Raw genomic sequence first — 69,229 nt, 5'->3', positions numbered from 1 at the left:
ACTCCCGAGACCGAAATAGGGCTTGAAGAATGGCTGGATTGAGGTTTGTTGATGTGGGTTTGGTGCTGTGCTCTATGGGAGTACAAATTAGAAGAGACTTAACTTATCACAGTTCACATGAAAAACCCACAAATAAATAATTGCTACGAAGAGTAATCTTAGGCTTAAAATGAGTCCAGTGCCCAGACGAGGGAATGAATTGTTCTCTTCTTATTCTGAGCTACCTGAACTTATTGACATCTGTTTTTATACTAACCTTTTCTATTTGGAAAGTGTCGAGTGATAGAGAAGAAAGGAAGATTGAAAGACAATTAAAAATCAAGAGTGTCTGGCTTTGAAAAGAGAGAATGCTTCTGACGGACGCATCTGCTCTGTCCTGTCCTCTGAGGGAAATGCCCCTTCTTTGCCACAGACCAGTTTCCACCACCCAGGCTCATCTTGGCATTATTGTCTCCTCGTCAAGGACTTCATCTCAGAGAATCTTTTCTGACAGTTTCAGTCACTTTTTTGGATCAATCTCTAGATCCAAACATGACCTACAATGTCCCACCTTAAAACAACAAAATCTGGGGAGAGAAGGCAGCTGCTGGGAGGCTGACTACATGTGCATACTTGACCTCCTGCCCTTGACTCCTACAAATGAGAGGAAAGACACACGCACACAAATAAGTCCAAAAACACTGGAAGACAAGATGGGATCAATTGATAGGTCTACAATTTAAGGAATCACTTGAAAGATATAAAATTGCAAATGAGATGTAATTGACAGGGTAAACCACAGCCCAGAATGTATGCCCTTCTAAATGACTCTTAGGTTAAAGAGTAAATCACAAGACAAATTTTAGTCTATTTAGAAGTTGACAATGTGAGAACATTCCCATATCAAAATCCATGGGATGTAGCCAACAAATTCACAGAGGCGATTTTATAGCTGCAAGTACATATATTAGGGAAAAAGAAATTGATTAAAGGTAAATGAACTAAGCATTCTATTTAGATGCTTCAAATCATACATATACACACATCAATAAATTTCAACTGTTAGCAAAACCCAGTAGTACTTATGGGTAAGGTTTGTTATTAAAAATAAAAATAAAATAGTCAAACCTTTAACATCGGTAAAAAAAAAAAAAAGAAGGCAAATACTGTTAGAAATGAAACAGTAACATTGCAAATAAGATTTTAAAAATTAGACAAAACTTGACATGTAATTTATGAGTAAGATTTTAAATATAATTGAAATGAATATTTTTCAGAATAATACAAATGACTGAAATCAGTTCAAGTAGTGTAAAAGTTAAACAACTAAATAACAGTGAGGGGAATAAAAAGTAAAAGCCTACCCTTAAGAAAGAATAACCTCATCTGGAATGAGTGTACTCTTACTAAACCTTTAATATATAAACTTTACCAAAGCAAAGTTAGAAGACTTCTCAATTCACTTTACAAGACTAATATAACCCTGATATCAAGACAACTAAGAATAAGAAAACAAAAAACCCTAGCCAATCTTACCAAACACAGATTGACTTTCATAAAGGATATATAAGCAGATGATTGCAGCAATGTATTAAATATCAAGATGAAGTAGGACTTCTAGAGATGGAAGATTGATTGAATATTAGCAAAAGCCACTAATTTTGTTCTCTGCAGTAAGAGAGTAAAGGAAAAATATTTCTCAGCAGATAAACCCCAAAACAACATGTAATGAAACTTTGCATCTACTTCTGCTAATAGAAACAAAGCATTAGAAGCAAACAAGGAATAGAAAGAAACTTCTTTAACTAAATCAGTGGTGACTCTTGTGCTTAATGAAGAAACATTAGAAGCAATCCATTCAAGAGTGAGGAAAAAAGAAGAGATATTCATCTTCCCCACAAATACTGACTATTCTGTGAGAGATGATGCAATAAAGGCTGGTAAAGGAAATAAATTAAAAATATTGGGGAAAATTTGGTTAGGTTAATTATTTGCAAATTTACCTAGAAAATTCAAACCAATCAATGGATAGACTAATTGAAATCTATTAAGAGGTGAACAAGATTATTGGATTCAAGATGACATATAGGAATCAATAAATTTTCTATGTATTATTAATTCCAATTCTATATTTAGTAAGTGAAAATATCCCATACATAATAACAACCACTAAAAACCAGGAATAAACCAAATTATATGTACAGGATCTAAATTAAGAAAACTCTAAAATTTCACATAATATTAGGATAAAGCAGACAATGTAGCTTGTCCCTAGGTAGGAAGATTCAGAATTGTAAAGATGTTATTGCTAAGATTAACCAATAAATTCAATATTGTACCAACAAAAAATCTTAATAGAATGTTTTATGGCAATTTCAAGCTGATTAAAAATTCATCTTTAAGAGAAAGTGAAGGGTCAAAGGGATTTTCATCAAAACACAATATTAAAATATAGAAATTTCAAGAGTATGTTATTGAATCTGGATAATATAGTCATATGCATAAATCAACAGATAAAACATCAGAAACAAATCCCTAATCACATGGAACTTTTTGATAGATATTTTCAAAGTAGTGAGGAATGGATGCTTAATAATGTGTCTTAATATATTTGAAAATATGAACTTAGATCCATACTCGGTAACATTGTATCAGTTAGGCTGAAGGGCTAACTATAATAATTTGAGAAAGCTACTTTAAAATAATGGAAGTAATAAAGAAACTCTGATAGCCAGACACAAAAAGCATAAAGGAAATAATTGAGACTTACAAATATAAAAAAATGAGTATCAAACATTTAAAGACAAATCAATACTAATACTTCACAAACTATTCTCAAAAAATAGAAGAACAGAGAACACTCCCCAGCTCTTTATATGAGGCTAAAACCAAACACAGATATTACAAGGGTAAAGAAAAAACACTGCAGATCAATATCTCTTGTGAGATAACAAAGATGCTAAATAAAATACTAGCAAACCAAATCCAGTAACATAGAAGATGAATTTTATACCATAACCAAAGGCAATTTATCCTAGAAACGTAAGGTTAATTTTTTTTAAATATTTATTTATTTATTCATACAGAGCTGGGGTACAGGCCAGAGATGCTGGAGGGTGAGAGGATTCACCAGGGACAGAGTGGGGAGCAGAACAGGCAGATCGACGAACTACACTGCTGAGGGAGCAGCGGGCAGGTCAGGAGAGGTCTGCCGCGCCATGTGGTCACCTCCGGGGCAGGCGGGGATCGAACTCATGCGGAAGTGGCTTAAGCTTCTTAGTGCAGTGCTTTAACCCGCTGCGCCACAAGGGAGGGCCCGTAAGGTTAATTTTTAACATCTGAAGATTAATCAGTCCAACACCTCTACATGATAAAAACACTCAAGAAACTAGTAAGAGAAGGCAAATCCCTTGATCCCTGCAGCTAATATCACTCTTAACAGTAAAAGAGTGAATACCCGCCCCAAGATAAGGAATATGAATTTCTATACTTTCCAAAATCTAAGCACTATAGTAGAAATTCTAGCCTAAGAAATGAGAAAGTGAAGTAAAAGCCATCCAGACTGAAAAGGAAGAAGCAAAACTATATCTATTTGTTGCTCTCATAAGCTTGTATGTGGAAAATCCTAAAGATCCATCCACTAAAATACTGTTAGAATTAATAAATAAATATGTCCAGTAGTATTGTAGAATACAAAATCAATATACAAAATCAAGTGTATTTCTGTGAATTTTCATGGAAGGCAGAAGGACTCTGTCCTACTCCCCAGAACCTGTGAATATGTCACCTCATCTGGTAAAGGGACTTTGTAGATAATCTTGTGACCTTGAGATGAAGAATGTCCTGGATCATCCAGGTGAAGCCAGTGTGACAAAGGGAAGAAGGGTAAAAAGCAGAGTTATATGTGATGAGGGAAGCAGAGCGCCTAATGACTCAAACTGGCTTTGAAAACAGAGGAAGGGATCGTGCGCCACAGAATACTGGCAACTTCTAGAAGCTGGAAAAAGCAAAGAAGGAGCTTGCAGAAAGAACACAGCCCTGCTTATAAATGACAGAGCTTTGATTTTCAAAACTAAGATAATAGGCTTGTGGTATTTTGAGTTACTGAGTTCATTGTATGCTACTGTGACAGTAATAGAAAGCTAATCAAATTGTAGGAAATTTAAGAAAATAAGTCAGTTTACAACATCAAGCAATATAAAATTTAGGCATAAATCTAATGAAATATGTACAATACTTTGAAAACTATAAACATTTTTGAATGACATCAAAGAAGAGCTAAAAAATGGAAAGATATTCCATATTCATGGGTCAAAATATCAAATTTGTTAAAATGACAATCCTAAACTTGATCTACAGATTCAGTGCAATCCCCTTCAAAACTGCTGGCTGCTTTACAGAAGCTGACAAGGTGATTCTTGAATGGGAATACAGAAAAGTTGAAATAATCTTGAGAACAACAAAGTTGACAATGGCACAGAACAGACACATACTTGGAATAATGTTGCGAGTTCAGAAATAAGCATTCACACTTAAGGTGAATTAACTTGCCCAGGCCATTCAATGGAGAGAGAATATTATCTTCAATAATTGATCCTGGGACAACTGGTATCTGCATGTGAAAGAATCAGGCTGTACCCTTTCCTCATACCATCTACAAAAATTCATCCCAAAAGTCTCAAAGACCTAAATAGAAGAGCTAAAACATAAAATAGAAGAAAACAAGTCTATTTTCATGCCCTTTGGTTAAGCAATGGTTTCTGAAATGGTACTAAAACGGGCATATCTATACAGACAGAAAATAGACGTGTAGTTACCAGACTGGGGAGGATGGGGGGCTAGGGTGACAGGAAGAGAGCTGCCAGTGGGTGTAGAGCTGTATTTGGGGGGCAAGGACTGATGAAAATATTCTAAAATTGATTGTAATAATGGCCACACAGCTCCACATATGCTAAAACCATCAAATTATACACTCCTAACCCCATGGTATGTAAATTGTAATTCAATAAATCTGTCACTTTAAACATCCCAAGAATGCACGTGCATCCGTTTTATATTGTTTTTAGTATACGTACACACATACACATACTAACGAGCAGCATGTAATATTGGTATATTTAAGGTGTTTGCATAGATCACATCATATTCTTTGACATCTTTTTCTTTACTCAATTTTCTTTCATATTAGTCCATTAGTAAACTCTCGCATGATTGTGTAATTAAAAGCTTTGCTTATCCAATCCTAAAAAGCCTTCCCTTCATCTGACTGTCTGTCTATCTATGTATCTATCTATCTACGTTGCCAGCTGTCCCATTTTACTTTTTTTTTTTTTAAAGATTTATTTATTCATGAGTAACTGGGGTACAGGCCAGAGATGCGGAGGGTGAGAGGATTCACCAGGGACAGAGTGGGGAGCAGAACAGGCAGATCTACGAAGTACACTGCTGAGGGGAGCAGCGGGCGGGCCAGGAGAGGTCTGCCACGCCATGTGGTCTCCTCCGGGGCAGGCGGGCATCGAACTCATGCGGAAGTGGCTTTCTCAGTGCTGTGCTTTAACCCGCTGCGCCACCAGGGAGGGCCCCATTTTACTTTTTTACCTTCAGTCAAACTTCTCAAAAGTTTCTACTTCCTTATCTCCTCTTAATTCAACTCACAGCATTGAAACTCTAGGCACACTACCACAAATAATGTATTTCAACTTAAAATGCTCATTTAAAACAATTTCCCAACATCTTTAAACGGGCCTGTCTTATGGTTGATGACATCTAATCATTCTAAATGTTAGCATTTTTTCTCAGTGGCACATAAAATAATGGTGATTCTGATAATAGATGGCATTTTATGAAACATGGTACAGTGGACAGGTTTGTCATTTCACCCGATCTTTTAGCTACACCGGTCTCGATTGACCTCAATCTTCTTGAATTTTCTTCTTCTGACTTCCATAAATACCCTTTTCCCCAAGTTTCCCTCCCACTCTGTGCACACTTCTGAATGTCCTTTGTTGGATCAAATGATGTGCACTCAAGTCTCTTCCAGCGATCACTGCTCTCTGCAGGCTGCCCTGTGATTACCCAGCCCCATGGTGACAGCTGACAGATAATTGCAGCTCATGCCCAAACCACCACTCAGCACTCTACTCAGATCTGCAAAGTTCACGTGCCTTGTGTGCATGTTTAAAATGAAGCTCCTGCTTCTGCTAAACCTCAACCTATTTCACAAGCCAGAAACCTGGTCATTAGTTTCTTTACTCCTGCTTTTTTCCTCATCACTAAATTTTGTCTATAATCTGCAGAATGCATCTCAAATATGCCCACTTTCTGCCATCCCCACCCCAAATCACTGCCACATCTAGATTACACAATAGATAGCCTTCTGCTCTTCTTTCAGTACAACTTACAGTGGCAGGGAACTCGTAAAATACACCGGACCATTTATTCTCCTGCTTAGAAGCCTCAGGAACTGTACTGTTGTAAACTAAAGGCCTTGCTCTATCTCTGTGAGACTGTGACATCTTAAATATATACTTTGGTCTTTGTTCCTGGCTCCTGGCCAGAACTCCTAAAACCCTTGTAATTTCTGCAATGCAAAGAGCACAGGAGGGCCTTTTGTGATCTATTTGGGTCACTACTAGCTGAAACAGCTCAGCACTATAAGTACAAGGAGTATCTTTTGTTAGTTAGAACAAGCCCCTTTCAAACACTGCAGTTAAAGAGGTGAATTTTGGAAAGTCCTGAAAGATAGGGCGGGGCACCAGGAGAAACAAACCAAGAGACACAAGGCTGGGGGGATTTCAGTCCTACCCCCTGAACTCTGGGGAGGAGAGACCAAAGGTGAGTCAATCGCTAATGAACGACTTGATTATGGTTGTACAATGATGCTGCCATAAAACCCTGAGGAGTTCAGAGAGCTTCTAGTTAGAGAACAGGCAGACGCCCTTCTCCACAGGCCAGCAGCTCCCATGCTGGGGACCCTGGGCTGCACTGCTTCATCTAGCTGTCCCTCTGTATCCTTCCATATGACTGCCATAGTAAGTCAGGAATAGTGTAGCATGTTGCCCTGGATTCTGAGGCAGTGGCAATTTTCTTGATTTATAGCCAAGGTGCAAAGACCCACTACTTGTGACTAGGGCTTTAAGTGGGGGACAGACTTGTGGGGCTGAGCTCTTAACATGTGGGGTCTGTGCTAACTCCAGGCAGTGTCAGAGCTGAGGTAAGTGACACCCAGGCTGTGACTGTAGAGAACTAGAGGTCTGGTGTGCCAAGTCCTCAAGGCTGGCATCGAGGTGTTGGCTGTATTAGTCTTCCAGCCTGCTCCCTGTAAGTCTGCCTTCCACCTGCCTCTGCCCTCAGTCCTTGAACAGGTTCTCTGCTTTGCCCACTGTCTTCGCAGCTGGTTCCTTAACACTCTTTGTAAAGAGCTCACTTCTACAAGATCCCTCATTAAGGCCACTCCCAACTCAGCTGCATAAAATGTGACTGTCCTAGCTCTTTGCCTAGGCTGGTATCTGATTTCCTCTTTCTCCCACAGGAGATGATATCTGAATTTTCTATCAGGACCTACATAAGGATTTGTGGTAGAAAGCCAGGAGAATCAGAATTACTGCTTTCAATCATCTGCAGAGCTTTCACATGAAAAAAAAAAAGTCATCAGAAGCTCCAGAAGGAAACCTTGCACAAGAGAAGATGCAGTAAGACATTTCTATTGGACCTCAGGTAAAAATCACTAAGAATTACAGGTGTCCATCCACCCTCAGGCAGTTGATCAGGTGGAGGCCAGCTGCACTCAAGAGCATCTACAGTTGCTTGGCTTTCTCTACTTCCGACCAAAGCAGCTCTTCTACCCTGATCCACTTCCTGCAGAAAGCTAAAGGTGGAAGAGGGAGCAACCTTCAGGGAAGCCCTGGAGAGCTTGTGTTACATTAAGACAGCACTGAGACCAACAAACATCAATATTTAGATTTTATTCAATTTTATTAAAAATTAAAACCACAAAAACAAAACCTAAATGTACACACAAGAGAACAGGGAAACAGTCAGGTAGAAGACACAGGGTGATGGTGAGGGGTTGCTGCTGGCCCAGGACCGTCCTTGCTACTGGGTCAACCCTCCCCATCTGCATCCCTGCAGGTGGAAGGAAGCCAGCCAGGCCTGCTACTCCCGAGAATGGGGGCTGGTGCTCACTTCTGCCCACAGAAGCCCAATGAAACCTCAGGACAGAGCTCAGAAACCCTTGAAGCTGCTCTTTGGCAAAAGTGGCAGAAGCAACCAGGACTGGAACTCACACCAAGAGGCAACAGTTCTCATAACACCCTGAATCCACTCAGCTCCCAACAGGCTGCAGACTCCTGAACACAAGCGACTCCATCCAAGGCACTGGGCGGAGACAAACTCCTGTGGGCAGGTGGTGGGCTGCTGAGTGGCTCTAAAAAATGCTTGTGAAGTATGTCTGTCCACCTATGCTGGCAGGAAGCAGAAGAGGATACCATCTTTTCTTTTTTTCTTTTTCATTAAAGAAATAAATACCTTCATTCTCAGTCCAAGCCCAAGCCCAAGAAGTGTGGGGCAACAGGCCCCACCACACCCAGGCACTGGGGGTCCAGTCTCCTGTCTGAGCAAAGGGAGAACTGCCCTGGTCCCCCCCAGAAGCAGAGCAGCTGTGGGTGCTCAGAACTGCTGCAGGATCATTTTCCGCTTCAGGTCGTGGCTGAACTTGTTCATCCTGAAGAGCTCGCTGTCGTAAAAAGCGGAGAGGTTGTGGATGTTGATCTGACGAGCCTGAAAGGTCAGGTAAGCCATGAGTCGGGTTCTGGTGCGAGTCTAAAGTGTGTCCGTCAGACAGGACAGGCTGTCTTTGCAGGATGGGGCAGGAGCCACAGCCTGAATCAGGGTCTGGGTCTGGACTCAGAGCTTGAAATCTTAGCTCCACCAGTTCCTGTCACCTGTGAACTTGGCCAAGCTACCTGAGGGGTGCCAGCAACAGAGCACCTCTTTTTGGCTGCTGTCAAGATTATAAGAGCACAGAAAGGTGTTCAGCACATAACAATAAATGGCTGTCACTCCAGCCCTCCCAATTAATGACAGAGAAAGGACTTTTCCGCCCAAAGGTGAGTGGCGGAGCCCCAAGTAGCAAGCCCCATTCTCCCTTCCAAGCCCCTACCTTGTCCACCAAGTCCTTCTCGGGCACTTCAATTGTGTCCTGCTGGGCCCCAAAGCGGTTCCGTTGATATGTCACCTGCTCTGCCACTAGCTGCTTCAGTATGAAGAGCAATAGCTCGTTGTTATCACGCCGGAAGGAAAGGTAGCGGGCGAAGGTCTGCAGGGCAGAAAAACCAGTCAACCAACGTGGCTCCCGGGCAGGACCCTGAAAGCGACTACAGTGGCCAGAGCAGCCAGCTCAGGGACATGCTGCAGCCCGGGGAGAGCGCAACACCGGGGCCGTGGGCTGCCCACTGTGGGGCGGCCTCGGACCGCTGCCGCGCTCAGCCCCACCCACCTTCCGCATGCTGCGCATGACGCTGAACTTCTGCGTGTCGATGAAGCTCTCCAGCATCACCCGGATGGCCATGTTGACGTCATCCTCGATCACGTAGTCCCGCAGGTGGATGCGCGCGTGGGCCTCTGCCATGCGGATCATGGACTCGATGTGCCGCACGGTGATGGGGATGCTGCCTGTGGCCTGGGAGGCAGACAGCGTCAGATCTGGCCAGAGGGGCCAGAGGGGCAGGGAGACGGGGAAGTGGCCCCGCCGGCGGCCTGGACACTCGTCCAACAGCCCTGCAGGGGAAGCGCGTCCCCGAGCTGCCGGCAAGCGCACACTCAGGCTCCTGCTGGATGCCTATGGTGCCCTGGAGGCCGCTGCTCTGGCTGCCTGCCCCTCAGGGGTGCCCCCACCCCGGAGTCCACGAGCTCGCAGCAGCTGTATCGTCACTGTCCTGTACCAGCCCTGCAGGCTCCAGTGTGTGTGAAAATAAAGCTGCCGTTGGCTTCTATGAAAAGACTTGATCAAAAAGAGATAAAAGTATCTGTCTAGATTAGCAGTGGGCAAACAGGACAATCTCTAAGAATTCTGTGTCCAGCTGTTTGCAGCTGCCTTTAAATTCTCAGGCCTTTATAAAAGAACCAAAGCCCAAACCAGTGCAGACACATGCTCTCTGGGTGACATTTAGGTAAAGTCAACCTGGAATTGAATCGGTCAGTGGCCAGTCATCAGACGCAAGCCCTGCCAGAGCGCCAAGAGCCCACACGTGTAAGTGGCGTGGGATCTTCCTCTGTGTCTGGGAGCTTCCCTGTCTGCGCCTGACCCTCACCAGGGACTCTTTCCTCAGGTCGCTATACATCTTGGCCACTTTGTCCTGGTCCATCTGGTTGAGCTTCGGGCGGACCTTCTCCTTGGCGTAGATGATGTACTTCTTCAGGACCTCCTGCGGCAGGGGCTCCACGCCGTACGTGTTGGGCATGGCTGGCAACGGGGCATCATCAGGGCCCAGGCCCTCCTCCCTGTTGCTGGGGTGGTGTCTGACATGGCTGCCGACCACAAAACGGGCCAGCATCTCATCCTAGGACAGGCGGGAGAGAACAGGTCACAGGGTGAGTCTTGTGACCTGGCTTGAAGTCAGTGCCAGCAGTTATGTGCTGAGGAGAGTGTCCTCGCGGCCACAGGAACCCTGCAGCTCTACATGCTGGCACCCCCGGTGCCAGCACACACAGCTGAGCCCTGGGAAGAGCACATCTCCTAGTGAGGGGAGAGGAGACACTTTTTAAAATTAACTACAAAAAATTACAGGTGCTATAAAGAGAAAATAGGCCAACCAGCTCCAGGCCCTGGAGACTCCCCAGCCAAGGTGCCAGAGCGCCTCCACAAACCAACAGTCCAGAAGAGCCTTCCAGGACGAGAAAGGGCGATGTGGAAGGGTGGGGGAGATGGGCACAGAACCCATCCCGAGAGCGGCTGCCCTGGGAAGGTGGTGGCGTTTGTGCCAGGGCAGCTGCAAGCAAGTTTTAAGGAGGGGCACGATATGATAAATGATGGGCTGGCTTCCACCACAGGACAGAGTGGGCAGGAGGGGAGGCCAGGAGACCCGTCAGTGACAGCAGCACTGCAGGTCAGAACAGGAGGGGCTGAGACTCAGGCTGCAGCAGGGGAGCAGCGGGAGGTGAACCCAGACGACAGGCCAGGACTTGGGGATGCATGTTATGCTGGGCGAGGGGCCGGCAAAGGAAGAGAAATGCGGGTCGAGTCTGGTCACTGCCGTACTCCTGCCAGTGCTGGGTGCATGCTGGCCAAGGCTTTTCCCGACCCCAGGCATGTGGCTGTACCTGGACGGGGTCCACTGTGTCCCTCACCACACACAGGACGTCAAATCGAGAAATGATGGGCTCTGTGAGGTCCACGTTTTCCGAGAAGGTCAGTGAAGGGTCGTAGCGGCCTCCTGTTAACACAAAGGAACCTCCCCATCAAGACTCGGGCTTTCTGGTCCTGCCTTCTGGGCTGGAAGAGGCTCCCACCCCACGTCATTTCGGTAAGGGGACAGACTGGCGCGGGGATGGCGGCGCAGTGCCTGCTGTCTCTCAGGACTCCCCCCGCAGCTGCCTGTGACGGCCTTGAGCTGGAGAGCTGAACTGTCTCCTGGGGACAATCTCCAAGAACAGACGGGCCGGCGCGCCAGGGCTCTACCCACCAGCGCAGCCACCAGCAGTCCACCCAGCCTGGACCACAGCTCAATTCTTCTGTCCTCTGAGGACAGCCTCAGTGCTCTGAGATGTGGCTCAAGGAAAAACACCCCGAGTCCTGCTTCTGTTCCCCTCTTCTGGCAAGAAACACAGAAGAGAGGGTCACTTTCTGTGCCTCAGTCCCCTCCTCGATCTGTGACAAGATTAGTGGGCGCTGGGGCTCCCGACCCCAGGGCAGGTCCCCAGCCCGGTCCCCTGTCGGCCGGTGTGGCACCCGCGGTACCTATGGGGTTGGCTGCGGCAATGACGGTGCAGCGTGCCTGCAGGGAGGTGACGATGCCCGCCTTCGAGATGGAGATGCTCTGCTGCTCCATGGCCTCGTGGATGCTCGTTCGGTCCTGGTCGTTCATCTGCAAGAGACTCAGATCATCCTTCTGGCCTGTCTCTTCCCACCGCTGTCTCTCCGATGAGGCCCCAGTGCTCCACTGAAGGCTGAGCCACACCCCAAGTCCCCCACAAGGCCCAGGACCCACCTTGTCAAATTCATCGATGAGACACACCCCTCTGTCAGCCAGCACCAGGGCCCCGGCCTCCAGGGTCCACTCCCTGCTGACCGGGTGCCGCTGGACATATGCGGTGAGGCCCACAGCTGAGGCCCCCTGCCCGGTGGTGAAGATGGCTCGGCTGGACACCTTCTCCACATACTTGAGGAACTGGGACTTGGCGGTGCCCGGGTCTCCACACAGGAGCACGTTGATGTCACCTCGCACCTTGTGCTTGCCGCCTGCAGGGGCAGGGAATAGGCGGCCTGATGACACTGATTTCTCTGCCAGTTTATTACACATGGCCAAGGAACGATCTCTCTAGGACCAGCCATTCCACTCCACTCTGAACAAAACCCAGAGGAAGCAAATACTAGGAATCTAGAGGAAACACAACACTAGGAAGCATTTTTGTAAATGAAAAAAAGACGGACAGCTCACACTCTCCAACTAGAGTCCCTCAGGACGCTGTGCTGTGCGGACCCTCACACAGCGCTTGCCAGAGGGAACTTGCTGACTCACTGACACGAAACACCACCAGACACACTCACGAGGGAGGAGCAGCGAGCTACACACGGTCTTCATCAGCGACACTAATATGTACAGGACGCTTGTAAATAGGAACGTGCGCGCTGGGGGACCCTGTTTTCTGTATGAGTGTGCACGACTACGTGAAACATGACAGAGGGGAGTGGACACCCTCAGGGATGCCAGGCCCCTAGAGGGAGGATTAGAAGGGCGGTCGCCAGTGACTTTAGCCTTTCGTGACTTTTTATGATGGAAGAATATGACATGCTCATCCATACCCTCTTATCATGGGTAAACTTAACTTTCGAAGAGCATTTTAAAAGTACAACAGAGGCAAAGACAAATTTGCTCAACTCATAAAGGAGGGCAGTTGTAGTGACAGGACCACCAGCTCCTGGACATGACCCAGGGCCAGGCCGCAGGCCCTGCACCCGCCCACCCATGCTGACCAAGCCATCTATGAATGGCTTCTCTACAGCCAGAAAGCCCGGCTTTGATCCAGGGTCGCGCCTCGTCCGGCACCAGCGTGCTGGCTCCCACTGCAGTCCTTGCAGGAGAGGTGGGGTAGCTGGTGCTGCTCACCTGGGTTTTTGGGCTCCCCTCCAAACAGAGCCAGCGCCAGGCCTCTCTTGATGTCTTCGTGACCGTAGATGGAAGGAGCAATACTGGCAAAGATCTACAAGAAATGGAGGGAGAGCGTGAATGGAAATAAGAGCTTCCATTCTGGAGTCTGGGTCACCCCCTTCGCCCCCCAGCACAGCACATCACCCTGTGCCTCAGTCCCGGGAATGGGGCCACCTTCAGCCCTATCGCGCCCACTGCAGGGCGGCTCTGCGTGCATCAGCCTTTGACACTGGGCCCTGCAACAGCTGGCTCTTCCTGAGAATCACGGAACTTTAGAGCTTAACAAAACCCTGGTCCGACCTCTGCTTTGTCCTCTCAGTAAGGACTATCCTTGCGTGCAGACCAAGAACAGAAGTGGTCAAGACACAGGCCCAGGAGACTGCGTGTGGGAGGGCGAGACTCTTGACAATAACCACGGTACCGCCCCTCACGCTGGCCAAGGCCTTCATAAGCCTGTTTCCTCAAATGGAAACGAGAGGAAACTATTCACAGAGTATGTGAGCTCTGACTGAGGCCTTGAGGTAAGTGCCTGGCTCCGAGGGGCTGTGACAGGTAAAGTAGGGCGCACCTAGGCGACGGTGCATGAGGAAGCATTTCAGATGGAGTGTCACTGAACCCGTTCTCCACTTCTCTGTGTGAGAGGCCAGGCAAATTTATATATATATTTTAAATAAGTTTATTTTTACATCATTTTGTACACTCAATTGCAATCCCCGCAGGTTTCCCATCACCGAGTCACCCATGTGCCATCACCATAGTCCCATGCACTTCCCTCCCCACCCCCCACCCCCGTTTTTGATCCCATTCCCCACTCCACCCCCACAAAATGTCTCTGGTATATGGCTGCTCATTATTCTTACTATTTTCTCGCCTGAGACCAGGCAAATTTTAAAGATAAAGCTGAAGTAAAGAAATGCCTTGCTGACTGGAGAGGCCTCCACCCCTACCTATGACACAGGTGTGGTTTTAAGATTCTCAACTCCCTGCCCTCCATGTGGAGGGCTCCGCAGCAGCAGAGGGGTGCACACACTGCCCCCGACAGGGCAGGCCCAGGGGGCGGGAACACAGAAGAGCGATACTCAGCTGGCATCAGGGAGGAGTTCCACCCCAGGGGCCGGCGTGCTGTGCTGTCCCGCCCCGCCACCAGCCGTGCTCTGTCCCCCAGGGGCATGTAGACCAGAGAAATCCAATTCTGGGAACTGGAGCTGGGAGGCCGCGTTTATCCCGAGCATGGCTACTCTGCTCCCTGGCCAGACTGCTGCGTGACCTTCTGAACAGGACCTGCCAGGGCCGCTGGCGCGGGGCCGGGAAGGCTTCCTGCCGTCACTTTATGCAGTAAGTTAGGAATGGGGGTCCGTTTCCACCACACGTACACTTCTGCTGGTTCTAAAATTTACTGCAAAACCCAGCCCGGGAGAGGCAGTCCAGCCACATGGCTGACAGTGATCCTATCTCAAAATACTATTTCCCATGGAAAGGAAGGAACACTTCCAGGGCTTCTCAGAGAAATGGCTGACTTCAGGTGTGGAGCAGGCACCGTCCGAGAACAGCCTGCCTTGTCTTAGGGGCCCACAGTGCCTGGACCTCAATGAGGCGAGGTCTGTTAACTTGCAGTGACACTCACAGTTCACCTCTGAATGGGCCCTAGAGATTATGTTGAAAACAGGTGAACAAAGGGAAATGGCCAAGCATTTTATCCTGCTTTTCTAGAGGGGCTCTACAGATCGAGTCACGAGTCGATGGTGTTTCTCTTTATGGAAGTGCCAGGTAAAATGAACAGACTCGGAACTGGAAGGCAGCACTGCGCAGACGCCACTGAATAGAAGGGTTAGCCCAGGGCCACCAAGGGCTGCTGTCTTCAGAGACCAGCACCTGTGACCGGGGCCTGGAGGAAGTTCACCATCACCTCACAAATCGTCTTGCTGTGCCCCGACCCAAAGATAAAATAAATTATACCTGAATGTGATCAAACCTCTGGATCTGGCTGCCAACTTATAGAATACTGACAGAGGAATAGATATTCATCAAGGACATAATCAGCAACACCTCAACTGTGGAAAACAAATGACCTGATTTCTTCCACAAAAAAAATTCAAGAAAAAGAGATGAAAAGAAGACCCAAAGATGACGAGGCTCTAGGACAGATCAGCCAGTCACGGCATGTGGACCTTACTTGGCTACCGACTCTAAAGAAATGGTTTGAAAAGAAAGTAAGCCATGAGGGAGATGGGAACGCCAACCAAATACGTGACGTCGGGGTGGCTGTCATGCGCGGCAGGGTTCACTGGAGGGGCCTTTTCAGCAACACGCAGGGGTGCAGCTATGAAGTGCTGTGTCTGGAATTTGCGTCAAAGTAACTGAAAGGGGTCGAGGTGGAGATACCGCAGCTAAGATGGGCGAAGAAGGACAGGCTGGGCGACAGATAGACAGTCATTACTCACTCCTCATCTGTGTTTATAACCTGTAGTAGAGTCTGAGAGCAGGCCCAGTCCACAGACACGTCCTCCCACGCTGCCGCATCTGCAGAGGGAGCGTGATGCCAAGGGCAAGTGGCCACAGTGACGTGGCCGTGAAACTTGGTCAAGCCCCATGCCTCAGTCTACTCACTAACAGCTACACGGCACCTCTGTTTTGAGGCGTTGTCATTATCCAAAAATTAGCCGGACAGGGCCGAGCAGGTACTAAATGCTTGGCATATGAAATGATTTTCTCATGAAACGTGCATCTGTGCTGGGCAAGAGTCCTCTGCGGATGGCCGAACTGCCCATACATCTTGAGGGTCTGCCAAGGCTGCCAGCCCCTGAGTTCCCTTTATCCAGATGATTTCTCAGGGCTATTTTTATAGCAAACACCCTAGCAGGATGAGATAATGTCTCCCTCCAGGGCCAAAGCAGCAGGCACCCCCACTCAGTTTCTCCCCTGCAGAGCCACTATCGGGGTGTGAGCACCCCAGCATTGACCCAGTGACAGCAAGAATAAGTAGCAGGCCAACTGAATGGCTGCTGCGTAGGTCAGATCAGACTTGCCAGGGAACAGCCCTGCACCTGGACTGGAAAACACCTAGGCTATTTTATTTATCCCTCATAACCCAGAGCTCACACTCTAAAATCTCTACAGGCTCTGTCCCCGCTGCCCCTCAGCAAGTCCACCCCTAAATGGAAACAAATGCCCACGGCACAGCCACCCTGAGGGCGTCTGGTGTGCCAGGCTCATCCTACTGCCTGGCTCTTTATGCTTCTTACCTAGGTGCTGCTACCAATCTTGTCCAAGTCATCTTATACCGTAAAAATAACAGCTCCTTGCGGAGCACCTCTTGACGTTCACCTGCACAGCAGACGCAACACCAGCACTGCTTTCCTGCCTCCCTCCGCGGGGTAGAGGGCGGCACATCCGAGCTCGCTAAGAAGCAGGGCAGAATTCAGCCCAGGAAGTCTGGCTGCAGACTGCTCGATTCTCCTCCTTGGTCCTTGGAGCATTCAGCCCGCCAGTGGCCAGCGCCCACGAGAGGCAAGCAGGGTTATTACCATGAGCTCATCGGCTGCACAGAGCAGGGCGGAGGCTGGACACACACCCTGTGTTCGAGGGCAGCTGCCACTCAGCGGCCACTGGACACAGAGCAGGATGGACACAGGCCTGTAAGGTCAAGCCCAGGGCATCCAGGCCACACAAAAACTTCTATTTTGAAAGAGTGATACAAATTCAAAAAGAAAACAAAGCAGACCATGCACCAATCGACCCAGGTCTGTCAGCTGACTGGAGGAGGCCACCATTTTTGAATCTTATTGGTCATTCACTTTGTCCCCCAAATGTCTGAGAGTGCCTGGCACACTGCTATTCAAGTCTGGTAAAAAACACTCATAAAGTGCACTGAAAGATGGGGCCCTTTTTGGGAAGGTCCAGACCAAGCCTCCCCGCTGTCTTCCTGCCCTTACTTCCCAGGGCCAGAAAGGCCTCACGTGCAGAGATCCCAGACCTTGGCATCGTCTTCTCCAGCCAAGGCATCTCAGTCAGAGAGGTAAGTGACAGTGAGCAGCCAGCACCTCGAGTTCCACACAGGTCTGCCTGCTGCCACAGCCTGACATAGAAGTCAGCCAGACAACAAGGGAAGGAGGCTCTGAGGCAGGCAGACAGCGGGCAGAGAGCACAGCAGGAGGGCAAGGCCCAGGCCCAGGGCATAAATCCAAGTATGTTTTGTCTACTACAGGCCCCCCAGGCTCCTCAATCAACACGGGGGAGAGACTAGTGGCTAAAAATGGCAGCGGAGGCGAAGAGGGTGTAGGCTAAGACTGTTCCCGAAGCACACCGCTCCTGACACGTGAGAGGGCGGAGACAAGCTGAGGTGCGCACAGGACACGGGCAGCCCGGCTGCTCCGCACCGGAGTTCAGACACTGCTGAAACCCTGTAAACGCACCCGTCACATTAGCACTGATTTTCCCGAGGGTGGCGAGCAGAAGGGGGGAGCACCGAACGATGCTTCCTTTCCTGCTACTGGTCTCACCTCTGCTTCTTTGTCTCCTCACTTATTATCAGAGCCCTGATGGCACGAACCGACCTGCTCACCAAGGTCCCAGGACCTGGCACCAGAAGGCAGTCACCGTCTGCGTGTGTACTAGTGAAAGGGAAGCTCTTGTCCTCCTGAGGCTGGAGAAATACCTGCTTCCCTTGCAGATACCCCAGATCTTGGCAGACCGAAAAAGGCGGCCCAGACAGGTGAGAGAGAATGAGCATGTCAGATATGCCCCCCCACCAGTTCCCACCGGGAAGGTGGGGCTCCCGTTCACTAAACCGGCCGGCTGGAAACAAGTGATTGACCCCAGCTGAGCTAGGGCTCTCTAGGAAGAGCAGGGTACAGGTGGGAGGGGGTCAGCCCCCTCCCCTGCGTTAAAGGGCAGATAGGAGGTAGGTTGGGGAGGAAGAGGGAGGAACTGTGAGCTTGTGAAGAAAACTCAGTGACCTTGGAGCAGGGTGCCTGCGTGGTGGAAAGAGCAGAGCACCTGTTGACTGGAACCTGAGCATTCCGTTTGATTAGAGAAACGAGTGCTGGCAGGAGGCTGACAGCCAGTGACACCTGTATGGCACGAGTGATGCCAGCTCCAGGCCTGCCTAATTCTCACCACAACCCTCCCTTAACAGGTGGAGTTGGGGCTACCAGCGGCACACTGTCAACCTTCAGTGAGGACAATCCCCATGCCACATCTCTTGCTTCCCCCAAAACACGAGGCCCCCGCAAGGTAAGTTTACTGAGCCGATATTGGAAATGAAAATAAGGGAGCCCCATTTCCAAGAACAGGGAGTTAAGAGTGAATGCGGAGGCAGCTGGGACACCCCAAGGCCTACGCCACAGGCCACAGCACCCCCAGCAAGCCCGCAGCCGCCTCAGAGCTCCAGCCTGACTTCCACCTACCTTCTCCCCGATCTGCTGGTCCTTGGAGAGACTGATGATCATCTTCACATCCTCATCAGTCAGCTCCCCCACTGCGACTTTATTGTCCTTCTTGGCTACGTGGTTGGCCAAGATGACGGTGGCAAAAACAGGGAAGCCATTGGTGGTGTTGAGGGAGCCATCATAGTTGTTGTGGTAGATGCCAGTCAGCTCCTGGGGAGGGAGGGACCAAGAGGTGAGCAACCCAGGCCAGAGGTGGGAGCTGGGCCCACCTCCACGCTGGCTGCATCCAGTTTCCTCAATGTCAAGCCCTCAGCCACCCGCAGACACGAAGACAAGTAACTCCTCAAAGTCGAAGTCAGATTACCCCAACACCCAACTGGCCAGTCCACCTTGAGCGCCAGCTCCTCTTCCAGGGCTCTGGGACAGCTCAGCAGACTCCCTTGCTACCACCGACCTTCTCCCACCACAAATGTTCCCAGTTTCCATGGCAACTCGGCCCCTCCCGGCCACTTACGATCTCATCTCCCGGCTTACAGCTGTCCACCAGGTCGGCGAGGAGGATAGCGTCCTTGGAGCGGGGCAGCCGGCCGGCCGCCACTTTGCCGGGGCTCTCCTGAATGCGGATGCGCTGATAGTTCTGATAGACGGTCTGTGCGAGACAGACAGACAGACAGTCACAGGGGCCTCCCCTATGGCAGGCAGTGCTGTGCTCCTCTGAGCACTGATCAGTGTCACCTGGCCTCGACCACAGGCCACAAGGGGGCCCGGGAGTAGTGCGTCACCGACTGGGAAACGGGCCCCAGCCACTGTGACCAGAGTGCAGGCCCCCACCCCTGCCTCTACCCTCTGGACGTCCACGTGCTCAGTGATTCTACGCAAGTGTGTCCTCTGCAGAATGGGTGCTAAGCCGCTCGGCAGCCTCACGGTGGGATTAATCAAGGCACACAGGCCCCCACTTAAGCCAGCGCCCAGCAGTGGGGAGCGAGTCACCCGAGTGTGGACTGCACCACGTCACAAGCACCGTGCGGTGCAACTTTCACCTGTCATTTCTCTAGTTTCCTAGAAAAAATGACATTACTATTGCAGCCAAAAGCACACATTCTGGATCAAAACGCCTGAGTTTTAACCTTCTGGGTCACTTTTTGGGTCAGTGACCTCACAGACAAAATGGGATCAACAACAGCACCTGCCTTATGGCTGTGACGGAGAACAGGTAACATCATCCACCAGCTGACGCCTGGCCACGCCCTCCAGAAATGCCGGCTACAGCTATCCATCCTATACTATACTAGTTCCTGAGAAGCAGCGCTTGCCGGTCTGCTCGTGGGCGAGATACTCTTGGGAAGGGAGAAGCTGTAAAGGAGGTCAGGCCGGACCGGGAGGGGAAGACTGGGCGAAGGCACGCTCAGCCACGTCCAGCCTCGCAGCTCTTCCTCCAGACAAGGCTTACTTGGGCTTGCAGACCAGTCAGGTTTAGGCTGCCGCTAGCATGTCTCCCACGCGTCCCTGCTGGGAAGGCCGCTCCAGGTAGGGCATTTCTCAGAGGGACAGTGTGAAAAGGTAGCAGCCAAAAAGGGAGGTGTGGAGTCCAGGCATCCACCGAAGGTACTAGAAGACCCTGACTTCACCGGATTAAGCCATTTTAGTACGAAGGCATGTGGGGGCTGTTTGGTGTCTGAGGGGTTAAGGGGCAGGGATGCCTGCATATGACAGGGACCCCAATAAAAGGCCCAAGAGAAGAAAGCCCTGGATGTATCAAGGGGAAGTCTGGGTGGACTGCAGGGACCATGTGAGTGATAGGTCGGAGAGCAAGTGTCCTGTTAGGGGGCAGCCAGGAAGGAAGAGTTCAGTTTGGCCAGACCCTACCGTTTTTCAAGAGATGCCATAAACTGACATTTGAAACAAAAATCTGGCTTGTAAATACTGCCTGAAATCTTGAAATTGCTGTCAGGCCAAACCACCGGGAAGACCTGTGCGCTTTGGACCTCGCCGTGACAGCACGTCAGCCAGCAGCAGGTGCGTGAGAGCTCACCTCCTCCATATTGACTTCGAAGGGGCCGGCTGACTGGCACTCAGGGCAGGACCCCGGCTTCACCTCCTGGTTCTGGGACTGACAGAAGGGCCCCAGCACAAAGCTGCACTTGTTACAGTTGTACTTGACCATGCTGAGCTGGGGCAGGACGCCTGTGCAGCTGGTCACTACCCCACTGGTGCGGATCAGCTGGTTCAGGTGCAGCTGCCTGCAGAGACAAGTGGAAGCCTCAGTCCTAGTGCCCCAGACCAGCCCCACGCCCTCAGGAGGTCAGGGCTGCCCACGAAGGTGCTGTTTAGGGACCCCAGCGACCTGGGCCTTGGTCACCAGCAGTCCCATCAGACCGCACCCTGTCAGAGCCAGAACTCATGGGGTCAGGGCTTTCTGTGGCCACCGCTGCTGGCCTGCTCTGGCCAAAGTCTCGAAGGAAGTCTGAGCTGGGGACCTGGGCCCTCAGTCCCCACAATGCCCTCGGCTTACCTCAGCGAGCGCAGCTCCTCCACCAGTGGCAGGTGGGAGATGCGCACGTGGATGTGGCTGGCAATGCGGTCGTACTTGGGGTACATGGCCAGCACAACCTCCAGGGCAGCCTCGTCAAAGATCTGCAGCAGCTCTGCCGGCGCTTCAGGGAGGAAGTAAGCCAGCACGTGCTCCCTGGCCGCCAGGTCTTCGTAGTTCACCACCAGACTCTCTCGGTTCTCTAGAGCAAGGGGGGGCGACTGAGCACTGGTCTGAGGAGGCGAAGGCCTTCCCCCCATCCCTTACTTAAGCCAGAAAGCCTGGCTCTCACTTCTAAGTCTTTAGCTGCTGAGCCTCAACTTAATCTGTAAAATGGGGGTGTCACGGTATACAGGCCGCTGGGGGGATTAAATAATGCATGCAGAGTGCCTAGCATGGGAGAGCTGCCACCTCCAGCTGCTAACCAGGCTGGGGGAGACCTATGAATAAACGGTGTCAGACAGACACACGGAAGTGAAGGGGACAGTGGAAACCGACGGTGCATGCCTCCTTTGAAAGAACTCCTGCCATATCAGAAAGTGTGCTACTTTCTAATCCAAGTGATAACCAGATCTTGCCGCCCCCTGTGGTCCAGACATGGCCCCTGCACACTACTGGGCTGGAGTGAAGGCACATTTGCATTTGTCCTAAAGACAAACTCAGGTTTCAGGTTCTGGCTCCTGCTGGGCTCTGGGTTAGTGGTTAATACTCCCCATTCATGTCTCCAGTAACATGTCATTAAAAGGCCAAAACGAACAGATTTCTGGGGGAAGGGAGAGATTCTGGAGGGCGGATGTGCACGCAGAAGCCCACCTTTGCACATGTCACTGATGCGCTCCTTGAAGACGTTGTGGCCGTGACTGTCCACGTGGGTGCGCAGGAAGTTCTTGAACCGGTGGTGGATCTCCAGCCGAGGGCCGGCCATGCTCACCCACTCACGCACAGAGTGGCCCTTGAGGTCCTCCAGGTTCTCAATGCTCTCGATCATCTCCTCGTCCTCCTCGCCATCCTCCGTGGCCCGCTCCACCTGGCGGCGCTTCCGGGAGGGGCGCTCCTCGTCCTCCTCGTCGCTATCTGGGGGAAAAGGACACCCTCGAGTGAAGTCTTCCCAGGCCTCCACCCCCCTGACCCTCCTTTCCAGCTTCCCACGGTGCTGCAGCTGTAACCTGTGGCTGAAACCAGAAGACAGGTACAGGTGGCGCCCAAAGAAGGGCTGCTGGTGAGAATAAACAGCCCGAGGGAAAATCTGAAAAGTTGAATTTGGGGAGGGGCCACTGATGAGTAATGTAAGGGACTGTAGGAGGGGCGCGGATTCAGTCTCTAGGATTCAAGGTTTCTGGATCATCAGCATTTGGGGTCAGCAGACTGCAGCCCCACTGAGCCAGTCTTCCAGAAGGCTGTTGTGGGCCTCTGAAGGTGGAGGCCTCCAGGAGCCCACCTCAGAGAAGAAAAGGTTGGAGGCTTTGCACTCAGCCTAGCGACCGAAACTTCCTGGCTGTGCTGCGGTTACATCCTGACAGAGGTGCCCGGGGCCGGGCACTTTGCTGAGCTGCGTGACTGTGGCTGTTGTTGGGTGGTTCGGCCACTGCAGCTGCTGTCTTGAGTGTCGCATGTCTGGGACTGCGCTGGGGCATCCCAGTAGCTCTGGCAGTGACTCCCGTTTATATTCTGTTGTCTTCATGAGTCAGAACCTGGCCTAGGGCCTGCCTGCCACAAGCTTCAGGTCAGCAGAGGCAGGAAGACACCCTTTTAGTTGCTTTTGTTTAGGACTGAAAACATACACCGCTTCGGGTGAGGCAAAGGCCATTTTGGACTCAGTAATTCTTTGTTTTGCCCCAGTTTGTTAAATAAGTCCCACTGTCGTTGTTCCGAGCCTGAGTAGTCTTACAACCGTGTGCACAGGTGAAGAACTCAGGTGGTGGCCCATAAACTATTTGGACAGTATCTCTGGCCAGTTTTGGTGCCCCTGCCGCCCTGTATCAAAGCCGGGAAGGCCTTCGGGGTGCAGCATCTGAACCTACCGTACAGGAGCCCACGGCGCATACGGCCCAAGCCCCGGCCAGCCTCCCGGTCTCGCTGCCGCATGGCCCGCTCTGCCGCCTCCCTCTGGCTGGCCGTCAGCTCCTCTACATCCTCGTCGTCTAGGGCCAGTCCCTCGGCCTCGTAGGCGTCCAGCTCTGGGATGGCACGGTAGTCTCTGAGAGAACACCAGATGGACCTTGTTAGTACCCTACCCAGGAACGGGGCCTGCCCCTCCAGAAAGGAAACAGAAGAGGCTCCAAGGTGTATCCAACAGATTATCGGTGTCTCTACACACAGCGAGGGGTGACAGACATGCTCTGAATCTGGATTGGGCTGCCTTATGGGGTAGGTTTATACTATATAAACTATAGTTCAGAAGAGTTAGTTACTTTTAAGGTCACGGCAACAAGGTCCAGTTTAGCCCTGCTAATCCTTAGCCAGCCTTGGTTCTCTGGAGTAAAGAAGCAGAGGATGGTAGAGGCAGAAGACAGAGGGCAGCGAGGCATCCTGCTGGGGAGGGTTGTGGTGGCCTGTGCTAGACTCTCATACACAAAAGCTTGGGCCCCTAAGTAGAAAACGGAGGAGTACAACCACGTCACTTCCGCGAGGCACCTGGCTCTCACACTGTCTACTTGTTTAGATGGGGGAAAGCGGCAGAAGTCTGACCTCGCTCACTGGCAGAGTCAAATTCACAATACCAGCACAGCACCCTGTGACCTTCGGTGCACCAGAAGTGTCAAAGTACCTAACGCAGGGGCTGGTACCATCAGGAGTTAGGCCCATCAGCTGTTTGGTGGAGTGAACTGAATCTGGATTGATCAGATTACCTCACCCACCCACCCACCAGTTTCTTTTAGGTTGCAGAAAGGCCTAGGTGCTGACATCCTACTCCTCCCCACTCCACTTCCCAGTATGCATCTCCATCCCAAATTAAAAGACTCTGCTTTTCCCTTGGGGGACATCTCATAGAGTTGGGGGTCAACCAGGCCTTAGGGGCTAGTTTAGGTTAGATACAACTTACAAGGAGCTATGCTCCAGTTCTTTCTGTCTCCCACCAAACCCTGGACCAAGATGCACTCAAAGGCAAGGATGCTCTGACTTATCAGCTTCCCTAGTACGCAAAACAAGGTCCTCAGACCTTGTGGAGTTCAAGTCCTTGCATGCAGATACCTCTCCATGCCATCTCCGATTAGCTCCTCTCCATCTTCTTCTTCCTCCAGGGGTCCCTCTGTGCCTAGCAGCCCCTCGGACTCATCCTCAAAGGGTGGAAGGTCTCGGCCAGGGCTGGAGGTCAGAGCATCAGTGCGGCGGGAGCTCCGGCCAGGGCTGGACGTCAGGGGATCGTTGCTTCGCCGCCGCCTCAATGTAGAGGCAGGACTGGAGGCCATGGTGAAGGACTCAGATGATTCCTGCAAGAGGTCAAGGAGGTGAGTGCAGACATGGCTTCCTTTCCATCAGAAGGTGGCTCTCTATCCACAAGGTATCCTCAGTGATCCTGTCCTCCAACACTCCAAGCCCTTTTCCAGCCTGCAACTGTCTTTGACTGAAGCATCCCTCTGCTGGGAACGCTTGCCTCTGAGCCAAAGGATTCTCAGTTCCCGGGGCCCAGCTGGAGTGTCACTTCCGCAAACACTCCTGTCCCGCTGTGTTTTCTCCATGGCAAATCAAAGAGGGCAGGTGATTTGTTCATTTACCCGTTTATCATCTCCTCCTCCTTAAGCTTGCATTCCAAAGATCTGAGCACCCACAACGTGCCAGGCACAGAGGGGATGAACACAAGCCCAAAACAGAGAGATTGGTGACTAAGACTGGGGGGAGGGACAGACAAGAACAAGGGACAAAAAAACTACAGTAAATGTATGAAGTGGCAGGATGTCGTTCGTCTGGCGTGCACCAAGCGGCGGGCGGAGCGAGTACAAGGCAGCTGTAGGGGGTGCTGAGCCCCGTTCCTGGAGTCTGGCTCGCCCAAGCTGGTGCGGGCGTTATCACCAAGCGGACGAGCGGCACAGAGCTCGCTAGCTTTGCAGACCCGGCAAGGGCGGAGTAAAGAGGCGAAATCGGCTCCAAGCCAGAGCACAGGGGCCCACTTTCAACCGAAGTACCGATCCAGGCTGGGAGAGCGCCTAGCGCACGGCCCTGGGACTAGGAGCGCGCGCCCCGCCGCTCGCACCCCCGGCCGCGCAGGCCGGAGGGGCTTACCCGTGCCCGGAGCCGGTGCAGCGTGCAGCTCCCCGGGGCCGTCGGCCGGACCCCACGCCCGCACCCACGACCTCCCAGCCCGCCGGACAAGACCACACGCGCTCACCGCCATCGCTGCGCCGCGCTGCTCTCCGCGACTCCACCGACAACCAGTTTTCGCGCGAAAAATGGCTCACGTGACCCGCCGGAGCCCGGGAACCGACGGGAGGAACCGGCGTCATGACATCAACATCCTGACGCGTCGGCCGCGCGGGGGGCGGCCCGACGGCGCGGCCCCGCCCACAAGTCGCCGGCGCTCCGCCCACGCCAGTCGGGCTGGTCCTCGCTGGGCGGAGGTGTCTGTCCTGGTCGGCCAGGCTGTGGCAGCGCGAGTGGGCCGGCGGGACCAGCCCCACCTGCTGGCTGCTGACCCTGTTCACGCTGTGGCCACTTTACAGACTGGCAAACGAGCCGCACAGCCTTGCTCCTGTGGTCTTTTTACTCAGAGTGGACGGTCAGTTTCGACTTTCTAGACGCGCTCAGCCTGAACACTCCCATCATCGGAGCAGCTCCGGGTGGCCTCATCTGATGTTCTGGCAGTTATCGTCACCATCGAGGGCTGCAGAGGTGCAGGGAGCGAGTTCCAGGCAGAAAGAATGTGTACAGCCAAGATGCAGCGAGGACAGGGCGGGCCTCTGCAGACAGGTCCCTGGTTCTGGGTAAACGGCTGTGGCTGCTGGGGGGGTCGTGACAAGGTGGCAGAGCCTAGGTGCCAGAGCGCCTCCAAGTCTTCTCAGGAAGTTTGAGCTTCGTCCGGAAGGCAAAGGAGAGCAAAGGGCTTTGAGTAGGGGGAGACTAGAGCCACTGTGGCTTTTAGAATTCCTCCTGGAGACGGAACTGAAACCGGTTGGAGGGCTGCTGAGGTGCTTCCTCTGGGCATGAGCAGCACGGGCAGGGCAGGCCCTCTGGTGAGCTGAGTGATCTTGACCTGGTGATTGGTGCAGTGACCGGACATCTCTGGATGGACCCCAAGGAAGGGCCAGGAGTGATGATGCGGACTGGAAATATGCAAGAGATATTAAGAGGGAGTTTCCATTGGCCTTGGGTAATGGCAGCAAGAAGGAGGCATGCAGGGTGATCCCAGGACTGTGGCTTAGGAGACTGGCAAATATGGGGGACCCCGCGGTAAATCTGCCACTTCCTCTTGCTCTCAAGGTGAGAGACTCCTTCAGCTATCCCACAAATGAAGTCCTACAGAAACCTACTCGTGGAACCCATACTCAGAGTGCAACATGCGGAATTGTGCGTCGTGGTGCACCCCCTTAGCTGGCAGTCATTCGGCCTGGTCCCAGATAGTCCACCTCTCTTCCTTTCCGGCATACGGTAGCAGGGAGGCTTCCTGCGCCTTGGAGGTCTGCCGTGGCACAAGTCGGTGGGCAGGGGTGATGGTGTGTGTAACTTCCTGGCAGAGACTGGTTGCCGACCTTGACTCTCAGAGCCCTTGGTGCAAGCAGGCTTCAACCTGGAGCCCAGTTGCGCTGTCTGGTGCAGGAATTGTGCATACCCACCCTGGGCCAGGCAGGGAGAATCCCAGATAAGCCAAGTCTCAAATGGTCAGCAGGTATTCACTTCCTCACCTTCTGTTCTAGAATAGAGAGACGGACAAAAAGAGGACCCAGACTCCTTTCTGCCCAGTGTGTTATTGTGGGGTGTGTGTCTTGGGGTTACTATGTAAGTGGGTGTCTACAATTTGACCCGGGCATCAAGTCAGCCTTGGGCCATTGCAGGGGACAGGGCAAGTGTGATTCTGGCCTCATGACACCGATGTTCTTGTGGGTGGAAGCTGGAGTCTCGAGGAGCAAGTGAATGTGTGCAGCCTGGGTAGAATGATTGGGTCCTGAAGAAAACCGACGGGCAGACACTTCAGCTTGGGGTCAAGGAGGAGAATGTCCCAGTGACTCTTGAAATCCCTTAAAACATCCTTCTTTTTTTTTCCCTTTTTTTTTTTTTTTTTTAAAGTTTTTGCTTTACCAAGAAAAGTAGCTTTGCTGAGACTTGGTATCGTTAGATTTTTATCTAAGTTTATGGGCTAAAAAACAAAAAGACCAATATGAAGTCAGTCTGTCTTATGAAAATGTAAGGAGTACTGATAAATACTTAGATGAGTATGAATAAAGTTATTGTTTTATTCTCTCATGGAAGTCTTTTGGTTTGGTATTTAGCTGCATTAGAACATAGACCTTATGAAATAGATCCAAAAGAGACTGATGGTGTGTGAATTATAAATATCAATCTGGAAGTATATTTATAAAGATGGTAGCATAACATTTCAGGAGGTTGAGAATTACAGATTTCCGGTAATTTATATTCTGGTATTTATGTTTTCACCTTCGTGCTCAGTAAATACAATTTTGGGGGTGATGTCAGACTACTTGGTAATAAAGAGAAGAAATCAACAGAGGCTGTCCTGGCAGTCAAGTCCTCCACAGTCTATGATAAGGAAAGTCTTAAGTGTGGTTTTTGTTGACCAAAAAAAGCCAAGAGAAAAAGAAAGCAAACGTACAAGGGCGAAGGAACCAAAAAGAGGTCATGTGCACAGGAGCCAGCCAGGCTGGCAGCAGATGCTGAGACCGCAGGCAGGAGCAAGATCCGTGTTTGAGTGACATAAAGGGACAGTGGTGTAGCGTGGGCAGCCGGAGGAGTGGCCGTGGGAGACTGGACTCAGAGGTAGGAGGGGTCAGGCCTGCTGGCCAGCTTGAGAAGAGCCAGGAGTGGGCAGGGCGGGGATGCCAGGAGGGCCAGCAAGGGGACAGCCTGGGGCGGCTCCCGGAGGTAGCCTGAAGAACTCTTGAAGTTAGGGACGCTGGAAGGGGCGGGTCACACGCCGGCCTGGCCCTGGGCGCTGGCACCTCCTGGTCGTGAGCCTGGACAGGTCACCCGGCCTCTTGAACCCCTGGGTTTCTGGCTGTAAAATGCGCCTAATGAGAACCGCCCTGCAGGGGGGCTGTGAAACAAGCGCCTGAACGCCAGGGCGCCTAGATGGCGGAGGTCCGCGCGCGTGGCACGCTGATGCAAACGCGTCGCCCGCCCGGGGTCGGGCTGCCCCTTCCTTCCTCAGCCAGGCGGCCAGAGGTCACCAGGCGCGGCGGCCGCGGCCCGACGCTGGAGACGGCGGCACGCGACGGGGCGGTCCGCAGAGACTCCGCCCCTCTCGGTCGGGCCGCCCCTCGGCCCGGAGGAGGTGGGCTGGCCCAAGCGAAGCGGGCCGTTGACAGCCGCTGGCCGCGGGCCGGAGCGGTGGCCGAGAGGTGGCGGCACCCGCAGCTCGGAACCTCGACTCCGGCAGCCTTGCGGGTGAGAAACGCAGTGGCTTCCCCTCGGTCTGCGCAGCGGCGGCGCCGCGTCTCTTTAAGAGGTCAGCGCGCCGCCCGTCTCCTGGGGATCTGATTGGCTCCTTTCATGTGCTGGCGCCCGCCTATCACTGGAAGTCCCTTCCTATAGGCCATTGGAGGCGGAGGGGCGGGCTGAGTGCTACAAGTTAGGGACTGGGGATGTTTTCGCAGTTTCGGCTGAGCGAAAGGGACACTCCTGACTTCCAGGTCGCCTCTGCCTGAAGGGCTACTCGGGGGCCAGTGGGCCCGGCGAGCCGACGGCGTCCCACCTCCCCGGCCTACCCGCTCGGACCCCGCCATTCCGCAGAGCCAGTCGCTGCGGCTCTTTCGCGGCGACTCTTCCGGGCTCTGGCCGTCACTCCTGAGCGCTGGAGGCCTGAGTCCCGCGGCCTGGGCCGGTCCGAGCGAGCGCCCATCGCGGTGGATGGGTGGCCGCGGTGGCGGGGCCTGAGAGCGGCCCGGGCCCTCAGGTAAGGAGGGGACCCTCCGCCCCCCTGACCCTCTCCTGCCACAGCTGGGCCGAAGGAGACCCCACTGCGCCCCCGGGGGCCAGGCCTCCGCGGGAGCTTGGGACCCCTCTGGGGGTCCCCCATGGCCTGCAGCCCTGGCAGGGAGACCCCCACCTCCCCCCGCCCCAGCCTGGTGCATCTAGGGTGTCCTGTGATTGGGACGCCCACCCCAGTGGCTGGCAGGGACCCACCTACCCCTGCTTCCAGAGTGACCCCATCCAGCTCAGAGCACAGCCTCAGAGGACACAGGTGGGGGGTTTCAGAGGGTGAGCCGCGGCGTGTGAAGCCTCCAAAGAAGAGGGGACCCAGACCCTTAGGTTCAGGCTGGCTCACTTTCTCTGAAGCCCGGCGCTGGAGCAGGGCTGTGTGCAGGAGGAGATCTAGCCCTGGTGCATGGGCTTGGTTCCGGGTTCCAGCTCCCAGCAGGGGACAGGAGCTGCCTCCAGCTGGCTGTGGCCTTCAGACTCCTGAAAGGGCAGGAGTGTGTCCATTTGCTGACATGCAGCACTGTAGTGTCACCGATGTTGAGGGGCCATCTCTGATGCTGGAGGACTCTGCCTTCCTGGGGAGGAGGGTGGGAGTGACCGGCCTGCCTGCTCGGCAGTGGGATGGGTCCTCGAGGGATCTTTCTCCCACTCTCCAGAGAGCTTGGCTGTACCCCACTGGAGATTCATTTGTTCACATCAGAACATTTTGTTAAGAACTTATTTTGAGCTAAGCCTTGTTCTAGGGGGTGGGATCAGGGACAGCCTGGGGTGGACAGCCACTAATACATACATTACCCAGCTAGGGCCACTTTAGAAAAGGCCCAGTGTTGCAAAGAAAACGCTAGCCATGAGAGCGTTGAGAGATAGCTCTGGCGGGTTGTCGAGGAGGTGACCCGAATGATGAGACAATTTGGGAGAAGAGCCAGCACACAGGTCCTGAGGTAGGTGTAGGTGTAGCAGCTCAGAGAGCAAGATGGCCAGGGGCTGGAGAGTGGAAGGGAACAGTCAGAGCAGCAGACAAGGGTCAGAGCAGGGTGGGCCTTATGCCCAGGAAAAGAGCCCAGGGCTCTCCTTATCCCTGGGGGCTCCACCCTGGGTGCTGGCAGTTTCCTGGAGGGGCCTCACCAGAACAGTGTCCACCTCCTAGCCCCCTAAAACTGAAAGACAAAGGGAAGAGCCTGCAAAGGACTAGGCCTCTGTCCTACACAATCTTTCATCCTGTCTTGTTGCAGAATTTAAAAGTGCCACAGCCCACCAGATTGTAGGCACTGAGGGTTGTTACTGCAGCATTGAAGAAGTCTCTCTCTTCAGCCCAGTGATTCTTATTTACCCCAGGGGGTTTCATCCACCTACGTGAAGTTTGGTCAGTCTCATCATGCAGCTGGAAGACGGCAAGGCCTGTCCCCAGAAGGGAAAGGCCTTTATGCAGGGGCCCACAGCAGGCCTGGCACTGCGGCCGGGGCTGGCATGCTGTCCCACAGGCTGGTCACCCAGGGAGGGAGGGGCACAGGGTGGTGGAGGCCCATGTGAGGGGAAGAGGGCCTCTGGAATGTTAATGAGGTCAGGAAACACCCTCCCAGGTGGAGGAAACTGTGTGTCCCAGTTTTCTTGGTCCCCAGAGGCCAGGGGTTGCCCAGGGCACTCAGCAACCCCTGGAACTTCCTTCCACATCCCCCTAGTGTGGCCCCCCCACCTCCTCCTGCCCCAGGCCAGTTTCCCCCCGCCCTGTTTCCTGAGCCTGGGCCGCCCACTGAGGTCTCTGTCACTGTCAGCTACTGGCCCCAAGGCCAGGAGCTCACCCCCTTTGTGTCTCCCCCCCACGCCTGTATATTGGGGCCACTCACAGTCCCTGTGTCGAGGCTGCTGCGAGTGCTAAGTGTGTCCCCTAATGCGTAAAGCACTCGGCCTGTGTCTCCGTGCCGGAGGTGAGCGTTGTCTTTTTTTATGACGGCTTAGTTGTTTTACACGCTGGGACACACAGGCAGTTCTGGTCCGGGCAGCCTCCTAAGGCAAGTGTGGCTCTTGACCACAGAACAGCGGCACCCGCTGGGAGTGCGCGGAAATGCAGCCTCCCAGCCCTGCAGGCCCCGTCGGGCCAGGGTGGAGAAACAGGTGCACAGGGACGCCTGGCAAGCCACCCACCTGGGCCTGGGCTCTGGCTGCGACAGCTGGCTCGCAGACCTGCAGGTGGCTACCTCTCAGCTCTGCCCTGCAGGCAGTGTGAAGACTTTTCAGTAGGGGCTGAGGCTCACCGAGTGCTCTCTGCAGCTATAGAATTAGCACCTGACACGCTCCCTCCTCACCCCAGACCCCGCAGCTAGTAGGGCTCACGCCCCCTAACCCCCTAACCCCCAGCCCTCTTCTGGGAAAAGCCTGTGTGATGTTGTAGCGCTTGACTTCTCTGGTCCTGATTGATCCTTGCAGCAACCTTGTTGGTTGGGTGTCATGTCCCTGTGATACTCACAGAGGGGAAATGACTCACCCAAGGACATGAAGCAAGTCAGTGGCAGAGCCAGAAGTGCGGCCCAATTCTGTTCAGTTCCGGGACCTGTTTTAGATACAGGTTTCTCACTGCTAAACTAGAGAAAGCAGAATTACAAAAACTAACTTAAACAGAAAAGGGAATTTGTTGAAGTCCGGGGTGGGGCTAGCTCAGGGGCTCACCAGAAGCTCTGTGTCCAGGCCTGTGTCCACATCTGTCTCAGCTCTGGACACCCTAACATGCTCCTCCCGCCTCCGGCCCTGCTCATCCCACTGGCTTCTCTGCCTCCAAGGGCCTCTCAGCTTCCTTGTTGGATGCTGGGTGCCCGGTCTGTCCCTCCTGGGGCCGCTGTATCTGTTGTTCTGGGCCACAGTTTTGCTCTGCAGGAGGGGAGTGGTGTTCAGCACCCCCTGGCAGTGAGCTCTCCAGGCTCCCCATGGTGGCCTGGTTCTTGTGTGGCTGCAGGTGACCAGAGCGCCTCAGGCCTCACATGCAGGCACAGGAGAGCATCTGGTGACAGTGTCAGGTGGTCAGGGAGGGAGACTCTTCCCAGGAGACTTCCCCACGTGGTGTCAGATGCTCTTGCCTAAAGCAGCCGCCAGAGAGGGGAACAATAGGTCCCTTCTCCACTCTGACTAGAGGGAAGGCTGTTGTGAATTCAGGGGGCTGTCCTGTGCCGCACAGAGTGAGGGCAGTCCTGGCCCCGATCACTGAAAGCCCGTAGTTCCTGTGTCAAACTGGCGCACCCCTGTACGCTGCCGAGTGGCTGATACTTCACTGCATCACCCCGACCCCAAAACCACAGCTTACATTCACTGGAGTTCGCTTCTGGTGCTGGTGCCAGGAAGGAACACGGCTGGTTCAGTGGAATGTCGTGGAAGGTCTTAGAACAAAACAGATGCTTTTTAGCAAGGAAAGGGAGGTGTTGTGTGGTGGTGACACCATCAGGGATGGCCGCATAGCTGTCAGCTGGTCCTCACCACGCCCCGCCATCAACGTGCCATGGTCTCGCCCCTCCCTGCATGTGTCTGTTGGCCGGGCTTGCTGGCCGACCCCCCGGGTCTCCCCAGTCCCTCCTGCTACGTTGGATCAAGCTACCGTGCTCTCTCGCTTGCGAGACTGGCGCACGAGCTCTTGGCCCTGCTGCTCTGCTCTTCCTGAGTCAGTTGTCGGGGCCAGCGGGCCCAGGCCAGCAGCTGTCCAGCCTTCCTGGCTTGACTGGAGTCGCCTCTCACTCTCAGATTGTCTGGTCTGGAGGTGCCGCCCTGGGAGCCCGGCAGCTCCACCTCCCTCCACACGGACTCTTCTTCCTTCTCACACCTCTGGGCCTCTCCCATGCCCAGCGTTGTTCCCTGACCCCTGCACCCGCCTCACCCAGGGCGACAGGGTGACAGGGGCTTGAGGGCCGCCCAAGGTGCCAGCTCTGCACGTGGCAACTGCGTGCCCCTCCAGGCGGCTCTTGGGGCCCCAGGGATTGGAGGGGCTGGCTGGCAGAGTGACAGGCTGTGTTGCCAGACCGGGCATGTGGGACAGACCCAGTTATTGGGGGTACTTCTGTTGTTTGGGAGTCATGAGTCAACCTGAGACAAGGGACTGGGTGGGCCCTGGCAGGGGCTGACAGGCATAGGAGAGCCTCACTTATCTCTGCGCCTTGTGGGGGTGCAGCCTGCAGACTCTGCGTGTGGCCCCCTGGTGTTTCACTGGGAGTCAGACCCAGGGCACGGAGCCTCTGCGCTGCTAATGTGGCGTCTCCCCACCCCCAGGCTGGCTGCTGGCGGGATGGATACCCTGGAGGAGATCTGGGCCAACGGGACCACCTCGATTCCCCCACACCCGGCCTCCAACATCAGCTGTCTGCTGCTGCTCTATGAGGACATCGGCGCCTCTAGGTGAGAAAGTCACAGCCTGTGGACAGCTGGGGGGTGTGTGAGTGGGGTTCCTGGCAGGGCCGTGTGAGAGAAACAGAGGCGGGGTTCAGGGCTGGGGGGGAGGGGCAGATACAACTGACCAGTGAGCTGGCTTCTGTACCTGTCCGCTAGGGTTCGGTACTGGGATCTATTGCTGCTCATCCCCAATGTGCTTTTCTTCATCTTCCTGCTCTGGAAGCTTCCGTTGGCTCGAGCCAAGATCCGTGTTACCTCCAGCCCCATTTTTATCACCTTCTATATCCTGGTGAGTTCATTCCAATTGGTGACAGAAACCTCAACTCCCACTGGCTAATGCAGTAAAAGGAAAGGGTTGATTGTCTCAGCAACAAAAAACAGCTTCAGGTAGGGCTGGACCCAGGGAATTCAGTGATGTCACCTGGGCCCTGCCTCTCTGCGCTCTGCCATCTTAGCTCAGATGATGCTCCCACATGGTGTCACAGACAGCCAGGTGCCGCTTCCAGCTGACATCCCGTCCCCTGCCAGCTCCAGCCAAGAGCAGCTCTCTCCTGATGGTTCCACTGCACACTGGATCCCCCGACTGACCCACGCTGGGCCCTGTGTTCACCCGGAGCCCATCACTGTGGCTAGTGGGCAAAGAACTGCTTTGGAGCTTGGAGGGTGGGATCAGCTCAGATCATAGGGAGGAGAGCTTGGGGGGAAGCTGGAGAAGAAAATTGGGGAGCCATTATTAGACAGATGGTGGGTGGGGAAACAAGCCTACTGCAGCCTCTACGTCCATCTTTGTCCGCCACCCCACACATGCTGTGAGACCTGTGAGCAGGTTCTGCCTGTTGAGAGAGCTGGCAGGGCTCGTGGTCGGGGCTGCTATCTGGAGGAGCCATCAGGCTGCGGTTGAGGGGGGCCCCGGCTGGGTCCAGTGCAGCCTGACCTGCCCTCCGTGGGAACCCGAGTTCTTTCCCCTGTGCAGTTTGGCTGCTACCACCCGAGAGCTGAGGGCCTGGGCCCCTTTGTGGCCTGGCTCAGGGTCCCCAGTCTGAGGAATGGACAGCTGGCAGTAGACGTGGGTGAGGGCCCCCGGCGGAGGCTCTAGACCCCCCAGTGAGGAGGTGCATGCCGGGGTGGGCATCGAGGCCCACTCTCTCCCACAGCCCCTCTGACCACTTACTCGTTGGGTGTGTGGTCAACAGATAATATTGTACACTGGGCAGGTGCCCTTTCTGGGGGGCACCTTTCTGGGGGTAGGGAGGAGGGGCCCAGGACCCGTGCTCCAGCCGTGCTGGGGGACCCCACCCCTGGCTTGGCCTCGCTGTGCCCAGTGCCCTCCTCTGTGATCAGACAGCTGGAGCTGCTTTAGCTCGAGGCCTCCCTGGGGCCCTGGACGGGAGGGCGGGCAGCGTGCTGCCCAGTGGGTAGATCTGGGCAGTTGCTTCTCGGCCTGCCCTGCTGGATGGCGTCAGCCTGTCCAAGGCGTGGGCAGTTTTCATGGTGCAGAGGGCAGAGTGTGTGTGACTCTGCATGTGACTTAGACTCCCAGAAGCCAGAGGGAAGAAACAGCTGAGAAACTGACCATTCCCAGGCCTTGGGCATCAGGGCCGGCTCCAGGGGCTCAGCCTCACGCTCCAGGCGGCTCCAGGCCTGCACCCCTCAGCATCCTGCCCCAAGGGCTTCCCCCCTCGCTGGGCTCTCGGTTCATTTGGGCCCGTTTCCAGCCCGCTAGTGGCGTCGCCCCCCGGGCCCGAACCATGAGCCGGGAGAGCAGCGAGGTTGTTGCCGGAGGAAGGGGGTGGGGAAATTGAGGCCCGCTACTGGCCTGCGTCACGGGGCACCCCCACCCACCCAGGCTGGCGGAGCAGCCCGGGCACAGCCCCAGCGGGGAGGCCGGTGTTCCTGCAGCTGTGGACGTGGTCTCCACCCCTGACGTCTGGAGGCCTGTGCCCGGATCCACGCCCCTCTTGCCCGCCAGGTGTTCGTGGTGGCCCTCGTGGGCATTGCCCGGGCTGTGGTGTCCATGACTGTCAGCTCTTCGAATGCTGCAACTGTTGCTGATAAGGTGTGACTGGGCCTGGTGACAGGGAGGGTGGGGAGGCCTGGCGGGGGTGGGGTCGCGGGCGCCGGGAGAGGGGCCCCCGGCCCCCCGGCTGACGCTCTGCCCTCTCTGTGTCCAGATCCTGTGGGAGATTACTCGCTTCTTCCTGCTGGCTATCGAGCTGAGTGTGGTCATCCTGGGCCTGGCCTTCGGTGCGTGTGCTGCTGGGGCCGGTAGTGCCCCTGCCCCTCCCGGCTGGCCGACCCTAGCGTGGCCGCTTGGCTGGCTCCTGCTGACTGACCAGCACGTCTCTTCCAGGTCACCTGGAGAGCAAGTCAAGCATCAAGCGGGTGCTGGCCATCACTGCGGTGCTGTCCCTGGCCTACTCTGTCACCCAGGTAAGGGGGAGGGCCATGCAGCCCTGGTGGCTCCCTGGAGGAGGTGGGAGCGGTCAGCAAGGGTGTGTACCCACTGCCTCCCCCGTCAGGCATGGAATGTTTGTCAGGGCAGTGTTCTCCAATTTTATTTTATTTTATTTTTGCATACAGAACTGGGGTGCAGGCCAGAGTGCAGGGGCGGTGAGAGGCTTCACCAGAGACAGAGTGGGGAGCAGAACAGGCAAATGTACTAAAACACCCTGCTGAGGGGAGCAGCGGGCGGGTCAGGAGAGGTCTGCCGCGCCATGTGGTCAGCTCCCTGGCTGGGGATCGAACTCGTGCTGAATTGACTGCAGCTAGCTTTAGTTGGTTGCACCACCAGGGAGGGCCCTGTTCTCCAACTTTAAATGCACCTAAGAACCTACCTGGGGTTGCCTGTAACAACCCCAGGACCCCCAGATTCTGCCCACATCAGGGTGGGTAATACCCCAAACCTGCCATTTTGAAGAGCCGCCCGGGGGGGGAAAGGCAGGTCTGCGGTCCACACCAAGCCTCAGGGCCCCTTTCTTAGACTGGGCGAAGGCCGCCTCCTGCCCTGCTCTGCACTGCCCCCCGCCGCTGCCCCACCACGGAGCTGCTGTGGGTCTAGGTGGGCAGGGCGTGGCCAGAGAGCAGGCTGGAGCAGGCTTGGTGTGGAGGAGAGCTGGGACGTGCTAGCGCCTGGGAACCCCCACTTACCTCTGTAGGGGACGCTGGAGATCCTGTACCCTGACGCCCACCTGTCCGCTGAGGACTTCAACATCTACGGGCATGGAGGCCGCCACTTCTGGCTGGTCAGCTCCTGCTTCTTCTTCCTGGTGAGACTCAGGTTGGGGCTCCCCTGCTTGGGCACCAGAGGGCCGGGAAGGCCTGACGCTAATCCTGGCCGGGCGCTCCCTGCTTCCTTCTCAGCCCGCTCTGTCTCTGCAGGTCTACTCTCTGGTGGTCGTGCTCCCCAAGACCCCGCTGAAGGAGCGCATCTCCCTGCCTTGTGAGCAGCTGGGCGGGCTCAGGCGGGGGTCTGCTTAGGCCAGTGTGGTTTGGAGTTGGAGAAACCTGGGGCGGAGGGAGGGAAGCCTCCAAGGGGGATCAGAGGGGACCCAGGTGAAATGCAGGGTGGAGGTGAGGGCCCAAGCTCACCCTGCCCCCACCCCCCAGCACGGAGGAGCTTCTACGTGTACGCAGGCATCTTGGCATTGCTCAACCTGCTGCAGGGGCTAGGAAGTGCGCTGCTCTGCGCGGACATCATCGAGGGGCTCTGGTAGGTGGGCAGGGCACCGTTGGCCCCTTTGGGCAGGGCCTGGGCAGTGGGCGAGGGTAGCCTAGCCTTGACAACCCCCCCCCCCCACTTTCTCCAGCTGTGTAGACGCCACCACGTTCCTCTACTTCAGCTTCTTTGCGCCACTCATCTACGTGGCCTTCCTGCGGGGCTTTTTCGGGTGAGTCTTCTGACTGGGGAGCCGGGAGGCAGGTGGGCAGGGTCGGCGCCTGGTTCCAGGTTTCCCTGGAATTCCAAGGGCCGCGAGTGCCCCCCCGTGGCTGCTGGCAGAACCGCACCTTCCTGCGCGCATGCGCACACACAGCGGCTGCTTGGCCCAGGCCCGCGTTGGGCCCGCCCACGTGCAGAGGCATAAAGGCAACACACATGCACCTCCCCACAAGGGAGAAGGGGGCTGTGCACTCGTGCTGCGCTTGCCATATTTTCCCTTAAGAATAGATGTGCAGTCTTAGCCAGCTCTGAGCGCCCACTGTGTGCTGGGCACTGCTCGCCGGACGCCACAGGGACCAGGTGGACATGCTATAGCGCTGGCGTTCCGGGAGCACTGCAGGAGGGGCGGGGCCTGGTGTTTGGAGCACGGGGCGGGGTGCACGGCATCGTTTAGAGGTGTGTCAGGGAGACGGGTTTGAGGGCCTGAACAGGAGCCTCTGCTGGGGTGGAAAAGGCGCTTTGCCTTTGCCTCCTCCCCCGCCATGTGGTCAAGCCCGGAGAGGGTGTTGGCGGTGGGACGGGAAGGGCTCCACAGGCCCGGGGCCAGGCCTGAGTGTGACTCGTATTGATTTGGCTCCCTGGCGTCGGGCCCTTTGTGGTTGGCTGTACTGCTCCCCCTCCCCCAGAGTTACGCTGGGAGTTGGGGGCCCAGGTCTGAGCAGAGGTGCAGCCACAGAGCTGCAGAGGCAGAAGCCACAGTGGGTGTTGCGGAGCTCTCTGCCCAGGGCCTGCCTGGCCTGCCGTCTCCCGCAGCGGCCCTGGGAGGGCTTGCCAGGCTCCCGCAGCCAGGGGGAAGAGGCCTGATTCTAAGACATGTCCAAGTGAGCACTACCGAGTTTCCTCTGCCTCACGGCCTCGGCGCCCAGGGCCGGAGGCCTTTCCTGACTACTGTGGGGCTTCCCTGCCCCTTCTCGTCCTACCAGCTCAGAGCCCAAGATCCTCTTTTCCTACAAATGCCAAGTGGACGAGACCGAGGAACCAGACATGCACCTGCCCCACCCCTATGCCGTGGCCCGGCGGGAGGGCCTCGAGGCGGCGGGGGCGGCCAGCACCCAGTTCGACTCGGCCGGCGGGGTGGCCTACCTGGATGACGTCGCTTCCATGCCCTGCCACGCTGGCAGCATCAACAGCACGGACAGCGAGCGCTGGAAGGCCATCAATGCGTGACTGCGGCCGCCCGGCTGCAGGCCTGCTGGGCCCTGAGAGGACAGGCTGGAGGGGCGGCCTGGGAGCACAGAGTCCCCGGCGGCGGAGGATGGTGAGGGGACAGGGCCTTCTGTGGAGCGGCCTGCCTGCCTCCCGCGTCTGGAGACCTCCACTGCCCTCTGCTTGCCCTGGGCCACCTCTGCTCTCGCTGTTCCCCTTTCCACCTGCCCGTGCCCAGACTTTCACTTCCAGGGCCAGGCCTGACTGGCTGGCCCAGGGCACGGCTCTCCGAGGCCTGGCACCAGGACCGCTGTGGCCGCCTCACCCCTCTGTCCCGTCCCATGGCGCTTTGGCCTCCTCAGAGCCCACTGTGACACGTGGGCTGAAGTCTGTATATTTTCTTGATCTAGTTTTGTAATAAAAAGGCAAAGGAGCAGCAGGAGTCGCTGTGGAGGTGCTGCAGGAACCCTGGCTGTCCCCGGGAGCCTGAGGTCCTCACGTTCAGGTCCTGGCAGGCTGGCCTGCATCGCGAGCCTGGGAGGCTCAGGGCTCCTTGCTGCCGAAGCGCACGGCCGGCCCCAGGCCCCAGCCGTCGCTGCCTTGGGCCCTGCTGGAGCGGAGCCGACGGAAAAGGAGAACGTGCCATGCTTCATCTCTCCTACCCTGCTGAAGATCATGGGGCTTGGCATGCATCCTGCGGGCCTGGTCCCTTAGGGCTCCGCGCGCCCTGTCCGCGCTGCCAGCCTCCCCCTTCCCTGCACCCCCAGTGTCGCCCTCTGTGACGTAGGTCGAAGGCCCGCCGTGCAGGGCTTTCCCTCAGGGCAGGCAGGTAGTAAGTGTGTGTCGCTGACCTGTGGCAGTGGAACCGTGGTGCTAACTGGGGTCGCTTCTAGCCTCGGGCTCGTGCTTGGCACGTGGTTGGCACCCACAAGATAGGGTCCCAGGGGTGACATGTATTTAGACTGAAAGTGGGGCTAAGTCGGAACAAAGCCCTGAGCTGGCCGAACACGAGCAGGAGAGGTTCCACATGGCCAGTCGCTGCCCTCCCCGTTTGGCCTAGAATGTGGGGGCAGCAGAGTCAAGTGGGAGTGGTCAGTTATGTGACCCCACTGTGAAAGGGGGCTGCTGAGGGCCAGGACCTCTTTCTTGGGCACCAGGGCCAGAGAGTGTCTCAGGGCCTGGACACGGCCCCGTGAAATGTACTACCAGTGAGCTGGACTCGCAGGTGGCCGGGGCTCACTGGCTGCCAGGGGTTCTCCCAAGTGCCCGCTCTACTGTGACCTCCGTCAGCAGGTCAGGTGCGCCTGCAAGACATTCTGGTGTTGGGGACCCAGACGGGAACTTGACAGTCCAGTCCAGAGCTGGGCTCAGTGTCTGCAGTGACAGCTGATCCTGTCAGGGCCATTACCGTCCAAGCGGCTGGGACGGCAGGGAGCGTGGACAGAAGAGGGGCTAGAGCCCTGGGCCTTGTTCTGTCTTTACAGGGTTTTTTTTTACAGGTAATATATGTGCATGGCAAACCCCAAAACAAAATTCCACACCACGCGGTGCCAGCCGGTCTCCCTGGGCCTCTGGTTCGCTGTTCCCTACCCGAAGCCCCGGGCCTGGCCTCCGGGGAGCGCCTGTGTGTGCACGCGGCCATGGGCTCCCCCTGGTCTGGGGACCAGCCTTCCTGTCACTTGCTTCCTCCCTTGACAGTGGATCTTGGGGTCCTTCTGTGTGAGGTTGGGGGAATCGCCTCCCCCTGGCGGCCGCCTGCAGAGGCAATTTACTGAAGCAGCTTCTAGGGAGGCGCTTTCCTTCCAACAAAGTTTGTAATAACGAGGCAGCAATAAAAACCGTTATAAATAGCTTTTGGTAACTCATGCAAGTGGAATTGCTGGAGCACACAGTCTTAATTAGTTTTAATTAGATTCACAGTTTTCTGGCAGTGCCTAATAGCTGCCCTCTGATGTGTGTTCTCCTTTTCTTCCATTGTCATGAAAGCCCTGATTTAAAATAATTTTTTGTTGTTGTTTTTAGCCGAGTACATCGTTGTTGGCATAAAGACGATGTTTTATCCCAGCCTTCCTTGCGGGTGGGTGTGGCCATGTGCCTAAGTGTTGGCCAGTGGGATATAAGTGTGTGGAGAGGCTAGGCTCTGGTCTCTCCTGCTAACTGGGATGCGGTTGTGGTGGCTGGAGCCGTAGCAGCCGCCTCGAGTCACAGAGTGGTTTGGGAGCGCAGGGCTCACATGGCAGAGCCACGAGACACAGCCCGTGTGCCTGTCTGGCACAGCCACAGCAGCCCTCGACTGTCCCTTCAGACCACTTTTTGAAGGTTTAAGCCACTTTGGCTCTTTCTCTTCTGGTTCAACCTAATCTGAACCAGCAAACCCTTCAAGGACACTGAGCTGATTTTAATTCAGCACAGCCTCACGGACACTGTGTGCTGTTCAATTTTTCCATCTTCTTGCAAAGCCCTGCTTATGTCTATTCTATAAAGCCGGGACCCCCGTTCTGGGCAGGGCCAGGCGCTGGCAGCTTCTCCAGCCAGGGCGTGTCACCCCCTGTTTCTCAGCCAGCAGGGCAGGGGGCCGCTGTGGCGAGTGGCCCGTGTAATTGGCCCAGGGGATCAGGAGGTGCCTCTGGCTGCCGGAGCGTGGCTGGCGTTTTATTTCTCATATTGTTTGGAGACGGTGACTCAGCTGAACGCATCCAGCAAATCAAGACCCAATCCCCCGCTGTGAGGAACGCTTAATGCCGGGCTCCAGCCGCGATCTCATTAGGTGCGCAGGGGCCCTGGGATGCCGAATCAGTTCCGCGTGGTGGGGCCCAGTGGCATTCGGGGGCAGGTGGGCCTGATGCGAGGTGGAAAATCTGAGCTGACTCCTCCAAGCCAGATCTTCCCGTGGGCTGGGGACCCCCCAGCTTGCAGGGAGGACTCCACTCTGGGGCTGCCGGTCTACCCCTGGCTGGCCCTAGAAACTGTGGACCCCACACTCGGTGTCTGATGGCAGCATCCCATCTAGTCATGGAAGCCGCTGCTGTGAAGGTGACTTCTGGAAGGTTCCTGGTCTTTGCCAATGCTGACTCTCCCTATCCTCAGAGACAGAGATGGCCACGGGCTTGTATGACACTCAAAACAATTTAAGAAAAGGTAGGACATTCTAAAACTTGGCATTGAGATAGATGTCATCTCTCAGACTGTGCTTCCCACTCAGGTCATGCTACAGACATTTACTGAGCACCTACTATGTGCCAGGCTCTGCGTTTGGTGGTCTAGACACAGCGGACAGACAAGAAAACAGATGGCGGCTTCCAGTTGCATGGCCTTTTTTGCCAACTCAGTCTTCTGATGCGAAACCCCTTTCCTTTTGAGGACTGCCCCCCCCCAGTCTTCTTGGGATCCCCAGCACCCTGAGGGAGGGTGCCTGCCCCAGGTCTAACCCATGAGCAGCGGCAGCCATTGGCTCAGGGATGCATGTGACACTTGCCCAAGTTAATCAGAATCACTGAGCTGCTTTGGGACCTTGATTGCAAGATTCTTTCTGCAGGGATGAATGCAGCCCTGGGATTGCTGGTACCTCCTTGATGAAACCTCTCTGAGGAAAAAGCCATCCCAGGACGCAGTAGAGACTAGAAAGGGAACATAGGAACGAATCATAATCCCAGCACCTGGATCCAGCCATGCCTGAATGGGGATCAGTCAAGTTATCCGGCACAAGTGGGAATGCATCTCCTGTTTTGTTCAAGCCAATTTTGATGTGGCTCCTGTGTCTTGTATCTAGAGGGGTCCTGGCTAATGTGGGTGGCTAGAGTTCTGCTAGGTTGATGCTGGGGGTGAAAAAGGAGACAGCTCTTCCAAAGGCAGGCTCTAACTTAGAGACTGGGTGAGCGAGAAGAATGAGCAGGTATGATCGAATAGCAGGGGAAGTGGAACAGGAAGACATTCTAGGTGCAGGAACCCAGGGGCAGAGGCTGACACAGCAGCGTAGATTTAAATAAGGCAAAACTCTAAGAATCTTGGTTCAAATAAGAAATCAAATACCATTTTAGCTTTTATTAATACCTCCCTTCACACAAGTATCCACAACCCCTTATGGGTCAGATAATAACAGAGCCAAATTAAGTATAATCATCAGGGAAGAGATGATTGCATACGACCCACTCCACCACCATCGGCTTTGGCGGGGAGCTTATCATAATTTCACAGCGTGGAGCCCCAAGGCCCCAAAGGCAGGCATCTTGCAAACCATCTTTGTACAGCTAACCCTTCTGAAGACACTTTGATAGCGACCAAAAATAGGATGGGATTTTACATGTTCACGCCAGCAGCCACACTAAAGAGAAGCCTAGATAGATTTTTTTGGGGGGTGAACACGCTCCATTCACCACTTACTGGAACTGTCTTTGTGATTCTGAAGAGTGAATGTGTTTTTGCAACTGTTGGGAAAGCTAGAACATTTCTTCTCTTCTTATCTTTGCTGAGATTTCTTTTGCCAGCACTAAGAAAGCTTAGAGTTTTCAAGACTAAATGCTGAAATTTCATTATTTGACACCAAGAGGGAAAAAAGTAAAAGGCAGGTTCAGGAAGCTCAAAATGCAGACTGTGGAGCGGTAAAGAGCAGATTAGCAAGTAAGGGAATTGGGGTGTCTGCGCTGACAGGCACTGTGTGCAGAGCTTGCTGGGGGAGCCATGCCTGGACCCACGTGGCTTCAATAAAGGGGGTCGTTTCCCCCTGATGAAGTGAGGTCAGGGTGGCAGTCCAGAGCAGACGCAGGATAACACACTGTCCACCTTTATGCTTTGCTGGCTCAGACTTGGATTCCTTCCTCAGGGGGGCCTCATAGTCACAAAAAGGCTGCCACAGCCCCAGCAGTTCTGTCCTACTTCAGGGTAGGGAAAAGGAGGAGGGGTGAAGCATGAAAAACCCAATGTTGTCATGGTCCCCCTTCTGTTTGAGGAACTTTCCCATAAGGTCCTCCTTTGATGACATTGGCCTAAAACTGCCATATGGCCTCCAGTGTGGCTCAAAGGGAGACAGGGTTCTCTTTTCCTTTTTTTTTTTTTTTTTTTTTTTTTTTTTTTTTTTTTTTTTTTTTTTTTTTTTTTTTTTTTTTTTAAAGATTTATTTATTTATTCATACAGAACTGGGGTACAGGCCAGAGGCTCAGGGGTGGTGAGAGGCTTCACCAGAGACAGAGTGGGGAGCAGAACAGGCAGATCGACGAAGCACACTGCTGAGGGGAGCAGCGGGCGGGTCAGGAGAGGTCTGGCTCGCCATGTGGTCTCCTCCGGGGCAGGCGGCAGGCGGGAATCGAACTCATGCGGAAGTGGCTTCAGATTCTCAGTGCTGTGCTTTAACCCGCTGCGCCACCAGGGAGGGCCTTTTTTCTTTTTTTTTGCGCTGGGCACATGCTGTCCCTAATACACCAGTAAGAAAGCAAATGAATATGAGGTAGGCCACAGGCAGTCCTGTTACACATGTTAAAAATACGAAGAATCAGGCCCTCTCTGGCGGGGCAACGGGTTAGGATGCAGCACTGCAAGCTGGCCGCAGCCACATCAGTGCGAGTTCGATCCCTGTTACAAGAGGTGACCCGCATGGCGCGGCAGACCTCTCCTGTCCCGCCCGCTGCTCCCCTCAGCAGTGTACTTCGTCCATCTGTCTGTTCTGCTCCCCACTCTGCCTCGGGTGACTCCTCTCACTGCCCTTATACCTCAGGTCTGCACCCCAGTTCTGTATGCATAAATATATAAATCTTTAAAAAAATAGAATGGAGAAAAAAGCATCAGGTCACTAACTAGTGGTATTGTGCACCCTCCCCCCCCCACACACAACACACACACACACGTCTCACTTCACAGACACAGACTTAAAAAATAAGGAGGAATTAAAGCATCAAAGACACAACTCTGCCCTATCCCCATGTAACCCTCCTTTCCCAATTCCCTCCCAGGGACCCCCACTGGGTAACCACATCCCACTAGCTTGAATTTTGTGTTACCAGAGCAGCAAATATATGTGGACTCATAAACAACCATAGCACTCACTTCTGCACTTTAAATGAATTAGGTGTGTTCATGCCAATCACTTTCTCCCCCCATTTGCTCTTTTCAGTGTGGTTTGGGGCGCTTCTCTACGGGGGTCCTTCCAGCCGCAGCACGCGCGGCCAGTGCTGTCTGTCCAGGTCCGACCGGACCGTGGAAGCAAACCATGTTCTGATGCAAGTGCCGGGGTCTCACCTTCTGCTTTTGCTCTTGAGGGGCACTTGAAGGCACCGAAGTGGGGGTCACAGGAGCTGGAAGCTCCACCTTCACTCACCGTTCCCCCAGTTTGTGTCCACTTCCAAGCAGGCGTGGGCATCCTGGAACGGACCCGCACAGACCAGGCTGTTCAGCTGGGGTGCACTGTTGCACATCAGGTTGGGGTACCTCTGGCTGGGTATGGAGTGGAGCACCAGCAGACTGCAGACTTCACCCTTGCAGGCAGGAGTCACGATCTTTGCCGGGCGCCGGGCTCATGGGGACACCCACCTCCACCTCCCACCTGCCTCTTTCATCTTTTGGTTCTTGCTGGGAACAACTGTGCCCCAGTGGGTTGCAACTGGGCAGTTCCCAACCTGCGTCGTCTCCACTCCCCACTCATTATCGATCATTCAGGGGAAAACAGACACGTGTGGGCAAAAGTGTTCAATTCCTAATTATGCAGGGGTGACAGGTAGAGTGCAGGACTGTCCCTGGCAATCTAGTGTGGGTACCCCTCACCTCCCTTTCCCACTCTGCTGGCTTCTAGCTAAGGGGAGCGCTGCTGCCTCATGCCTGGGGGGCCCCTGCCGCTTCTGGAAGCCAGACCTAGGGGACTCCCGCAGCCCTTTGCTCTTCACTCCATTCTACCGACAAGTCCTGCGCATTTTGCCTTCACAATAGAGCCTCAGTGTTCCTGCCCCTCCCCTGCCCCGGCCTGGTGCGGCCACCCCTCCGCTGCCCCGCCAGTCCCCCTTGCGCACGGAAGCCAGGGGGACATTGAAAATGCCCCTTTGTTTCTCTCACTGGCTCTTGGCTGCGGCTGGCTCCCCCGTGCATGGCTCCCACAGGACTTAGTGAGGCCCCCAGAGGCCCCGCCCCCTTCACCTGCCTCACGGGGGTGGGTGGGCTGGAGGGTGGTTGGAGATGCCCCGATGCCCCGTGAGGCATCTCCACCCGGCTCTCTGGTTTGCGGACGCTCACGGGGGTGGGGGGCACAGTCCATCTCCACCCGGCTCTCTGGTTTGCGGACCCTCCGACTCTCAGGTGCCCAGCGCTCACCTGCCAGCTGTGGAGGGTAATAGATGGTAGTGGTAAATTTTTATAGGTACAAAATCATTTTTTTACAACCATTCAATTACATTCATTAGGAATTCTGTTGGGATTACATTTGAGTGCACCTCGGAGAACCCTTCTGTCCCGGCGACCTGGCCCTGCAGGCCCCCCACCTGCCAGCAGAGGGCGCACTGAGGCGGCCTCGCAGTGCCCGGCGGGACTGTCCCCTATGTCCAGCAGTTTCTCATCCGCGGTGACCCTCGAGAACCCAGACAGCTGGCCAATGAGACCAGTTCTGTATTAGACACTATTTTTGCATCTCAACATGGAAACTGATCTATTGGTGTTAAAAATGCTGTTTGTAGAAACCAGCTCAAGATTCATTCACATATCTGAAATGTATTATTTATTTTTATTTAAATCCAGTATTGGATTCTTCTTGAAACACTTTATATTGTGTATGTGTGTTTTTTTAAAGACTTATCTTACTTATTTATGCATACAAGAGCTGGGGTACAGGCCAAAGACAGAGTGGAGAGCAGAATAGGCAGATGGACTGAAATACACGCTGAGGGGAGCAGCCCTGAGACAGGAGAGGTCAGCTGGGCCATATGGGTCAGCTCTCTGGCTGGGGACCCAACTCATGCCACAGTGGCTGCCGATAGCTTGATAGTGCTGAGGAAACCCCTTGCGCCACCAGGGAGTCTCCCTTTATAACATAGGCTTTATAACATAGTCACTCATGTCCCATCACACCTCGTGGGGGTCACCCCACTCCCCTCCCATTTCCCCTTGTCCAGGGCTGCAGTGCAGCAGGCCAAGCCAGGGAGAGAGTTCAGCAGGTCAGGACTTTGCACACGTGGTTCCTTGGCTTGGAAAGCAGCAGCCGCCACCTGTGGTCAGTTCGGCTTTCTTTCCAACCTCTCTCAAGCACTAGCCTTCCTTAGCCTGCCAGGGAGGCCAGGCACCCTGCTCCCTGTACCCCGGAAGGGCATGTGTTGGACGGATAAATGCAACACACACTGGGCACTAGCCTGAGGCACTTCACTTGCAAAGGCCCGTTTAATCCCCTGACAGATGGGAGGGACGTATTATCAGAGGATAAGCCCGACACTAGGGAGGTTCACCGAGGTGGCCACGCTCACCCTGCAGGTGCATGGCGGAGCTTGATTCCAACCCAGGCAGCCTGTCTCGACGCCCAGGCTCCCAGCCACTTTGTGGTGCTGCCCCGCCCTCATTCAACACCCTGTCAGGCTATATTTGGAAAATTGCTTGGTTATGGTGATCTCATTGGGGCACCCAGCGCAAGACTTGACCTTGGTCGGTATTCATTATATTTGTTGAATGAGTGCATGAGCAGATGAATGAACTCAATGTTTGTTCCTTCCGGTGGTCAAAATCTGCACTTCATCTCAACTTCCTTTTCAAGGGGTGGGACTGGGAGGCGCCAGAAGCCCAAGGCCTCACTCACCACCCAGGGCACTGAGGGATGCCTAGAGGGCAGAGGTGGGCAGAGAAGGAACCATGGAAGGATTCCCTGAGGAAGCAACATTAGGGGGAGTTTTTCAGTGAAGCACAGAAATCCAACCTGGTGACACGTGGAGGAGTTGGAGGCTCATCTGACGAGAGTTCAAGCTCAGCTTCGGTCGGGTTGAGAGGAACAGGAACAGCGGTGGGGACACCACAGACGTCTGTGTGTCAGGGAAACAGTGTCTTTGCGGTGTTGCCCTGCTGCAGCATCGCGTGCTTCTCAGAGTCGGCCTCGCTCACCGTGATCTCCCGCCAGGGAGAGCTGCGCCTGGTCCCCAGCGTCCTCCTCCCCTGAGACCCAGGCTGGCCGGGACACACGATGTCTTGGGTGCAGCGGTTGCTCAGCCTGGGCGCGGCTGGTAGCTGGTGTGCTGAGGGGAACTCCCACGCCCTTGTCTCCAATAGCAGGAAAAGCGAGAAGTCAGAACTGGAGAGCTGTTTGCAGCTGCCTTGGCCTCAGGCAGGATGTGACCAGCGTGGAAGGCGCCAGCGCTCCAGACAGACCAGGTTCCGACCCGGTTTCTTTCAACACCCGCACCCACCTGGGCCCAAGCGGCTCCCACTTCATGGAAAGTTGGTCGGGGTGGGGTGTCTGACCTGGGGTGCCAAGGAGATCTGAGGCTGTGGTGAGCTGGCTGAGTTCAGGAACCCAAGGAGGTCTGCAGACTGCCCCCCAAAGGTTTTGTGGGGGGTGGGGGGATGGTGTGTGCAGGGCAAGACACACTCCAGTGTTTCTCCAGTCTTGAGGCTGAGTGGGGGCCCAGGGGGTGTAGCGTGGAGATGAGGGGTGCCCAGGAAGCTCACGCACTTCCAAGCACACTACAGATTTGCTTGTGAACCTGCAATGAACCTCCAGGCACGCGGGCAGGCCCAGCAGAAACATGCACACCAGTGTAGTTCAAACGCTTTAAAATTGTGCAGCCAAGAAAAAATAGTACACGCCCTTTGACCCAGAAATTCCATTTCTGGGAAGCTGCCCTCAGGACAGAATCAGGATGGGAGCCAAGAGGGCGCTTCAAGGAATTTCCCTGCAGAGCAGCTTGAAATAACAAAAAGTTGGCAACCATCTGGATTCCAAAAAGGGAGTGGTTAAGCAAAACCTAGCTGGAGAGGGGGCCCCAGGCCGCAAAGCGAAACGCAGAGCTGTTGACTTGCATGGGAAGGCCAGTGTCATCACTGTCAGGTTAGAAAACAAAGCAGCTCGAAAATGGCCTGAATGCTGTGAACCCGTTTGGCAAAACAGAAGTCAGAGTCAGCCCGGAAGGGGGCCTGGTGCGAGCCGGGTGGTTTCTGAATGGGCGGGAGCAGGAGGCGTCTTCTCTTCTGGTAGGAAGCGGAGTTGCTTGGTGGGCGCGAGCAAACACGCTTGACACGAGTCCTGCACACATCTCCCCCACATGTGAGAATGAGGTGTGTTACAGATCGGGGTTGCTGCTTATTAAAGCTTCAGGACAGAAGCGACGTTCATGTCCAGCGAGAGGGGATCGGCGAAAAGAACTGGGCATCATTCCGAGGAGTGATGTTGCAGCTGGCACCGGAGCCAGGGCCTTGAGTAAGAGCAGCCTCCCAAAGACAGTAGGTGAGGGGGGAAAGGGCAGGATCGGTCCTCCCTGGTGGCACAGTGCTCAGAAGCTAAAGCCACTTCTGCATGAGTTCGATCCCCGACCCCGGAGGTGACCCACACGGCGCAGCAGACCTCTCCTGACCCGCCCACTGCTCCCCTCAGCAGTGGACTTCATCAGCCTGTTCTGCTCCCCGCTCTGTCACTGGTGAATCCTCTCACCACCCCTGCACCTCTGGCCTGTACCCCAGTTCTGTATGCATGAATAATAAATCTTAAAAAAAAAAAAGGGACAGAGTTGTGTTTATAAAATGTGCCCCTTTGTCTTAAACGTTTGACACATCCATAAACAAAATGTCTCTGGAGTGACCCACAGGAGACACGCACTTGGGGACGGGAAACAGTTGTCTGGGATGGAGAAGGGGCAGGAAGAGAGGCCCCTTCAGCAGCAAGCCCATCTGTCTATACCGTGAGTTAAAACATCAGCTGCACGTGTTTCCTATGTAAAAGCGCAGCTTACAGTCGTGCTTAGGTAAGCACAGGGCAGGTACCGCCCACCACGGCGAGGCAGCTCTCAGGCTGCCCGCAGGCGCACACGCTGGCCTTTACACGGGCTCTGTGCTGGGCATCCCGGGCCTGCAGGTGGCCGAGGGGTTGCGGTCACAGTGCAGGGGCACAGGACACGGCAGAGTGACAGCTCAGTGCTCTGTCTCTTTAATTCTCTGCCTGAAATGCCAATTTTCTGCTAGGCTGGCCTGGCTGCTGCAGAATTGCTTCTGTTAACAAACTGCACCAAAGAGCAGAGCAATTAGGCAATTAAACTGTTTTAAATTGAATTTAGAGCCCTGCTCGTTCTTTGGGAGGGTGGTCTCTTGGCCTCACCTCTGCCCTGTGCAGTGATGGGAGCAGGGGGGCTGGAGCCAGAGGCCGCCCAGGGCAAGCTCCAGAGATGGACACTGAGCCCCACCGCCCAGCACACGCAGGCCCCGAAGGGACAGATTTGCAGGTCCTGTGCTCATTCCTCTGCTCGTGGTATTTGTTGACCATCTGTTATGTGCCAGGCACTGGTCTAGGCACTGGGGCCCAGCAGTCAATGCAGTGGACCATGCCCTTGGCCTCCAAAGCTCAAATTTTACTAGAGGAGGCAGGTAATAAGGAAGCAAATAAACGAGATGATTCCAGAAAGAAATGGGAACTGGGAAAAGGAGCAGATGGCAAATCTTGTACCTAGAGCAGTCATGAAAGTTCTCTCCAAGGAGGTCCCATTCCTGCTAAGAAACTAAAGGTGGGAAGAGGCAGATATACCAGAGCCGTGCAGATAGAGCGAGCGGAGAGCCCAAAGGCCCTAGGTGAGGCTAATTTGGGCCAGACCCAATGTTAATATAGGCTTGGAGTGGGCAGCAGAGTCTGGACTGCGGGGTCTCCCTGGGGCCGGCACTGCCTCGAGGCGCTCAGAGCTACCTGGTGGGCGGGGCCCGCTACCTATCCTCATTAACTCAGATTGCTGGGGCAAGCAGGACCCAGGCCTGAAGCACTCCTGGCCTGCTGGTGCGCCTGCGCTCATGCGACCCCCGGGAGGTGTCCCTGAGAAAGGGAGCCTGCCCGAGGGGTGCCCCAGAGTGAGGAGGCTTTTCAAGACTTACTTATGCAGGTAAGAACTGGGTGTTGTCAGCAACCTGCTGGGGGGATGGAACTCAGGCCACAGCAGTGATCACAGGACAGCGCTGAGACTTGGCCGGGTCCCCCAGGGAGGCCCGGGGAGGAGGAAGAGAAGCCTCAGACCCAGCTGCCCACAAGGTGGTGAGCTTCGGGCCCTGGGGTTCTTGGCGACCAGCTGGATGGTTTAGGGGCTTGTAGCTGCTGGCCCAGGAGGGTGCAAGGTCTGAGTCAGCAGGCCGGTCCTCACCTCTGGGGCCCACTGGTCAGCCGGAGGGAGGCGACCTGCCACGGGAGTTCAGGCCCAGGAGCTGCTGTGCTACTGAAACAGCCCATGACGCTCATCTGCTTTTGTTTACTTCTTTTTTCTTTTTCTTTGAAAACCTCAAAACAGGTACATGGTTAAAAGCAAAAACACAAAAACCCAACCAGCCAAAAGAATCAACAGTGGGGACGAGGGTGCCTCAGGCCCTAGTCCACGTTCCTCCCAGGGGCCAGCTTCACCTGCACCTTCTGGGGAGCAGGTGGGATTGTGCTCCCAGGTGAGGCTGTGTTTCCAGAGACAGCCCGCCGGTGAGGTAGCAAGTGCTTCCTCTCAAAGTCACTGACACTGACTGAAAACGTCTGAACAGGAAATGCATCGTTATTGTCCAGGTTTTAAAAGCGACAGCGATCTCTTTGGGAAATCCCTCTCCTCCCTGCCCCTGGCCACTGTCCTCAGCCTTCGCCAGGTACCCACTTGGGCTGGCTTCTTAGGGAACCTGCACTGTCTCTGCTCACCAATAAAAACAAGGCTGCTTGTTTCCCCACCCTCTTCCCAAACAAGGGCCTTGCACCACACACACAGCTCTGCAAGGTGCTTGTTTTTCTTTCTTCTTGACGTCTTCCCGCACATCCCGCATCAGCTGGGGCTTGTCCCATGGTCACCCCAGCTGCACGGACACCTACTTATGCCCAGCACTTGTGCTGTTTCCAAACAGCGGCGGACTTGGAAAGTCTGTAGCATCCTTCAGCCATGGGTAACTGGTCAGCCATGGACCCCGCTGGACCAACACAGCGTCCCCTGCAGGGAGCCCCACTCTGCACCCCAGCAGCAACCCTCTTTTCTCTCATATGCATAGAGCTGGGCATTTGGGGCCTTGTGAGTTTCCTTTGAAAATACCTTGTATTCATGTTCTCTGCCCACTTTCCACTGAGTCTCTTTTGTAGACTTCTAGGAGATCCTTACTCACGGAGGGCGTGAGACCCAAGGATGGCCGTGTGCTACATCAGGCCTGCTGACTTCCTTTTTGTAAATAATATTTTCTTGGCGTACAGCCAGACCCATGGCCTGTTTGTTGCAGGATACAAGGCAAAGTTGAGTAGTTGCAGCAACCCGCATGGCCTGAGAGCTGAAAATATTTACCAAGTGGCCCTTTCCAGAAGAAGTTTGCTGACCCTTGTGTTAGATTTTTGTGATTTGCATTTGCAAATACTTTCCCCATTTGTCATTTCTCTTTTGACTGTTTCTTTTTTTTTCTTTTGGCTGAAGTGCATTTTAAGTATTATTAAGATAGTTCCTCTGGCAAGTGTGCAACTTGGCTTCTGGAGGGTCTTGTCTCCAAACCCACCATCTTTCCATACCAGACTCTGCAGCTCAGTGTTACTTGTTTTTCATTAGAGCTAAAAGGCAAAGAAGGAAAAAGGCAGATTTAAGCTAACACTGAATTGTTGGAGAATTTGGCAACTGCATTCTTAGCTCTGAGATTTCCGTGCTGAGGTATAACACAGGTGGGAGCAGGATGACCCCTGTTTTACAGACAAAGCTGGGGTTCAGAAAGGGGTGCAGCCTGCAGGCCTGCAAGCACAGCGCTGGGGTCTGCCCCAGACCTCCGTCAGCCCATGACCTTGACAGTCCCCTTGTGAAGAGCCAAAGAGGGGAGGGCTTGCCCGAGGTCACAGGACTGGGGCAGCCAGAGCTGGGTCTGAGCGTGGGGTTCCTCCAGCGCTCGGCCCCCCCCCCCCCGCAGCCCCTGGTATCTCCGACGTCCTGCGCCCTCACCTGCGGCCTCAGGAGGTTGAGGCCACTCTGTGCACTTACCCCCACTTCCCCGCCCCGCCGGGCCGAGGTCTGCTGGAGCCGCGATGCTCCACTCGGGCAGCAGGGGGCAGTGTTGCACCGAGCACGGCTCGCAGGCCGCTGGCAGGGGCGCGGGCCTGGGCGCCTGACTGGACTGCGGGAGGCCCCTCTGGGTTGTGGCCACAGTGGATCCCGCAGCCTGCGCCCCGCTGCCCAACTCCTGACGTGCGGACCGCTCGCTTTGATCGTTCTGCTTGCTTCTCCATCCCTCTTCCGACCCTGGCCGTGACCACCCCCACATCCCACCTGTAGACCCCAGCACGTTCCCTTCCCCCAGGCACTCCGGGTCTTCAGCTTTGTTTCTTGCCTGGAGATGTAAAGGCCACCTTCTCTCTTGAACCCTGCAGGGGCTCCTGTGTCCGCAAAACCGCATCCCAGCCCGGGGAGCTCCAGCTGGCCGACCACAGCCAGCCTTCCAACAGAGCGCTGCCTCCATGCCTGGGCCCTCCTCATCCCAATGGCTCTTCCCATTAAACTCTCCCTGACCCCGCACCTGGACCAGCCCCAGTGCCTACCTGGGCCGTTCAGCCACACTCACCTGGGTGGCTCCCCAGGGCCACCCTGCCCTCAGGTCTTCACTCCAGTGCTGACCAGAGGCTCTGGGACTGAAGGGGACCTTAGTTTTGGACTCCGCTGCTCAGGCGAGGGGACTCCAGCCGCAGGGCCCGGGCTGGCCTTCTGTGGAAGCCAGCTGGTGTGGCGGTCGGAGCCCTGGCTGACCCTTAGGGGAGGGGGCACTGGTCAGCGCGCCACTCCCAGCTCTTGCTCACATTTACTGCGCGCTCACCGTACGCTAAGTGCTTTTCTTGAATCATGTAATGGGTTCTTACCCTGACCCCCTGGATTACATCCCCTTTTTCTGAATCAAGACACTAGCTTCAGAGAGGTGAAGCCACCTGCCCAAAGCCACACAGAGTAGAGGCTGCTGTGTGTGAATCCAGAGGGATGAGCTGCTTTTCTCCTGAGCAAATGGAACGTGAGGTAGCAAAGGCCCCAGAGAGCACGGAGGCCCTCTCTGAGGATAGATGGGGAAGCCGAGGCCCGGCGTCCGCGTCTCCCGGCTAAGCAGAACAGCGCTGGGGTTCTGAGCTAGGGAAGAACGCACGTCTTTACAGTGTGCTCCAGGTGGACTCCTGGGACATCTGAGGGTCCCCCTGAGCCTGCTGTCATCCCTGGGCTGCCCCCACCCTGTGGTCCCGGGCTGTGGGGGCCTCTGAATCTGCATCTTGGAAGCTGGAGTGGGATGCCTTGGACCCTGGGGCAAGAGTGAGGAGTTAGGCATGGAGTCGTGGAGGAGAAGGGGGCTCAGGAAATCCTTAGTGCTTGTACCCCTCATCAGCTGAGCAAGGGAGGGGCTCTGGTAGCCAGTGGAGGAGCCCCCCAGAGGCCTGGGTCTGAGTGTGGACATGGGACCAAGGCCCCCCTGCTGTGACGAAGCAGGAGAGACTTGCCAGACTAGACGCTGCCCTCTGCTGGTCGGACAGGGCAGCCATGCTGGACTCCAGGGAGCTTCTAGGGAAGCTCCCCAATTTCTAAATGTTGGCAACGGATTCAAATGAGAAAATAGAGGCAGGGAAAACAAAATCTTTCTCAGAAACCAGATGCAGCTGGGATGTCTGGACGCTCAAGTCCCTGCTGGCATCAAGTTTGGGTGCAGCAACTTCAGCTTGATGAGCCTCAGCTTCCCGAACCTTGAAGGGGGCCCATCACCTCCTCCTTGGGGGGAACGAGGTGGGCAAGCGAGAGTGCAAGGGCTTTGAGGGACCAGCTGTGCAGGGGTCCTCAGTGCCCACCACAGCAGAGAGACTTGCTCCCGGGAGGCTGGGGTGTCCCTGCCCACCCCTCCAGGGCCCCCAGTGCACTCCATGAAACCCCACTTCTTTCTAACACAGGGCCTACTGATGGCTCCTTACCTGCTCCCCCTAAGCTTCCCCATACCCACTCAGTCAGCCACAGGGCACCCTTGTTGGTCCGAAAATGTTCCCCACCCCACCCCATGTTCTTGACCTTTGCCCTCGGGCCTCTGTCTGGAGCCCTCTGGCCACAATGTAGTTCCATCAGGCCCTTCAGGTCTCTGCTGCGATGTCCCTCCTGGGAGACCCCCCCATCCCATTGTCTACACTCTGCCCGCCCCACACACATCCGCTCCCCTGTGCCTGCTTGCGGCTCCCCGGAGCCCTGGGCGTGGTGTTGTGCACCATTATCTTGTTCACCCCGTGCCCCCAGAACCAAGCACAGTGCATGTGCACATTGGAGGTTCTCAGAGAATGGGCGGCTGGGCGGTGGCCTGCCTCGGGACAAGGCTGACCCCCCCGCCCTTCCTGGGGATCCAGTTAGTGGAAGGCCCTGCGTGCCAGCCCAGCAGCCAGCTGGGAGAGCGCTGCAGTGGCCCCGGCCACCCGGAGGTCCAGCTCCATCTGGAGCTTTGTGCTGAAGTGGGGCTGCTCAGACGTGAGGGCTGCGGGCCCCTTCTGGCTACTGTCACCGGGCTTTGAGAGGAGAGTGGCTTTAGACCCTCCTGGCCCGGGGTCCTGGGGCACAGACCTGGGGGGCCCCCATTCGGGGGGCACAAGGAGAGTGGAGACTCGCTCGTGGCTGCTCGGTGAGGTTGGGATCAGGGCTGAAGGAAGAGAAGGTCAGGATGTGTCCAGCAGGCACGGCGAGGGGACGTCTGGGTGGCACTAGAGGGCAGGGCACAAGGGGTCTGTCCTTCTGGGCAGATGAACCTCTTCTTGCCCTTGCTGAGCGCGGGGACCCCTCCCAGCTCCATCCCAGCTCCAGACCCTCCCCCGCCAGCCTCCTCCCAGGCCGCCAGGGGCCACGTCTCAGACCGCCCAGGGCTGCCCGGAGGAATCAGGACAGAGCCCCCATCCTCAGCCAGGCTGCCAAGACTTCTGAGGGCCCCAGCCCCGACCCAGACCTGGACCTGTCTGCAGCACTGCCTGGCAGCACTTCTGTAAGGGCGCTTTGCCCAGGCTCCCCCATCTTGGCCAGAGCTCCCCTTGTTCCCAGTGGGTCCCCTCATCTTCCATGACGCTGTTCAGTCACTGCCTGTCACTGTCTTCAGCAAGGTTCTGTGAACCGGCTCCAGTTGGCGTCCGTCGGGGTCTTCCAGCTCCCTCGACTGTGTTTTGTCTCAGGGGCCTCCAGTGTCCTGCAAGCAGGTGGGGTTTCAGCGGGAGGAAGAGGGGCTGCTGGGTGGGAAATGCCCTGAAGACTTGAACTTCAGAGCGGCTCCTGTTCACCGAAGGCGATGCTGCTCAGGCTTGGTTCTGCGGCACTTAAAACTAATGCCGCGGCCCTCCCTGGTGGCACAGCGGGTTAAAGCACAGCACTGAGAAACTAAAGCCGCTTCCGCATGAGTTCGATCCCCACCTGCCCCGGAGGTGACCACATGGCGTGGCAGACCTCTCCTGACCCGCCCGCTGCTCCCCTCAGCAGTGTACTTCGTCGATCTGCCTGTTCTGCTTCCCGCTCTGTCTCTGATGAATCCTCTCACCCTCCGCATCTCTGGCCTGTACCCCAGTTCTGTATGAATAAATAAATAAATCTTTAAAAAAAAAAAAAAAAAAAAAACTAATGCCGCAAGGAGCGTCTGTGTTCCTCCCTCCACGCCTCGCTGCTGGAAAGAGAACAGGTGCATGCAAGGGAGCAGCATTCGGCACTTTAGGGGAGGCCTGAGCCCCGGCAGTCTGTCCAGCGGCCTCCTGGCCTCCTCTCCTTCCCTCAGGCCTCCGGGGCCTGTCTCCACCTCCAACCCGCCTCAGGACCCGCGTCTCGGCTCCCGGGGTGACCCATCCTGTCTGAGCCAGCGGCTCCGGCCCCCCGGGGTTGTTAGGGCAGCAGCCTCCCTGCCTCCGTAGTCACTGAAGGGCTCTTGAGGGCTGAAGTCACTCCTGTCCCTTCTATTCCCACACCCGCCCCCCCTCCCAGGCCCCCACTTTTCTCAGAGGAAGTTCCACCCACGCTGTCCCCTGTACCTCTCCCTGCAGCCCTCACACTACTCTGACACACCCGTCTCCTCACCACACAACCCCAGGGCGGGTAACCAGCCGAGCCCCAGGACCTTTGCACACGCTGCCTTCCCGCCGCCCATGCTTACATGCTGTTTCCGGGGCCCCCACTCTGTTGCTTCATTCCCTTGTGTCTCTGCCCCAAAGTCGCAGGATGCCTTCCCTGACCTTGCTTTGTCTTTCCCTTTTAGCTTGTGATCCCCCCGCTCCTCACTGTCCCCCGCAGGTTATATTTTTATTGCCTGTTGTCTGCCTGCCCATTAAAATGTAAGTCCTCGGTGGCTCCTGTTCACCGTTTCCTGTTGTAGCTCAGGGCCCCAGGACAGTGCTTGGCATGTAACAGCTGCTCAGGAAAGATTTCCTGGATGGGGGGCTTCTGGGGCTGCTTCCCCCCGCCCCCCAGCCTGTGAGAGGGCCTGAGCCCCCGCCCGCACCTCTTCCCCACGGGTCTGCTTGGCTCTGGCCAAGCCCGTGTTTCCGTAGGCAGAGGCTTCGGGGGTGTCAGGGGTGTCAGGGGTGCACGGGGCCCCGTTGCGGCTCCCCTTGGTGCCGGCCAGGGCCGCTGCTGTCCCTGGGTGCACGGAGCAGGCCTGTCACAATATTTGTCTAACAGGCAGTGGCGTGCCGAGCACTGCCGAGAGGGATCCTCCGGCTGCCATGGGCTCCGTCGTGGAGCTGCGGACTCGGCCGGCTGCCGGCGTCCGGCCTGACCGTCTGGCCGGCTGCGCGACCTGCCTCCTCCCCCCAGTCTTGCTTCCGAGACTTGCTGGGCCCACCTCTGCCCTCCATCCCGCTTCAGTTTGCTCTGGCCCCTCGCAAGACTCTCGCTGCTCCGACCCTGGCTCCCCGGGCCTGCAGCTGGTGTTGGGGCGTCCCCCCAGGGCCCCGGCTCTGAGGTCTCAGACTTCCCACCCCGCAGCAGCCAGGGGGGGGACCCAGTGTGGACTTCTGCTCTCAGACTCTTGCCGGACACCCATTTCGCAGGTGAGGTCCTGCAGCCCACCAGGGCCACAGCACACACTGACCCCCTCTCTGCCCTGCTGAACCCCTGCCCCCCCCCACCAGGCCGGCTGCCTGCTTCTGCTCAGGCTGCCGCCCCAGCCAGGTCCGCCTGCTGCCACGCCCCTCTGTGCTCCCGCAGCTCAGCGAGTCTGAAACACACAATTTAGCACTTAATTATTCACTCTGCTCACTAATTATTTTGTGCCTCATCTCCTCAACTTGTGTGAGCTCCTGGGGCAGGGCGGGCTTCTCGAGCCTGGCCCCACTGCAGCCAGACCGGGTGGGCTTTGGGGACCCAGTACTCTGGGCCTGAGGTGGCCCTGGCCTGGGCCAGAGGCTGTCGTCCTGTCCTTCCCTACACAAAGATGGATGGACCCAGAGATGCGTCGCGGGCAGCTCCCTGCAGGAGGCAGGTTTAAGCAGTCCTGGGGGCCGGGGCGCCTGTCTGCCAGAGCCTGAGGGTGCCAGGACGGCTCCCGAGGTAACTGCTTGTTTATGATCCGTTGTGTTTTGTACTGACAGTCCCCACACAGTGGGCCCCGGTACCCCTAATTAGCTTCCTCGCTCCGGACCCTCTTCCCAGGCCCTCTGGGTCAGAACACACGCCACCAGCCTAGTTGGCCACTGCGTTTAGAACAAAGGGACACCTGGCCAGAGGCTGACCTGCTGACCCTGCTCCCATATGGCCCCGGTGACTGCTCAGCACACCCACGGCTGCACCCACCTCCTGCCTCCTCCTCCCCCCCACCCCTTCTTCCCACAGCCTCTTTGTTCTCAGGACCTTTGCACACGCTTGGTGTCTCCCACTTCCCTGGTACCACGCCACTCAAGCATCACCTGCCAGGGGACCCCCAACTGTTATGAGCAGGATGCGTTGGTTTTTCACGACTCTATAAAGCCACAGAGCCGGACAGCTGCTTCCTCACAGCGGGGTCCCCAGCCCCTCGTCAGTATTCACTTCAGGCGGGTGTAAATGGACAGATGGGGCTGAGAGCTGCTGGGCCGGGGGCTCCCCACTGTGGGCAAGATAGGACGATCAGCCCTGACGTGGCCCCTGCGTTCGGAGGTGACTCCTGCATCGGGGTGACCTGGGGTGGGTGGGAGGTGACCACGTGGCTGGACAAGGCTGGAAGCAGTGGTTGTTCTTGGATGTTGCTGGGAGGGGGTCCCCTTTTGTGTCTGCGCTCAGGCTGAGGCAGCACCCCCCAGTGCTTGCGTGAGTGGGGGCGCAGGCAGCGCCTGGCTCGCACCTGTGCCTGTGTGTGTGTGAATCAGACCTGCCTGTCGTCTCCAGCTTTGCGCCTGTCTGGATGGGTGTGCGGGGGTGTGTGTGTTTGTGTACAAGCGGGTGATTGTTGTGGTGTGGTTTGATGGGTGTGGGTGTGACGTGGGGGGTGCCGGGTGACTCTGAGGGGGTGTGTCTGCCTCCATCCCAGATGCCTACGGGTATGGGCGTGGCTGCTGCTCCGGGGCTGGCGCTCCATCTGGGTCTGGATACTCCGTCCTGTCCCCCACAATGGGGCTCCCCAGTCCCTGCCCAGCCCCCAGTTTCCATCTCCTAGCAACCGGGTAACTTGAGTCAGGCAGGTGGAGCAGACAAAGACAGCTCTGTGGGGAAGGCTGTGCCTGCCGGGAGGGGCTGGAATGGGGGGGCTGCAGGCGCTGCTCCCCAAACCAGCCTCCCTCGCACACCCCTTATCAAGGGGTGGAGCGCCCCGTGTCCTCTCTGCCTCCACCTGCCTCCTGGAGCTGCCAGGCTCGCAGATACTAAGCACCCCCAAATGCTGCCTCCACCAGGGAGTCTCAGAGAGGCCTCTTTGGGGGGTGGAGTGGGGGGCAGAACGGTGGTCAACTCTGGGGTGTCATCTGTGCGCCAAGCCCCAGTCCTAAGCGTGCTCAGTGAGGACAGCCCATCCCTAGCTGGCTAGGGTGCTCCCTGCATGGTAGAGGGCTCTCAGATCTGCTCCTCTAGGGGTGGGATTTCTTTCCCAGAAGCCAGAGCCTAAGGGTGTCATCTGCAGATTGTGGGGCTGAAGAGGGAGTACCCCAATGCCTCCTGTGGTCCCTAGCGCCCTGTGAGACCTGGCCTCTTCGGAGGACTCCTGCCTCGTGCCTGATGCATGCTGTCCCCATGCTTCAGCTGCACAGAACAACAGCCCAGACCGATGCTACCTCAGGACCTTTGCACAGCCCTTTCTTTCTTTTCCTTGGCACTCACTGCCTCCATGTCTCCGAGGACATCACGCAGATGCCATGGCTTCGAAGGCTTCCTAAGCCCATCTCAGGCCACCCCCCTCCCAACAACCTGTTTATTTCACCTGTAACATTTCTCTTTCTCTAAGGCTATCTTATTTGATAAGTTATTAATAACATAATCTTCCTTGGCACATTCTAAGTCGGTCACCCTTGGGGTAACCACATGACATAGGAACTGTCATCTCCATGGGCCCCGGGGGGCACTGAGGCTGACAGGTAGCCAGGGTCACAGAGGGACTGTCTATTTTGTATGGACAGTTTTTTTTTCCTTCCCAATTTTAGTGCTGTTGTCTGGGGATACAGAGAGACATCTGACCAAGCCCCATCTTCAAGAGTCTCACAGTCTTGTGCAGGGGAGAGAAAAGGTCAGCCAGTCTCTCTGATTTTTGCAGCACTCCCAGTGACTTTGCCTTGATTCACAGTTCACTATTTGCGGGACAGGGGTGGGGGTGTAAGTAGAGTCAGGTACAAGGATATGTTTGGGTCCATCATGGCAGCCCACGCTGCCTGGAAATCAAAACTGTAACATGTGTCAGAGACACTGAGAGTGTCCCAGCATTCTAAATGCCAGCCCCCCCAAACCATGCCTCCCCAAGTGGGTGCCCAGCCACCCAACCCTCGCACAGATGAGAACTATGTGCTGTGGGTCCCGAAATCCCCCTGGTGCAATGGCAGAGGAGCTGACATTTGCTCCGTGTCTGCAGGGGTCCTGCATCCAACCTGACCCAAGTCCCCATGGACTCTCTGACCACTCCCAGCACCCTTCCCCCACTCCCAGTGATTTCCACAGACTCTTGTGTCTGTTCTTGCAGTCTTCTGGCAGCCACAGAAGCAGGGCTGCAGCAGGCTTGGGGAAGCCCAGCTCCCTGACCTCTGGCTGAGCAGACTTCAAGGGTTTGACAGGCAGGCAGACAGGCAGTTCACCATGTGTAGGGCTCGGGCACAGCTCTCTGACCAGAAGGAGAAGAGGAGAGTGAAGAGTGAGGACTGGAGCTGACTTCAAGTGGCAGGAGAAGGGCCTGGGCAGGGGAGAGAAGGACCAAGGGCAAACAGGAGCATGCATGGCCCAGGAGATGCCAGGCTGGGGCTCCTTCAGACTGTGTGTTCCAGTGGCTCCTCCCAGGCACTAGGTGTGTGTCCCTGTACAGGTCACATTATTTAGGTAATGGACCCTTCCCTGTCAACCAGAATAGAGTTTAATTTGTGGAGTTAGGTTCACAAAACCATTGGAAGGACTGGGGGATTGAAAGCTGGGGATTTTCTGTGGGCCTATGGTTTTCCAAGAGTTAGGAGTTGCTTTTGAGCCCCAGGTTGAAAAACTGCTGAAAGTTGCTGAAAATGCTCCACGTTTTGCTTTTGTTTTATTTTTGGCATTTGTATTTCCATGGAAGGAAGGAACAAACACATACTTGCTTTCATATGTGTTCGTACCATGTGAAGCCACTTTCTCAGTTTAATGGTGATTAGACAAATTGACAAAATCATAAGCAATAAAAGCAGCATCTCACTGTTAACTAATTTTTAGCCCAAATACAAACTTTTAGATGCTCCTGATCTTTGCCTTAATGAGAATGTGTGCATGCACCCCAAGCAGGGATGATGTTGCATTCTAACCTTTTGGACGATTAAAATTCTGAAACATATGTATTGATTAATATACCCGGAATGACAAAGTTGATAGAAATAGGTCCCTTGTGCCCTTCACCCATCTTTTCCCACAATAACATCAACTGTAGCTGCAGGAGAATATTGAAGTTTGATGTTGCTAAAGTGAATGTGACCACTTCTGTGTCCCTTCGCTCTCGTGGCTTCATTAGCCATCATCATGATGAAGATATAGAACCATCCACCCCACCAGCGTCCCCTTTGACCTGCCCTTCACGGTCATGACCACATTGCCTCCATTTCTAACCCCCGGTAGCCCCCAACCTGATCTTCACCTTGACAATTCTGTCATTTCAAAATTGTGGCTTTTTCTCACCCACTATAATGCCCTGGAAATCCACCCGAATTTGTCCAAGCATAAATGTTGGTTCCTTTTTACTGCTGATAGGAATGTGGCCCAGTGCTCTTAGGCACGTGCCTCTGTTTGGGAAAGTAGGGGTGCCTTGGTCTGGAAGTGGGGCCTGGGCTGCCCAGGGCCACTGCCCTGCACAATCATGTCCCTGAAGTCACACAGCTTGCTGGCTTGGAGGTGAGATTCCTCTTTAATTCTGGCTCTAAGATTCATGTACTTTCTGGTGTCTCCTGCTGCCCCCAGGGAGCCACCTGGAGGAGGACAGTGCTGGCAGGGGCTGGATGACCCTGCAGGTTGCTCCTGGGGGTGGGACAGGTCCTCCCTGTCCCTCTTCTGCTCTCCTTGCCACCTTGTCAGCACCTTGGGTGGCTTACTGTCCCATGGACATTCCATGGACATGCCAGTCTTGGGAGGTCCCTTGCTGTCCCTTCCTCCTGTGGCCTTCAGATGGCTGGATATTCCCAGTCCTCTGGGCTCAGATGTCTCCTTTACACTGTCTCCCTGACTCCCTGAAGTCATCCTCTGTCCTAGATCCTCCCTCTGCTGTCCCTGTGCGTTTAAGACTATCTGCAGGGATCTTCCTTCATGAGGTGGCCCGGCCAGGCATCGTCTGTCTCCTCTGCCATGTGAAGAGCAGGGATTGTGTCTCTTGCTCCCAGTGCCGGGCACACAGCAGGTGCTCAAGAAACGGGTTAGATAAGGGAATGATGAATAAATGAATCTAAAAAGACAGGAACAGCTCTAATCCGAGGCAGAGTTCTGCCTGGGGTTGAAGAGGGGGTCCCCTCCCTCAGATCCCCTATCTCAGCTCAGGGAGGACGTGTCCTCTGTCTGCTCCCCCACCCAGAGGCCAGGCAGGCTTCCTCTCTGAGTAGAAGCCTCCTTGGGAAAGCATGTGCCGTGGGGAGAACACGCTTCAGAGGCGACTGAACAGGGTCCTTTCCGCTCGCTCTCCCCAGGGTTGCTGGACATGCCCTGGCCCTCAGGGCGCTGCCGTAAATGGGCCTGAGCATCACTCCAGCCCTGCAGTGCAGATGACGGTGGGAGGATACGATGCCCGGGCCGGGGCCATCGTCACAGGCGCACGGAAGGGCAGGTACTTGTTCCTGGAGGTTGGCAGTTGGGACCAAGGCAGCAGCGGTGAGGTCCCTGAGGCCTCTCTCCTTGGCTTGTCCGTGGCCACAGTCTCACTGTGCCCCCCAGGGCCTTCCCTCCGCCTGCCACCAGCCCTAGAGGAAACGACATTTCAGCTTCATCACCTTCTCAAAGGCCCACTTCCAAATACAGTTCCATTCTGAGGTACTGGGGGCAAGGACTTCAACTTAGGAATTTTGGGGGGTCACAGTTCAGCTCTTAAGATGGGAGGACAGGTCCTCTCCAGGAGGAAGAGAGGTGCAGACACCCACTTTCCTTTCAGGTGTTAAAAAAATGAAGTCACGCCTCCCAGGGCTGAACAATTCATCTGTATTTGAAATGAATTCACTTTAACAAATGAATGCCTGAAACACATTTCACACAAATACCTCAGCAACTGGAATAGCAAGATCACTCCAGTTTCACAGGGCAGATGTGCGTCTTCTTTCCATCTTATCATGCACCTGTACATTTAGGGGAGAAACAGTCTAAACTTCAGTAACAGGAGGTCTGGGCGGCTCAGTCCTCTCCCTGCCCCGCCAGGCACTCATCACTGTACTTAGAAGCAAACTTCTCCAAGGCTCGCTCTCCACAGCCTGCACAGCCAGCGGATGGCCTGGTGTCCAGGAAAGCTGCTCAGCGAGTGGGAGGGGAGCAGGCCCCGCTTGGGTAGCATCACCATGGCAACGCTTTCCCCACTCTGCTCCTCACCAAGACCCGGGCATCTGTGGCCATGGAGACTGGTCCCGCCACTGGCACATCTTCATAGCAACCAGGGAGGCTGCCTCTCGCAGCTGGGCCGTGCTTCAGGAAGGCAGGTACACTTAGAGCTTCATTAAGGAGAAGACAGGATCCTCGATGGGAAGGGGACAAAGGACGTGGACAAAAGAGAAGCGACAAGTGGCTAATAAGTATAAGACAAGTGCTCGACTCTACCAACCATCATAGAAATGTAAATGCAAACAACAATAAGATATATATTTTTATGCCCTTGCAATTGGCAAGAGATGAGGGAAACAAAAAAAGACTTGGTGTGCTCATGTTGTGTTTTTTGGGGGGTAGGAGGTAAGGGACAGCACATTTGTACACTGTTTCTGGGAAGCAATTTGGCAATACATCTCAAAATCCTTTAAAATGCGCATACCTTTTGAAGCAACGATTCCTGTTCTAGTAATTTATTCCAAGGTAATAATTAAGTGAGTAAAAATTTAGCTACAAGTGTGTTCCCTGTAGGGGCGATTAGAAGAGCACACACTTAGAAACTGCCTCAATCTGGGGGGGGGAAGTGATTAAATCATCTGTTTTGCATCCAGACAATGGAATCCTGTGCAAACATTAAGCTACGGAGAAGATCATTTAGTGGCATAGAGCTATACGTACGGTAACTTGTTAAGTGGAAAAGAACGTTTTAAAACAGATGCACGAAGCACGGTGTGTGGCGGTTTGGGGGAGTGAGGAGAGATGGTGATACACAAAAAGTGTCTCCATGGTTCTTGTACAGAGGAATTTCTAGAAGTTTCTGTGCACATGCGAACGCGTCTGGATGTACGCATGGCAGGGGTATCACAGTGCCGGGGCTCCAGAGAATGGGTCTTGACCCGGCCACTCACTGCGTGACTTGGGCACAGCCCTTCCTCAGAGCTCACGACACTGGCCACACCACCCGAGATTATCTTTTCCCAAACCAGACCCCTCTGGGTCCAGGGCATAAGTCATGAAGGGACATTATGCATTTTTCAAGTCAACTGCTTAGATTTCCACACCTGGCTTTCAGGAGAAAAATCAATTTCAAGTGAGGACTTTAAAAAAAAATTAAATTAAAAAAATTCGCAGTAGAATACCTATCACACAAAATCAAGACTTTTGTGCATTGTCTTTCTACTTGCACATGGACTTCAGGGGCAAGTCGGGGCATGGGAGAACGGAAGAGGGTTCAGGTTAAATAAAGCACCAACTCCATCTGAGGTTATTCTTGTGCTCTGTTTTGACCTTGGTGTGGATGAAGTATTTTCTGGCTCCTGCCAGCTCCTGGTTTGTCTTTGTCTCTTTGTTGAGTTCCGTATCTACTTTGTATTCTTGTTTTACATTGGTGGTGACTTCATGGCGTCTCGATGAGCTATGCTGTAAAATACAGTGTGTGTACTTTGCCGCTAAAGAGTGAGGTTTTCTAGTGAATGATCGCCATCTGCCATGTGTTTTTCTGTGCCATTCTCATTTTCATTTACTGTAGTATCTTTACAGACAGCTGGCACTCACTTATTTTTGATTGCTCGTCTTTGTCCAAAGAAGCTTTTCCTAGATGAGCAGAGTCAATGGAGGAGAGGCAGGGCCAGCTTACACATGTGTAAGCTTCTTTTGGTGCAGACAGTGGCCTTGTCCACACTGGCAGTGACCTATAGGTCTGATCACAGAAAAGAGTCTTTTTTTTCTCTTGTCACATGGTGGCTTGATTGCAAATATGCGATTCCTCTCTCTGAGATTGCTCCTGGAGCTCAGCCCACTGTTTTTCAGATCCAAACTGAGTCAAGACAAGTGAAAGCATTTTGTCTTCATTTTCAAGGATTTTGGGCTCATGGTTGAGGGTTTTGGTGTACAGTAAGGGCATCTTGTCAGTTCTTTCTGGGACCTGCCTAACTGCATGCTTTCTGTGTGTTCTTCGCATGCCTGCCAACTTTTCCTCCCTTTTTATACTTCACCTATTTTTTGATTTGGTATTTCAGCTGAATCCTAATTCTGATCAAGGTGATGTTTGATTTTCTTGCTATGTCTGAGATTTCAGTGAGAAGGTGAGAATACAACTTAATGGGGCTGTTTTCAAAAGTCTTATTTGTATTTTTAAATTTTGAGGCAAATTTGCTCCCAATCAAAGCCATCCAATCTAGAGATTATCTTTGGTATAGGTGATGAGACAAACCCATACCCGGACCTTTAGCAAATAGATTCAGGGGAATTTTCTAGATTATTCATAGAGGTTAAATGATACTGTTCTATCTTAGAAGACAGTGTCGCTTTCATCACTACATGGTCTGTTACTATTTTCATACTCTAACAATCTGGCTTCTTAGTTGGAAAGCTCCGGAACCAACTTCAGCTGATTTACTCAAAAATGGAGCTTGTTAAAAAGACACAGAGTAGCTCACAGAAAGAGCCACAGGATCATTTTCAGGGCTGACTCCCTGGACACCACTCCCAGAATCCCGCTGCAGACCAGCACCCACAGCTCCCACCCGCATCCTTGCAGCCTGGTCTGGTGGAGTCTGGGTCATGTACCCAAGTGGTCTCAGAAACAGAGCCTGGGTTCAGAGATGCTTTTAAGTAGCAGCTCTGCTCTGCCTCATGCTCATGTCCCACAGGAGTGTGTCTTAGTTAGCTGTGGCTGCTGTAACAAAGACTGGTGGCTGAAACAACAGAGTTTTCTTACCGTCCTGGAGGCTGGGAAGTCTGAGACAAGATGCCGGATGATTTAATTCCTGATGTCGACTCTTCCTGGCTTGCAGATGGCTGCCTTCCTGCTGTGTGTGTGTGTGTGTGTGTGTGTGTGATGATTTGGGGGGGGGGTGTGGAGGAGGAGGGAGGAGAGGATCTCTCTGTGATTCTTCTCATAAGGCTCTTCTGCTATTTACAAGGGCTCTAATCATCTCCCAAGATCCTATCTCCAAATACATTGGAAGTTAAGGCTTTGGCATATGAGTTTTGGGGGAACAAACCCTCTAGCCCATAGCAGAGGGTGACTGACTTGCTAAGCAGTAACACATACAAGTAACACCCAGGTCTCCTTCACCACACCTTCCAGCCTGTGTTTAAACATCCGTGTGTATTTGCCACAGACACAATGCAACTCTCCTGCTATCAAAAGCCTTCACTCTTTAAAAAGAGGGTCTCCCCAAGTTTCAAAATATGAGTCCGCACCCATGCCAATTCCCTCTCTGGGGAAATCTCTTCAATCGCAGACATAGGCACTGAAGCTGGGCATCCAGGGAACGAGCGAGTTGGGAAAGTGGTCTAGTTACCCCTCTGAAAGCAGGGCTGCATTTAGGCTTTCTCTGACTATTTCCATATATTTCTCAAGCTTTCTTTGAAACCGCTCATAAACTGTAAACACACTGAGGAGGAGTAAATCGTTAGAATCCTCACCTGTCACTCATTGGGCATCTGACCAGTTAGTGACTTTGTCTTCGCCGTAGCCCTCCCTGGTGGCACAATGGGTTAGGATGCAGCACTGCAAGCTGGTTGCAGCCACCTCAGTGAGAGTTCGATCCCCGCCCCGGAGGTGACCCACAGGGCGCGGCAGACCTCTCCTGACCCGCCTGCTGCGGGTCTTAATAGTGTGGTTTTTTGATCTGCCTGCTCTGCTCCCCGCTCTGTCTCCGGTGAAGCCTCTCACCAACTCTGACCTGTGCCTCAGTTCTGTATGCATAAATAAATAAATCTTTAAAAAGAAAGAAAACGACCTTCCCCACCTCACTCTGGGTGTTAACAGAGTGAGATAAGTGGCCTCTATGTTGGCAAAGCCAGCTGTGCTGGCCACTGCTGGGATGCAGTCATCCGAGGTAATGTCCAAGCGGTGGACATTCTCTGAGTGTTGGAACTTGCTGTGTTCGGAGTGTTCTCAAAGGTCACGCCACGCCGGGTTCCAGATGTTAGGTCGGGTTCCAGAAACTTGGGGTCGCTTTGGCTGCTCTTGCCTCGGGAAATGCCAGCTTGGTTCTGGGACTTGGTACCTGCGGGCCCCTCTGCCTGCGTCCCGCTTTCTGTCCTTCATGCTGATAGCTGCTTTGCCCTCCTCACTCCCCAGCGCCTGCTGGCAACTTGCCTTCTGAGAGGACAAGGACCGCCCTGGCCTCGAGCAACCTCTGATGGGTGGAACTTACTGATTTTTTTTGTTCTCTGAAAAGCACAGAAGGTCGGTGCATCGTTTCACGAAAGAGAACACACCCATAGCGCTGTTCTGAAATTGCAGTGTGTGACCTGGGTCAGCAGTGAGCCTGGCTAACCGAGGGGCTCAAAGTTGGGGGACACAGCTGCTCTTGCTCTCTGGTGTCCATGACCCAGTTGTAGCTGCTGGAGTCTCTCTGGGAGCAGGAGGCCGGGTCTCTGCAAGGGTCTGGAGCTGTGTCCAGGTGCCTACAACAGTGGAGATCAAGTGCACGGTCCACTGTGGTCACTTCCGAGGCAGAGTTCAAGAGGGGGAGACCAACACCTCAGCAGCTTCACCAGGCCTTCTCCAGGTGATAGCTAAGCATGCCCCCACTTCCACTGCGGGAGCTTGATTGGCCTATATGTGGAGGCTGCTTCTTTCTGTTTTCCTGGATAGATTCAGTTGAATGTCTAAAAGGAAAAATTCAAGTAAAGAGGAAAGCTAAGGCGATTCCATTTTAATTAAAAATTATATACCTGCATAAAGAAAACAATTTGAAGGGCAGATACCAGCTGCCGGTGATGGTCACTTCTGGGTGGCAGGATACAGGTGATTTTACTTTCTTCTTTCTGTTTTTATCCATTTTTCTAAGGGTGTTACGGTTATGTAGGGTTATGCATGATCAGAGTAAAGGGAGAAAAACAATAAAAACTATCAGAAAACAGACTTGCACAATGAATACATTAAGGAAGCGTTTAGTCACTTGATGAAAGAAAATTTTAGATTTCAATGAGGCTCACAGTTCTGTGAATAAAATAGGCACTCGATATATTTGCAGAATCAATTAATAAATGAATTCACTCTGGGGTTCCCTGAAGTGGCAGGCTCCCCAGTGCATTTTAAATGAAATCAATTTACAAAACATGACGCACACTCCCCCCTCAGCCACTCTGAACAGTACGAGATGAGATGTGCCGGAAGGTCCCACTTTCTGGGCTGG

At 54.5% G+C, this 69,229-nt stretch overlaps 2 protein-coding genes across 5 annotated transcripts; one reads left to right on the top strand and one right to left on the bottom strand.

Annotated features, from left to right (window-relative positions):
- Positions 1–8,630: 8,630 nt before the first annotated feature.
- Positions 8,631–27,629, bottom strand: MCM2 (minichromosome maintenance complex component 2). Its single transcript, XM_004692320.2, has 16 exons — positions 25,591–27,629; positions 24,456–24,694; positions 23,285–23,460; positions 22,077–22,337; positions 21,246–21,465; positions 20,766–20,973; positions 19,248–19,382; positions 18,752–18,943; positions 13,305–13,398; positions 12,186–12,436; positions 11,936–12,062; positions 11,299–11,411; positions 10,290–10,538; positions 9,476–9,658; positions 9,140–9,295; positions 8,631–8,757 (listed from the first exon to the last, which is right to left on the bottom strand). The coding sequence occupies exons 1-16, from the start codon at positions 25,594–25,596 to the stop codon at positions 8,647–8,649; spliced, it is 2,721 nt and encodes a 906-aa protein (XP_004692377.1). The 5' UTR covers positions 25,597–27,629; the 3' UTR covers positions 8,631–8,646.
- Positions 27,630–28,688: 1,059 nt separating this feature from the next.
- Positions 28,689–39,236, top strand: TPRA1 (transmembrane protein, adipocyte asscociated 1). Of its 4 annotated transcripts, XM_012732226.1 has the most exons (12): positions 28,689–28,817; positions 29,063–29,325; positions 33,597–33,722; positions 33,873–34,005; positions 35,686–35,772; positions 35,888–35,960; positions 36,067–36,146; positions 36,872–36,982; positions 37,095–37,155; positions 37,323–37,425; positions 37,523–37,603; positions 38,577–39,236. In XM_012732226.1, exons 3-12 carry the CDS (start codon positions 33,613–33,615, stop codon positions 38,818–38,820), a joined length of 1,083 nt encoding a protein of 360 aa, XP_012587680.1. In that variant the 5' UTR covers positions 28,689–28,817; positions 29,063–29,325; positions 33,597–33,612; the 3' UTR covers positions 38,821–39,236. The 4 variants fall into 4 exon arrangements, with proteins under 4 accessions (XP_012587680.1, XP_012587681.1, XP_012587682.1 ...); XM_012732227.1 differs by lacking the exon at positions 29,063–29,325; XM_012732228.1 differs by lacking the exons at positions 28,689–28,817; positions 29,063–29,325 and adding an exon at positions 28,850–28,878.
- Positions 39,237–69,229: the final 29,993 nt, after the last annotated feature.

This window comes from Condylura cristata, unplaced genomic scaffold, assembly GCF_000260355.1.
Source record: "Condylura cristata isolate star-nosed mole 26May11 unplaced genomic scaffold, ConCri1.0 scaffold00033, whole genome shotgun sequence".
NCBI classification, from domain to species: Eukaryota; Metazoa; Chordata; class Mammalia; order Eulipotyphla; family Talpidae; genus Condylura; species Condylura cristata.
This window is presented reverse-complemented; position numbering and strand designations above follow the sequence as displayed.

Bases quoted from the DNA above. Each gene is read 5' to 3' on its own strand.
- TPRA1 (XM_012732227.1), top strand. From the start codon at position 33,613: ATGGATACCCTGGAGGAGATCTGGGCCAACGGGACCACCTCGATTCCC. The intron at 36,147-36,871 runs GTAAGGGGGAGG...TTACCTCTGTAG, and splicing joins TGGCCTACTCTGTCACCCAG to GGGACGCTGGAGATCCTGTA. The intron at 37,156-37,322 runs GTGAGCAGCTGG...CCCACCCCCCAG, and splicing joins GGAGCGCATCTCCCTGCCTT to CACGGAGGAGCTTCTACGTG.
- MCM2 (XM_004692320.2), bottom strand. The intron at 22,338-23,284 runs GTAGGTTCAGAT...CTTTTCCCCCAG, and splicing joins GCGCCGTGGGCTCCTGTACG to ATAGCGACGAGGAGGACGAG. The intron at 10,539-11,298 runs GTACAGCCACAT...CGCCTGTCCTAG, and splicing joins ACACAGTGGACCCCGTCCAG to GATGAGATGCTGGCCCGTTT.